Consider the following 72089-nt stretch of genomic DNA (forward strand, 5'->3'; position numbering starts at 1 on the left):
TTATTAAACCCAAACTAAGAGTGTGCAACTCTAGCTGTATTGAATGTGCCCTGAAGGGTAAAGCAAGCATCATGGTTTAAGTATCCATTCTCAGATCTTGGGTTTTCAAGAGCATTAATTAAGAAGTACAGGACCCTGTGGATTCCCTTTGTGACCTGGAACTCCAGGTATGCTCCTTTGTGCAAAGATCAAGAATTTAAATGATGCAGTGAATGGAGAGAAACATCTTACCTGAAGAGTCTTATCCATCAACAAATGTTATTGGCTCAACCTTAACAATTTTCCCATTACTATTCTCTTCATCCTAGTCCCCTGCACCATGAATTCTCACCTGGACTTTGTAATAGTCTTCTAACCAGTATCACTGTCTCTGCCCTTTCTTGATTCCAGGTTAATTTTAACACTGTAGCTTGGGTGATTCTTTAAAAAATTAAGTCAGATCAGGTCAGCTCATTTCCCTGTTCAAGAGCCCTCAGACTCAGAGGGATAGACAAAGACCTTATAAATGACTGAGTGAACGTACGTGATCTGGCTCCCTTCTGCCTCTCTTACCTCTCTATTTATTCATCCTAGAGTTCAATTGAGTTCAGCCACTCTGATCTCCATTCCACACTTCATCAACATCAAGCATGCTTCTGCCTCATGGGTTTTGCACTTCCTGTTCCCTGTGCCTGGAGCAGACTTTCCCTGAAGAGTTAGAAATCTCACTTCCTCACCTCCTCCAGGTTCCTCATCAGTGAGTTCATCTCTGAGCTCTCAATCTTAAAAGGCCCTCTCCCAGTTCTCAGATACTCCTTAATTTCATTTTGCTTTCTTTTTCTCAGTAGCATCTAGCATAGGTTCTGGCACACAGGGAATCTCACTTTGTATCTCTTGAATGTCAACATTAATGATCTTGTTAGAAAAACAAACCCATGAACAAATGAAAATCTGTGCATGATGATGTTGAGATGCTAAGGTAGTCTTTGAATTTCATATCGTTCAAAGCAGGGGGACCACTGGACCTGCTTTGGCACCACTCCTGCTCTCCAGCCAAAGCCAAGGAAAGCCTGTTCTGAGTTTGTATACCCAGAGACAGTGGTGTATCTCTGTTAGAGATGTCATATTATAAATCATATGGAGATCCAATATTTAAATAAAATTGGCCACTTAGTCATTCTTGAAACTCCAAATATGTGATTCTACATCCAAACCATTCAAGTTAGTGTAGCCAGAAATAGCTAGACATTTTCTTCTTCTTCTTTTTTTTTTTGAGTTTTTTAAATTTTAATTGGAGGCTAATTACTTTACAATATTGTATTGGTTTTGCCATACATCAACATGAATCCCCATCCTGAACCCCACCCTCCCTCCCCATACCATCCCTCTGGGTCATCTCAGTGCACCAGCCCCAAGCATCCAGTATCTTGCATCAGACCTGGACTGGCGATTCGTTTTATATATGATATTATACATGTTTCAATGCCATTCTCCCAAATCATCCCACCCTCGCCCTCTCCCACAGAGTCAAAAAGACTGTTCTATACATCTGTGTCTCTTTTGCTGTCTTGCATACAGGGTTATCATTACCATCTTTCTAAATTCCATATATATGCGTTAGTATACTGTATTGGTGTTTTTCTTTCTGGCTTACTTCACTCAGTATAATAGGCTCCAGTTTGACATTTTCATTCTGGTTTTCCTTAGCTGTCATTCTCAGCTAGCTGAGTCACGTTTCCAGTGATTCCACTTGTCTCCAGTTCTTGGGTACAGTTACCTCTTTTATTCAATGTTAAAAGGGCTGTATATGGGAAAGAATCATATGTATATTCTATTTTATATGAACAGAATGTCAGAATATTCACAAGATCAGAAGAAGACAAAACTTGTAGCAGTAGGTCTTACAAGTTTCTCTTCATGTCAGTTCACCTCATGCTCAACTCAGGTGAGCCACCTGATGGCCAGCCACCCTCTCCCCATGGCATTTGGTTGTGTCTGACTATTACAGTGAGAGGGGCACAGAACTATTGAAGAGACCATGGAAAATTGTTTTCATTTCAAAGCTTTTAAAATCTTTGTGGAAGCCTCTTTTTCTGAGAGTCAGCTTAGGAAAGGTGTTTTTGCTGGACGCCAATTGTAATGATAGATGTTTTGCCAATAAAATCACCTATATTTCTGTCACTCGAGTTGTCTCACTATTCAATTACATTATTCTAGGGGTCTAGGGTCCTCAAGAGCAGGACTGGTCTTTGAAGTCACTGCATTCTCCCTGTTCTGAGTGACCCCAACACTTTTTCTATACATTTCCTTCTTTGGGGATTCATCTGTCTCTTAGCAACCTACAAGATAATGAATACCTTGAGGGCCACTGTAGTGCCATCTTCCTCTTTGTGTTCCCCACAAACACAGTGCTGGATTGTTATTAAATGCTCTGTGGCAAATATGTGATAGGCTGGAATGGTGCAAATCTTCACTTTGAGAAGGAGTAAACAGTCTGAAAGGGGAGACAAATGTTTCCCCTGGTCTCATCAATGTTTTCCTCTGAGGCTCAGAGCTAGAGCAGGAGGGAGAGTGTACTTTGTTCATACAAGTAAGAGGAGTTCTATAGATGGTGTTATGGGCTGAGTTGAGCATCCCCCCATTCATATGTTGAAGCTCTAACCCATCAATGCCTTAGAATGTGGCTGGATTTGGAGATAGAGCCTTTACAGAGATCGTTAAGGTGAAATGAGGCCATATGGATGGGCCCCAATCCAATGTGACCTGTGTCCTTATGAAGAAAGATACATAGATAGGTACAGAAGGAAGACCATGTGAGAACTGAGAAGAGATCATCTCCAAGTCAAGGAGAGAGGCCTCAGGTGAGTGAACCCACCAACAAACACCTCCATCTCAGACTTCTGGCCTAGCAAACTATGAAAAAATAAATTAAAAAAAAAATAGAACTATAGTTGATTTATAATATTGTGTTAGTTTCAGGTGTACAACAAAGTGATTCAGAGTCAGTGATATATATGCATATACATATATATATGAAGATTCTTTTCCATTATAAGTTATTACAAGATATTGCATATACTTCCCTGTGCTATACAGTAAATCCTCATTGTTTTAAATTTCTGTTTTTTAAACCTCTCAATCTCAGGTACTTTGTTATGGAAGCCCTGAGAAACTAATACAGATGGCTTCTGGAGAGCATTGAAGAGTTACCTTTTTGTCCAAATACAAAGTCAGGTCACATCTAGGTTTCTGAGACGCCAGAGTCACCATATTGGACTTAGTCGATAATGCTGTTGACTTTTTCAAGACTTCCCTCTGCACATTTCTGTGCCAACTCAGATTTTCCACGTGGGCTTGATTCTCTTCACCATTTACTTATTTTATATCTATTGTATGTGTTGGTACCAGAAGCCATACAAGACTGGCATTAATCCATAGTGGCCTTCTTGGCTCTGCTTGAAGGTACCGAAGGACTCTTGACCTCCTCAGTCCGGGGCCACGCATCTCCCATCATTCCCAGCTAGTTTTGGAGGCCCCAGATTGTTAGGATTCTGAGGAAAGTAGAGGATACTGAATCTGCACAGGCTGCAAGTGAAAGAGAAGCCCTGGAGAGCACTCAGTGTGACCCTTCACTGCTCACTAAGAGGGACCAATATTGCCCCTCTCAGGGACCTCTTGCCCTCATCTCTACTCATGGTTCTTCCCTCTCAGACCACCTAGTATATGATTAATTTGGTTCTAGAGTTAGCTCCTGATTATTCAGTGGGGGGGAATGCCTTCCTCTGTAGTTAATTATCTGTTTTTTTTTGCCTTCTCCATTTATTCCACTGGCAGCATCCAGAGCCACTCTCCACTCCAGGCCAAAAAAGAAAACTTCAGGCATTCTATTCCACTTGACTGGAACCTCACAATATTTAATGATTCAAATGTTCTTGTTTCCCACACGCATGGATAATCAGGAGTTAGCTCAATATTCTATTCAAGATGGGATTACTCATCAACATTTCTAATTCTAAGGTGAATAGAAGTTGCACAAAATGGTATTTGCTACAGAACTTGAGCTTGCTCCTATGGGCACTGCCATATTTTATTGTGTTGACTATCTGGTAGAAACTCAATTTTAAAAGTACACACTTCTTTGTCTTCTTTAGTAGACAATATTAAATGGGCCTTAATGCTTTCTTTGTGACTCACAGTCATCCAATGAGAATCACTTATTCTTTTATAATATTATGCTATATTTGCTTCTGCACAAAATAATCCTAGATTATTACTGTACTTTTGAATAATTGCTCACTTCTAGTTTTTTTGTGTTTTTTTTGTGTGTGTGTTTTGTTTTGTTTCCCCTCTCTGTCATAGTTTGGCTATTATTTTTTCTTGCTTTTCTTATTGTGCCTGTGGTTTGGGGCTGTCTTTTGACATCTCTTCTGATGTATTTTATCTTTGCACTAGCAGTGAAATTAATATATTTCTGGTTCTAAATAAAATAAATGTTCATTTTAGAAAATAGGAATAATACATAGAAGTGTAAATAACAAAATAAAAATTATATACAAATGTATAATCTATCTACATATAAATTACATATAATTTACTTACATTAACAACTTTTTTCCAGTGAGATAATACTAAACCTGGTACATTGTAATCTGATTTATTCACTCAGTAATTCTGTGAATGTCTTTCCTATCAATACAGACATATCTTAGATCATTAAAATAACTTCAGAATATTTCTTTGTGTCATTGTATCATAAATATAGTCAAATTACTGATCACTTAATTAACAATTAAATCATTTAGAAAGCAGTCTCTTATACATGAGGCTGCGATATGTAGTCTGTATGTAATCTTTACTCATTTGTCCTATAATTTCTATGGGACAAATTCTTAGGAGTGTGATCAACTGGATAAAAAAGTTATGCATATTTTATATTTTGATACATATTAATTACAGATATCCATCCAGAAAGATTGCACCAACTTATGCAACCATATAGAGTAAGCCTATTACCTCTCTTAATGCAATGCAATATTAATCTTTTTTATTCTTTTGTTCTTGTTCATCACTTAGTCCTGTCCGACTGTTTGTGACCCCATGAACCGCAGCACTTCAGGCCTCCCTGTCCATCATCAACTCCCGGAGTTTACCCAAACTCATGTCTATTGAGTCGATGATGCCATCCAACCATCTCATCCTCTGTCGTCCCCTTCTCTTCCTGCCTTCAATCTTTCCCAGCATCAGGGTCCTTTCCAACGAGTCAGTTCTTTCCATCAGGTGGCCAAAGTATTGGAGTTTCAGCTTTAGCATCACTCCTTCCAGTGAACACCCAGGACTGATTTCCTTTAGGATGGACTGATAGGATCTCCTTGCAGTCCAAGGGACTCTCAAGAGTTTTCTCCAACACCGCAGTTCAAAAGCATCAATTCTTCAGTGCTCACCTTTCTTCAGAGTCCAACTCTCACATCCATACATGACCACTGGAAAAACAATAGCCTGGACCTGACGGACATTGTTGGAAAAGTAATGTCTCTGCTCTTCAATATGCTATCTAGGTTGGTCATAACTTTTCTTCCAAGGAGTAAGCGTCTTTTAATTTCATGGCTACAATCGCCATCTGCAGTGATTTTGGAGCCCCCCAAAATAAAGTCTGACATTGTTTCCACTGTTTCCCCATCTATTTCCTATGAAGTGATGGGACCAGATGCCATGATCTTCGTTTTCTGAATGTTGAGCTTTAAGCCAACTTTTTCACTCTCCTCTTTCACTTTCATCAAGAGACTTTTTAGTTCCTCTTCACTTTCTGCCATAAGGGTGGTGTCATCTGTATATCTGAGGTTACTGATATTTCTCCCGGCAATCTTGATTCCAACTTGTGCTTCTTCCAGCCCAGCATTTCTCATGATGTACTCTGCATATAAGTTAAATAAGCAGAGTGACAATATATAGCCCTGACATACTCCCTTTCCTATTTGGAACGTCTGTTGTTCCATGTCCAGTTCTAACTGTTGCTTCCTGACCTGCATGTAGGTTTCTCAACAGGCAGGTCAGGTGGTTTGGTATTCCCATCTCGTTCAGAATTTTCCACAGTTTATTGTGATCCACATAGTCAAAGACTTTGGCATAGTCAATACATCAGAAATAGATGTTTTTCTGAACCTCTCTTGCTTTTTCGATGATCCAGCGGATGTTGGCAATTTGATCTCTGGTTCCTCTGCCTTTTCTAAAACCAGCTTGAACATCTGGTAGTTCACGGTTCACGTATTGCTGAAGTCTGGCTTGGAGAATTTTGAGCATTACTTTGCTAGCATGTGACCAAACTATGGTGGAGGTAAGAAAGATTATGGGGGCTTCCCTGGTGGCTCAGAGGTTAAAGCATCTGCCTCCAATGCGGGAGACCCAAGTTTGATCCCTGGGTTGGGAAGATCCCCTGGAGAAGGAAATGGCAACCCGCTCCAGTATTCTTGCCTGGAGAATCCCATGGATGGAGGAGCCTGGCGGGCTACCGTCCACGGGGTTGCAAAGATGCAGAGATGACTGAGGACTTCACTCACTCACTCAAGGAAGATTATGGTGACCTCTGTCAAAAGATCCTATGCATGCACTGCTACACTCAGTGCCCCCAACCCTGCAGCAGGCCACCACCAACCCACGCCTCAGCTTGAGACTCTTGGATACTCATAGGCAAGTCTGGGTCAGTCTCTTGTGGGGTCACTGCTCCTTTCTCCTGGGTCCTGGTGCACAAGGTTCTGTTTGTGCCCTCCAAGAGTATTTCCCAGCCCTGTGCAAGTTCTGGCAGTTCTACAGTGGGGTTAATTGTGACTTCCTCCAAGAAGGCTTATGCCATACCCAAGTCTGCTGCACCCAGATCCCCTGTCCCTTTTGCAGTCCACTGCTGACCCTTACCTCCACAGGAGATGCTCAACACTCTTCTATCTCAGCCTTGGTGGGGTACCTGGGTCCTGGTGTGCACAAGGTTTGTTTGAGCCCTTTTAGTGTCTCCAGCAGGAATGGAGTTTGATTCTAAATGTGAATTCGCCCCTCTTACCATCTTGCCAAGGCTTCTCCTTTGCCCTTGGTCGTGAGGTATCTCCTCACAGCCACTCCAGCGCCTACTGTCTTACTGGGGTTTCTCTGACCTTGGAAGTGGGGTATCTCCTCTCTGCTGCCACTTGCCACTCCAGTGATATATTCAGGGTTAATTTCCTTTAGAATTGACTGGTTTGATCTCCTCACCATCCAAGGGACTCTCAAGAGTCTTCTCCAGTACCACAGTTGAAAAGAATCAGTCCTTCAGCATTCAGCTTTCTTTATTGTCCAATTATGATGGGGGTGTCAGAGAAGGCAATGGCACCCCACTCCAGTACTCTTGCCTGCAAAACCCCATGGACAGAGGAGCCTGGTAGGCTGCAGTCCATGGGGTCGCTAAGAGTTGGACACGACTGAGCGACTTCACTTTCATTTTTCACTTTCATGCATTGGAGAAGAAAATGGCAACCCACTCCAGTGTTCTTGCCTGGAGAATCCCAGGGATGGGAGATCCTGGTGGGCTGCCGTCTATGGGGTCACACAGAGTCGGACACGACTGAAGTGACTTAGCAGCAGCAGCAGCAGCAGCAAACAACAATATGGTAAAGCAGCTGTAACCTGGACCATTACTTGGTGAAGCCTGTGACAACATACAGTCATTGTCTAGAATCCACCTAGTTTCTTCGGGGATCAGATTGACGAATTAAATGGAGATATAATGTGGACTTTCTTGAGATCTAGAAGGGTGGCACTAGTTTCTCCCATTTGGTTTGTGATATTGTTTTTGCTTTACTGTCTTGACTGGGGAAGGGTATTTTCAGAGGTATCCTCTTCACCTTTCCCACTAGTAGCTCTTACTACACAGATCAAAGACTCATCGTGGAAGTTACCCAACTTCCAGGTATATCAAATCTGATTATGCACAATGGGATTGGCAAGATGATCATTGAATGGGTCTGTGGACCTAGTCCTCCCCCTGTGAACTGTACTCTAACTAGATTTAATTTATTACTTGGTCTCCATAAACCCCTATTCTAACTGGGAAGTCTAATGATGCTTTAGTCCTCTGGTATCAATGTTAATTCAGATCTATGTCCAATAGTCCTAGAAATGTGCTGATATTCCCCTCCCTCCCAAGTAGGCAATCATCTGAGTAAATGGCTGGAAAACCCTTTGGCAAAGGAGTGAGGATATAACCATAGTATATACTTTTCATGGAATTGCATAGTACTTCCTCTTAGATACCTGGAAATCTATCCAGTCAATGGGTTCCAGTCCTGAAGGGTTGGTTCAGGGGCAAGAACTGAACAAAGTACCATGACTTTTTTATCTGGGCAATCACACTCAACTTTCTGTTACTGCAGTCTTGTCTCTGATCATAGATTTTCAGTAGCACTCATTGACTCTTCATCTATTTTTGCCTATTCTGTTAACCATCTGTACAACTTCCTGTTGATCAAGCTCCCTTGGCTGTCCCTCCAACCTTGCTGGCTAAGATAATTTCAGACTCTGACTTCCGGTGATTAAGCACTGCCATATGGTCCCCATTGCTTCAAGGCACCATCATTCTTGTTGCTATCAGCCATCCAAGCAGTCTTTACACCAGGGCTCCCCTTAAGTCAGTGAGACTTCATCAAACCTATTCTGCCATTCAAGGGTCTTCCTTCTATTTTTCCTTGCTTCTCCCTTTCCTTTTGGATGTCTGACCTCATTCCCACATGAAGGTTTCCCAGGTTACTCTTGCTCCTTCTTCTTTGTTTTTCACAAAACTTCGGCCAACAAATCTCTTGCTCTTCTAATCCCACTTTGGCATCTGGGTCCCAGACAATCTAAACTGACCCAGTTGATACCATGAACAATCTCATGTATAAAATAGATAGCTGGTGGGAAGTTGCTGTGCAGCACAGGGAGTTCAGCTCAGTGCTCTGTGATGACCTAGAGGGCTGGGATGGGAGGTGCGAGGGAGGTCTAAGAGGGAGGGGAGCTATGTATACATATAACTGATTCACATTGGTTTTTGTTTGTTTGTTTTAATTAATTTGGCTGCATCAGGTCTTCGTTGCAGCATATGGGATCTGTGTTGTGTCCTGTGGGGTCTTCTGTTGTGGTGCATGGATTCTCTAGTTGTGTCCCACGGGCTCTTTAGCTGTTGCACATGGGCTCTGGAGCCTGAAGACTCAGTAGTTGTGATGTGTGGGCTTAGCTGCTCTGCAGTATGTGGGATCTTATTTCCCCAACCAGGGATCAAACCTGTGTCCCCTGCATTGCAAGGCAGATTCTTAACCACTGGACCACCAGGGAAGTCCCTGATTCACATTGTTGTACAGTAGACACTAACACAATATTGTAAAGCAACTACACTCCAAAAAAAAAAAAGATGGTGTTCTGGGATCACTCATCACCTGGCTGTCAAGGAGCAACTTAACCTGAGTTTTGGACACAGTGTAACGTCAAATAAAGCATTCCTATGCTAGTATTTATGTGTTATTTTTCTAAAATTCAAAATTGATTGATATCTTGGTTTTTCGTTTTCTTAATTTGGCAACCCTACCACAATGACAGGGTTGAGGTTTTATGTAGGCATAACAGCATAGTCACCAACTTACTAAGGCTGATTTAGCTATTGATCATGCTAAACAGAGATCAATTTCAAGTCCCAATATATGACCATTCTTGAAGAGAATTGACAAGTGATTTGGGGACAAGTTGACTACAGTGAGCCATTTCAGACTTGCATGGGGCAATGATGCCTCTCAATTGCAATCAGCACATTATGGATATGGGTTTGCCTTTCTTTTCTGGAGAATTTCAGACAACTCCATTAGTCAAGAGCACTGAGACAGGATTATATATAACTTGAAATGGACCCAGAGATCCACTTTGTGGCCACAGGAGTCCAACATTGGGCACATGGCTGGGATGTTATTACATACCACATCATCATAAAATGATGAAATGGTGTGTTGAAAGCACAACTAAAGTTTCAGCTTGTAGATGATACCTTGAGAGGGTGGGGTGTTACCCACCAGGAAACATTATATATCCTAAATCAATGACCATTATAAAGGAGATATAGAGGTTTGGGAACTAAGGAGTAGGAATAGAAGTCATCACTCCCAGTGATCCACTGGAGGAATTTGTACTTTTATCCTCATAATTCTGGGTTATACAGGTTTAGTTCTTGGCTCCCAGATTGTGCCTTCACCAGAGGACAACAAATTAAATTTTAATTAAATTTTTATTCATGGCTAGTGCCCAGTCACTTTTGGCACCAAATCGCAAGTCTTCCTGATGGTGGAAATTGACCTTAATAATTGGGAGAAGATAAGGGCACTGCATACAATGGGGACAGGCAAGAACAGGTTTGATGTCTAGGTGACCCAGTTAGGTATCCCTTAGAAATGACAAACAAGTTCTCCAGCTCATGGCTTGAGATGAGCAAGGTGTCCAGATCTCAGACCCTTCAAGGACAAGGCATAGTCACTCAACCAGGTAAGCCACCTAGACCAGGAGAGATACTAGCTGAGAGTGAGAGGAAATCCAGAATTGAAGTGTAACATAGACATGATGTTTATCAGTTAAGGTCCTAAGACCAGCTCCAGTGGGAGGTGCTAGAGTGTTTCACTGATCTTTTAAGTTTTCCTCAGGAAAAGAAACTCAACGTAGGTGAATTACTCCAGATTTTATTTATCTGAAGCAAATAAGCCTGAACAAAGTGAGGAATGAACTATGGAGGATGCTGTGGTGTGTTACCAAGGCCTTCCACATCCCTACCTCTTTGACCCTGAAGCTCTTGTTTCTCCAACTGCTGAGATTGTTGGAGGCTGACTACTTCAACTGAGTCCTTCTCCAGACACACCCAAGTTCATATCCCTTGCAAGTTCATGCTCACATCCAGTAACTGATAAATGCAAGAGTATAAATGCCTAGCCTCCTTGCCCTGATTTGTGACAATTTGGAAAATCCACCCCAACTCCAAAACTCCTCACGTGTACAGCTGAGGACCTAATGGTGGCTGCAATGACCCTAAGAGCACTCCCCAATCAAACCCCTACATGCTAATCTCAGTCTCAGAGATTGCTTCCCAGAAAAACTCACCACTGACAGTGTGTTTTGTTATACATTTTTTTTTCTTTTCCTTTAGTTACTATTTCTTAGTATGAACAAATTTTTCAGCACTTTCCTTTACAGTTTCTGGTGTTTTATGTCATGCTTATAAAGGCCTTTCCTATCCCAAGAAAACATATTCACCCATATTATCTTAGGATTTTCTTTAAAAAGTTTTAAAATGTTTGATTCATCTGTGATGTTGATGTAAAGAAAAAGACAGAGACCCAGTTTTACTTATTTTTAAATGAGTAGCTAGTTCTCCTGACACTAATTAATTTTTAAATCCCTCTTTCCCTCAAACTTTTCTAAGATATAATGTGCTTTTATCCTTTTTCCAGTTTCTAGGTTTCCATGCTTAACTCATTTATCTTCCATTGTGCTCAGTTATTGAAATGCTTAAATCATGAATTTTTCTCTGAATGTGGTGCTGGCTGCATCTCATGTGTTTTTAAACATATGGAGTTTTTTTCTTCATTAATTTGATTTTTTGACATTATGCATCCCATTATGGTTTTAATTTATTCATTTTTAAAGAACTGTTTATATGAACTTCTTAAAATTTACTAATGGTAGGAATTTTGTTTTTAGCTTTACTGTAGTGTGTTGAAGAAATCAGGTTTGCACTGTTTCAAAATGCATTTAAATATGAGTGTTCACGAATTTGCATGTCCTCATTGCTCAGGAGCCAGGCTTTCTCTCCTCTCATCCCTGCATCTAATATAACTAAAAGTGAGCAACTATTTTCCCTGTTACTTGTTATTATTCATTGTAATGTGTCACGGGTTAGGACATCAGAAAATGAACAGTAAAGGTATGTAGATTTCTTACGGGGAAATCATTTCAAGATTTGTGCATCATTTCAAGAACTTTATGGCAAAACTGTTGGCTGTTCAGATGCCATTTTGTCTCCTGTTTGGTTCTTATTATCATTTCTGACTTTCCTTAGAGCTGGATGTGTCAAGGGATGCCAGGGCCAACACTTCCCAATACCTTTAGAAAGTTCATTTTATCAACCAAGATCTCCAGGCTTGTTGTAAGCCAGACAGGGTATTGACTTTGTCCCACTCCACTATTGACTGGTTGTGTGATAGCTGCCTCAGCATCCCCATCTTTAAATGGGGAGTGTTCTGAGTCTGATGATCTTTAGGAAGCTGACTAGATGAAGCTAGAATGATGGGCAAAGCAAATGAAACATGGAGGGGAGAAGAGGTATAGGAGTAAGTAAGGGAATCAGTAAAGGGGGGGCGCCCACTTGGTCAGTGTCTTCCCTTAAGTTCTCCACTGAGAGAAAAGTACATGGCAAGTGCACGGTAGGTCTAGGAGTCATGGATGGGGGAGGAAAACAGACAAAGATTTGAGTCACTGAGTTAAGATTTAAAACCTCAGCAGAAGACTTCCCTGGTGGTCCAGTGGTTAAAAATCCATCTGCCAATGCAGGGGACACAAGTTTGATCCCTGGCCCAGGAAGATTCCACATGCCATGGGGCAACTAAGCCTGTGCACCACAACTACTGAGCCCATACTCTAGGGCCGGTGAGCTGCAACTACTGAAACCCACTCCCTAGAGCCCGTGCTCCACAGCTCCACAGCAAGAGAAGCTACCTCAATGAGAAGACTTCACACCCCAACAAGAAAGTAGCCCCTGCTCTCCACAACTAGAGAGAGCCCGTGCACAGCAACAAAGACCCAGTGACGCCAAAAATAAGTAACTAAAAATTAAAAAAAAAAAAACCTCAGCAGAGAACAAACACCCAAGAAACCAGCCATAACAATTTTATGCTTTGCTGATATATTTATTGATATATTTCCCCTTTACAGTTGATGGTGACAAAAAGCAGATGGACCCCTACCCTACCCACCCACCCCTCAATAAAATACAGACACAGATTTCATTCAGCATATATAAGCATTGGGGCATGTCCAAATTCACCTCACTGGGTTACCAGGAATTGAGCAGGCCAATACTGAAGAGGCTGGCCCTGCCCCTGGGGTGTCAGCAGAGGCTATAGAATCAAATCATGGTGGAAAGAGCTGCCTAGCCCTGTCGCGTGACAGTGGGCTCCTGGGTAGTTTCCAGTGAGATCCACAGTCCCATAGAAATCTGTGCCTCAGGGTTCTCATCTGCAAAATGGGGATAAGAATCCTGCCCTGAATATATCACTAGGCTATGAGGCTCAAAATAGAAATAATTTGTCAAAAGTGCTTTTGCAAAAGGTAAAGTGCTGTACAAATTTAAGGGAATTCAATTGATTGATTGTGATTGTCAGAGTGCCCCAGAAATAGGAGTGGACTGGCTCACAGGTCCAGGGGCCAAGGAAGTGGCAGAACTCCTATGCTGTGCCTCAGCTGGGCACCAATCAATGCCGGTAATGCCCGCTGCAGAGAGCAGAATTCCCTTTGTTTCTTGGCCCCAGGAAGTCACATGGCCTAGCACCTGGGTTGGGGCTGGGAAAGTCACTGGGGAAGTCACAGAAAAGTCACAGGGGTCAAGGGGGAGGAAGAAAGGGGCATACAAAGCAGGGGGCCATTACTATCATCACACACAAAAATAGACACCCACTAGATGCAAGGCATTGAACTGGTGGTGCAGATGAGCAATGAAGGCCTGCGGGGAGGGGAGAGGGAGGTATTACAGCAGCAGAAGGAGGGGTACTGTCCTCACTTGCTGGCTCCCCTCCTCCTAGAGGAATCACGCCAATGCCCATCTATCTGCAGGAGAAGGGAGGGCAGGGAGACAAGAGTCAAGAATATAATCATCGGACCTAGGATGGAGATCCCCTTCCCCTGTTACACTGCTGCCCAGCATCATTAGGAGGTGCCAGGATCAGGCAAGCAGCTGGTGTATGCACTTTGAGGCTGAGGCCAGAGCTGGGCCCAGAGCACCACAAAGGCAGTGCTGGGTTTCTGGGAAAAGGCAGTGGGTGTTAGCCCTTTGGGGAGATGGCTAATCCGCTCACACATGGACACCATCCTAGGGAGCTGGTTGCTGAGTCTACGTTTCAAAGCCTGAGCATCATACATGCCCCAGGAAGAACAGACATGGGGCCGTTCTACTTGAGATGGGCCGCTAAGGAGATTCGGTGAATGGGCCAGGTGGGGCGTGACTGGCAAGGAGCGATGCCCTGCCAGCTGCTGGCTGGGGAAGGGGAAGGAAAGGCATTCTCTGGTTGCTGCTTTCCTCCAACTCCCTTAGCAAAGGCTGTGGGACCTCCTGGGGAACTGGGGAACTGGGGAGGCTGCCCCACAGGGTACCAGCTGGCACCTACAGGTTAAGGCAAACAAGCCAATAGATCACATTGAAGAAGAAGAAGGTGACTGGGAAAATCACTCGTGAGTAGTTATCCAAGCGGTAGACATGGATGAAGAGGCGGCCCTGCTGCCAGCTGCTGGCGTCACAAGTGGGGACCATGCAGCAGTACTTATCGCACCACCTGCTGCAGCCAGCAGAGCGCCGGAGGCGGCTTGGCCTGGCGGCCTGCTGGGCTGGGCAGGATGGGCCTTCATCTTCCTCACTCTCCCCCAACTCGTCCTCCTCGGAGTCCTCAATGTCGCACACAAAAGCTTCCGGATGCTCAATGACAGGGATGCGGACACGGATCGTGGCACGAGGCTGAAAGGAATGAGCGAAGAAATCAGAATGAGTCAAGGGAAGATGAACCAAGCCCAGGTGCTGTCTCAAGGATTCCTGAGGACTCAGAGCTTGGCACCCTGTTTCTTTTCCCACAGCCCCACCCCAGAATTTCCACCATCACACCAGAAAATTTACCCAATGCCCCCCAAAGTCCCAGGTTACCCCTCATTACTTGGTGAGCTGGCCACCCATGTGTCATGAGTGCCAGTGCCCTACTTGCATGCCTCCATCCTCCAAAGCCTTGCCACCACTCCCATACCAGCTCATACATGGCGAAGTATGGGAGAACCACGGGGCGCAGTCCGGTTGTAGGTCAGGAAGTTGAGCACAGCAAACTCCATCAGAGCACAGAAGCAGAAGACGAAGCAGATGGCAATGTAGAAATCCAAGGCTGTGATATAGGACACGCGTGGGAAATTCTTCCGCGAGAAGGTGCCCAAAGTGGTCATGGTGAGTACAGAGGTGATCCCTGTGAAAGGAGATGAGTGGAGGTGGACGGCACCACTAGCTCATATAGTACACTTTGGAAAGGCCCCCAGAAAAGGCAATTCTGTGCTCCAAGGAGATGCCTGCCTCACCCACTTACCTAGAGAAGTCCTGGCTGGAGCAGACTCTTTCTTGATCCAAAAGGAAATCCAGGAGACCATTGTGGTCACAGAGGAAGGAACATAGTTATGAAAGGCCACAAAGCCAAATCGCCTGCTCACGTTGAAGTAAAGCGTCATGACTATGAAATCACCTGGAAGATATTTAAAAAATACCTCCTCACTATAGCACTGCCATGAGGGTGTCCCACATGCAGAAGGACATGCATACTAAGGGCCCAATAGGGGCTCATGGGATGCCCACCACGGTCCTTGGACAGAGGCACATTAAGGCAATACCACACACAGAGACACAGAGGAAGTCCGAGAGGAGACTCACTGCCAGGCCCATGGTCAGTTAAGAGTCAAGCCAGGGCTAGAACCTTCATCAATTCTTTCTCAGTTCACTGTCACACACCCCATATCCATCTTTCCAGGATAGGGAGCAGAATAGTCAAGTGAAAGCAATAAAATCAGTTAGCCCTCTAGATATCAGAACCACATGGCTAATGTCCAGGTGGCTGACTGAGGCCTCCACGTCCACACCCTACTCTAAGCTAACCCTATCTACTCAGCTTCCTTGAGATAGTGTGTGGATATTTATACCAATATTTGAACCCTGGACTCCTGTTCTTAGTCTATTACCCTAGCCCAAAATGAGTGTTTCAAGAAAATAGAAGAATTAGCTGAAAGTGAAAATTTCAGTCAGTCCTCTAGATGTCAGGTCTGCAGAACATACATCCACAAGGCTGACTGAGGTTTTCGCATTCATTGGGTATTGTGTCCTTGATGTTGGCTCTTAGCCTAGGCAGTGATGGCTTGTGCAGGACCTGAGGACAGCCTCTATCTCCACTTGGCATCTTCTGTTGGACCCATCATGCTGCCTTATAGTCTGACATGCCCAAACACTCTGCATGCTTATCATGACCCCCGGAGATTCTGGAGGCCTTTCTGAGGCCAGACTATCTCTTTTTACTCTCAACATCATGTTGGGTTTACAATAGTTCAAATTCTGGCTCCTCAGTGAAACTAAGCTCCAACTCTCCACCTCAGTGATGCTGTAGAATTCGCTGGCCTTATTAGGTGGGTTTTTAAACCCCTTCAGGGCAGGTCTCACCTGAGCCCCGTTGCTATATTCCTGCCCATCCCAGCCCAGCACAGCCTAGAACCCAGCAGATGCACAGCAACTCTTGCTGCTGCCTGGCAACAGTTCTGTAAAGAAGACCAGAACACTAACCTGTCCATGTGTCCTCCTATTTTAGAAAATAGATCACCTGCCCAGCAAGTCTGGGTATGTTGGGACTGAATGGGAAGACCAGCCTTTCCTACTCACCTTGGCACCACTGACACTCAAGGGGCAAGACTTCTCAGAATCTTCTGGAAAAGGCCAGGAAGTTGCCTGGGGCGAGTTGAATACCTGTGTCCAGAATAGTAGCTTTGCAGATAGAAGTCCTCCTCCGGGGCTGCTGCAGGGACCACTCATCCTTGCCTACTAGCCAGAATGTTATTTATCGAGATCCTAGCTCCTTCTCCTGGGGTCTCGACTGCAATTAAAATGGCCCTACTCAGCTATAGCCACTCTGCACAAAACTTTGCTGAGTTGATGTATTCTTGTTGCAATAAGATTGATTATCCTATCGGCTTTTTCTATTTTTATTTTGTCTATTTCACCAAAGAAGAACCTTCTCTACTTTTTAACAGATGGGAACTTATCCTTTAAGGCCAAGTGAAGGTACTAACACACACTTTCTTATTTCTGAGGAATGGAGGAGCATGGGTAAGGGACAAAAGATATCTGAGGAGCCAGAGGGGGAGAAAAACTAAAGATGCTTTCTGCTCTTATCTGCCTCAGCCAGAGCACAGTTGGTCACTGCACTGTCAGAGGAACACAATGTAAAAGACTGTGTCCAGAGACTGAGACTAGAAGGATGAGTGGAGCCAAAGCTTTGAAGAACAAAGGGGGAAAAAAAAAAAGAACAAAGGGGAGGGAAAAGAACTACAGCTGTATAGTCTATAAAAGAATATGATCCAGGGTTGGAACTATAATACTGGCTCTTTGATCTTGACCCTGTGGAAGACTGACTAGACTTACTGGAAGCTCAGTAGTTCTAGGGAAAAAGAACTAAGTCTAACGGGTGGAAGTTTCAGAGATTTCAATTTCAGATGAACAGAGAGGTTTTTTCTGATGAACAGAGTTGTCCAGTGAAGGAAGAAACTCTCTTGCAAGACAGCAAAATCCTAATCATGGGTGAATTCTGTATCAAAGGCTCAACAGCCAGCAGTGAAAGATGCATTACTCACTGGGGGTAAGGCTCCTGAAGCAGAGGTTCTCTGGTTGAAGGCCCAAGGTGGCCAGAGTACCAAGCTAGCACTGCATTCTGAACCCTTAGGAGCTTAGGACCTAAGTCTACTCCAGACAGAGAGAACTGCCCAGGGACCGACTGAAAGAGTTGGGACCAGTCCCAAAGATAACTATGATACTGAAGAAACTATGATTCAAGATCAACTCATCTCTCGCAGAAGATAAAGGAGGCCTTCTCCTTTCTCTCAAGAACTCTCCTCTCTTCCAAGGAGGGCGGGGTGCTTACCTATTGTCATTGGTGATGATGCTGCCTCTGGGGCTTTGTAGTCACTAGGGTACCATTTTGAAACAATGTACAACCATCTACTAAACGGAACCACTAGTGACTTGAAAGCCCATGGGCCTTTTCTCCTGCTGCTTTTGATGATGGGTTCCCACCTGTCTGGGGAAACCAAGGTGCAGAAAGGTAAGAGGCATGCCAATGGTCAGCTGACAGAAGAGCAAGGGTCCCAAGTCAAAGGGAGTAAAATTGCTTACCCAGAGCCCCCGAGAAAAAGGAAAGCATTTGTAAAGCAGACTTCTACCCCTGCCTAGTACTGTGCAAGCAAAGCTCTAGCCAGATGAGCATGGGCTATTCCTCACCCAGGGACCAACTCAATGAGTAAAGCAAAAGCAGATTTTCTGCCTAGCCACACGGAAGCCAAGCAAGACACCTTCCATGGCAAATGGCTGGCTGGGTGACTGGTTCCATCCGCAGGCTGGAAACGGTGAGGGCAGAGCCGCCACTGCCCTGACTGGTCAGTATGTGTGAAAAGGCTGCTCCCAGAGCAGCCCCATGGAGGCCCCTTGGCTCCTCATTCAGATCACCTAGGAACACAAGCAAAGACACTCATACCTAATTGGGAGCTAAAGTATAATAGACCCAGGACCCTCCCCTTTAGTCCTTGTGAGGGACAAGGTCAGAAAACCAATGATCACCATCCAAGTTGAATCCACCACGAAGCCTTTGACGGGAATCTGTGCATGTCAGGGCTGCTCCTTTAAAATAAATGTTGATACGGCAGTATTGTAGCTGCTGAAACCTCTTCCAGATTATCCCAGCCCTCACATAGCTGATGACAGAACTCCAGCCTCCAACCTCCCATCAGGACAGACTGCATCCCACTCAACTGGAACCACTCGGATTTTTCTGAGTATGGAGAACTCACATGACCTCCATTTCCCCAAGTGTCCAAGTAGGTCAGTTGTAACAAAGCTCTAGAAACCAAAAGGTCTGCATGACACGGCTAGTTGCAAATTCTGACAGCAACAAAACTTTATCTACTCACCTACCCTCTCCGGGGCTTGGCAAAGCACTTACTTCTTTGCAGATGAGACTGAGATATAGTTACAAAGTCTCAGTTTCCTCTGCAAACAGTTGTAAGTGCTTAGCATTTATAAGACAGGAGCCATGGTTCTACAATATTGTCATAGAATGAGTACATAGCATTTGGACGAATGGATGGCTACCTTCAGTCATCCTTACCACCCTCCTGGGCCTCTGGCTAGACCTAGCTCAAAGGTACACTTACCAGCCAGGGTTGTAACAGTTTCAGTCGTGTTGCTCACTCCTGTAAAGTCAAACTGGAAGAGCTTCCAGGAATTACTCTCATTGATCTTAAGCGTGAAATTTTCCCACTCGTAGATTAGGTCATTCTCAGGATAGGAAACTGTAAGGCAACGTGGGAAGGCAAGCCATGTGAGTCTGGGAAGCCGAGCTGAGGCGTCCAACATCATGGTGTCTGAGCAATGCCCTGGAGTCCTGACTCTGGCTGCACCAGCTGTGGGGCCTTACCTCTCTTACCTCATTGTTGAAGGCCAGCCAGTAAGTGCATTTACTGAGCATTCCTCAGTACCATGCCCTGTGCTAGACACACAGAGATGAGCAAGGCAGGAGCCCTGCCTTCAAGCATTCACATTTTATTGAATAAGACAGTGAGTACACATAAATTGCTGGAATTCCTCTGAGAACAAAGGAGGGAAAGATCAGTTGGGGGCACACCCAGAAAAGACTATTCTATAGAGTGGGTGACATGCTCAGTAAGTCTTAAAAGTCCAGGATAAATATTCTCTGTACAGATGAGACTAAAAGGGTGAGGAGTGTGTTCTATGAACAGAAAGGTGAAAATGCCTGATGTATTATGGAAACGTTAAAAGTTCAGGATGGCCGGCTCACAGAAGATGGATGAGGTATGTAGGAGTGGATAGCAGGGGCCAGTTCATGAAGGGCCTTGAGTGCTATTTTAAGCAATTTGGAATTGATTCGAGAATTCAGGAAGAATTTGAAACTAAGGAGTAACCTAGTCTAGATGATGCTTCCACTAGGTCACTCTAGCTCTTATATGAGGATGGCCTGTTGACAGAGAGACCAGTTATGGGAGCCCAGTGCAATAACTCAGGCACAATAAAATGAACAAAGGCAGGAGCCAAAGCTGTGGCAGAGAGAATGCAGAGAAATAAAATCAATAGAGATTCTGGAGGGAACACCAACAGGATGTGTTGATTGGATAGATGTAGGAAGTGAAGAAGAAAGAAGAATCAAAGTTCTTGGCGTGGAACACTGAGTGGTTGATGGTGCCTTTTAATGAGACAGATGGGAACACAGAAGCAATGCATTTGTTTTGAGGGTAGAGGTTGGGAGGAGACCGTGTATTTAATGTTGGACATGGTCAGCTTCAAAGTACAGATGTTGCAAAGTCCAAGTGGAAGATGACAAAGATCTAAACCAAGATAGTAGTGACAGTGAAGATGGAGAGCAGACATACTTGAGATACACTTTAGAGGTGACTGATTTGAAATGGGGCGGAAAGGAGAAGGAGGAAGCCAACATGAAGCCCAGGTTAAGCAACACAGCATTGTCAGCAGGAAAGATGAGGATGGACTGGGAGGCCCTGGGCAACCTTGGCACCATCTTAAGGGAAAAAAACAAAGGCAGAAAAATGTAAGGGGCAAGGATGAGAAAAAGAAGGGGCCCAGTGTGATGACTCTGGGGTCCCAGAAACCTAAGAATGTACTCACAGCTAGAGAAAGACAGAGGGCAAGAGTGAGAGTCCATTGGAAATTTGAGCATGTGGAGTGAGCATCCAGCCTCAATGGTCATCCTGGAAGGGAGAAAGGAGCCTCGTTAGGCTGGCCCTGAACACTTAGGTATCTACCCAGCTTGGGCCTGGGGACCACCGTCAATGAGTGGCAATGGTGGGATTTGAGACAAAGAGCTCAAAGGAGAGACAAAAAGAGTGGAAGAACAGCTTGGATGTATATGGCTACTCTGGCCTCCATCATCAGAGAAATGTATGGACCAGCTTAGATGGGCTTGTGTTTCTTGCCCATCCCAGCTTCAAGGACCTGCCAACACTCTCCCATTCTTTACCACCTCCTCGGCCCCATATCACCCAGATATCAGTCCCAGCTATGCCACAAACTCGGGCGGTGGCCTTAAGCAATATCTTCTTATTCTGAGGCCTTAGTATGTATGTCTATACACCAAGAGATTGAGCTCATGGTCTGGGAAAGCTGGAGGGGACCTTAGAAGTATCATTCAGGATGAAACCTCAGTCCATGTTTCTCTGGCAAAAATTCTCAGAAGGGGAAGAAGAGTCGCAGGAGGCAAGACTCCAGAAGCTTGACATACCTGATGGTGTACAACACCTTGCCATCCTTGTGGATGCGGACCATCTGGTTGGGCATGGTGATTGAGTGCTCATGGGTCCTCTTAGAATTCCTAAAAAAGGTGTCTGGGACCCACAGCAGGCTCACCAAGTTGCCACTCAGAACAAAGCTCTCAAAGCTGCCATTGAAACGAAGGCGTTCGTCATACCAAGTCTGGCAGAAGGTGATGTCAATGGTGTATTCCTGGTGGCAAGGATAGAAAAGCACACATTTGGGGCTGTGCAGACAAAGAACATTCCTGTGCCATCTTGTGATGGACCTATCTAGTAGACAGGAGCCCACTTAGGTTTGCACAGAGGAAAACAGCATAGGTTTAGGTGAAGGACATTCTCTATTTCCATGTATTCCAGAAAGAAAAAAAAAAATCCCAAATGAATAGCAATCTGGGAAGACACATTTAACCCAGAAACAGACAGACAATGGTGGCTTAATTGTAAAGGCTGGGCTCATCACATCGATACTCCCCTGTAGGACTATGATGCTACTCCAGTCAGGCTAACACCATCTGGGCTCCCACATTTCCATAGCAAATCAAAGATGTCAGGTCAAAATCATTCTAAACATTTACAAACATATGCACCTTTGATTGCATACAATGAAGTTGCCCCTTTCAGCTTTTATTTGGGGAGCACAGATGTTAAGTAACCCACAAGTATTTGGTCTCTAGATATGGTCTATCACATAAATTGTTAAATATCAAAAAGAAGGTTTAAGAGGAAGAAGTATGAGAAGCTAGAGATCTGCACCACTGGTATTGAAAGGAGAAAAAAAAAAAAAAGACTCTAACAGAACTGCAGGCAGCTTGAACAGCAAGTAGCAGAACAAGGCCAAGGTACAACTTTTAGGGCTAGTTCAATCTCCTTTACTTTAGAGGTCAGAGAGAAAGGAGTCTGTTCGAAATCAAACCAATAGTTAATGGGAACATACTGGCTCTAATGCTCAGAGCATCATTGCCATGGCCCTGCCCTGGGACTACCTCCGCCTGCCTTACTCTCCAGGGCTTACTCCACTTGTTCCAAGAATCCCTTTGGGGGTCAAGGTCCAGTTTTCCTCTGCAGGACCCCTAAGCCTTTCCTGTGAGCTTTCCTGCATCAAATAATGAACACTACCAACCAGAAACCCACAATGAGGAGGCCTGTAGAGCCCTTGAGGTTGGGGAGCACGGGTCAAGACCATCTCTGCTTGCCTTTGCTGCTCAGGACACAAGGTGGTGAGAGCCACTGCCCAATTACAGGGAGCCAGCCCCCCAAGACTGAGAATGTTCCCTGGAAGAGTACGGAGAATCACACAGGAAAAAGCCTGACTACCATTCACATGCAGAGCCCCCAGCCCTGCCCTGCCAAGCCACACCAGCCCTCATGAGTGGCCTTCAGGGTGGCTCTGCTCTCCTGCGTGGCTGGCAGCTCCAAATCGGCCTACCGAGCTGCTGAGTAAGCAGAGGAAGCATCCCCACTACGGGGCACACTTGCTCCTGTGCTACACTCCCGGGTTTCAAATAAGCATTTCATTCCCATTTAACCGGATTCCAACTGTAAGTTCAGGACACACCGACTGATAACTAACGGTTCAATTTTCCCCAGTCTGACAAGGGGGCTTGTTTTCTCTCCCTGAGGACAAATCCTGTGCTCTCCACAACCTCTAATTTATGACTGAAGGGTATTGGAACGCCTCCTCACCAAGCACCACACTCTACAGTATCACCAGAGAAAAACAGGCTATGTACAAGGACTGGGACCTTCCACAGCTTTAAAGAACTATGGGGAACTATGCAGATGGCCAGACTTCTCTGGGAAATTTAATACCACATGAGTGTTCGGATATCTTCTAAAGGCACTTGGCCCAGGCTAAAGCAACATGTTACCAGCCAAAGAAAATCAAGTTGCTGGCTCCTCTTTGGACCAGTTCTGTGCTACATGCCAGGTTCGGTGAGGGCTGGGTCATTCAACTGTATCCCTCAGGCTTGTCAGGTAGCAGTCCTCCCTGTGAAATCAGTGCTGCCAACAAGAGTAGACACACAGCAAAGGCTCTTGCAGATGTTAGAAACAGATTTCCCCAAATTACATCTTACACACATAACAAGGAGGTGGTAGCCAGATTTTCTACTACTCTTCAGGCCACTTTTGCCATGCTCCCACCAATTATCTGAAAGGTGCCTTTCTTATTAATTAATTAGCCTCCAATTAAAATAAATAAATTTAAATTAAAAAAAGAGTAAATGGTGGCTATGATGGTGGGACCAGAGGCCCTCAACCTCTGGCTCAAAACCCAGTATTTCTTGGTTTATCAACAATTTTAGTCAAACTAATTGCTAAATTCATACTCATTTTAGTAGTAAGCACATTGGTGACAGCAATGAATAAACGTGACATCAAGGGAAGAGGGAAAAAAAGCTTTAAAATGTCAACAGAAACTCAAAAAGATCTGACTGCTCTCACATTTCTCTTCTTCCTTCCCCAAAGTTTGTGGCTTCTATCTTGAGCACTCTTTCTCATGCTCTTGTTCACTCTGAGGGAAGCCACCTGCCACACGTGAGCTGCCCTGTGGGGAGGCCCACGTGGCAAGGACTGTGGAAAGCCTAGAGACAGTAGCCAGAGAAATAAGCCCTGCCAACAACTACATGAAAACTTAGAAGGGGACCCTCCTTATTCAAGTCTTCAGATGACACCCCAGTCCCAACTGACACCTTAACTGCAGCCTTGGGAGACCCTGAAACAGAGAACCCAGCTAAATCATGCCTGGATTCCTAACCCACAGGAGCTGTGACCTAATGATTATTTGTCATTTTAACCCCTATGCTTTGGGGTTAATTTTTGCATGAGTGAGTAAAGTCGCTCAGTTGTGTCTGACTCTTTGCGACCCCATGGACTACAGCCTACCACGCTCCTCCATCCGTGGGATTCTCCAGGCAAGAGTATTGGAGTGGGTTGCCATTTCCTTCTCCAGAGGTTCTTCCCAACCCAGGGATCAAACCCAGGTCTCCTGTATTGCAGGCAGACGCTTTACCTTCTGAGCCTCCAGGGAAGTCCTAATTTTTGCATAGCTGATACATAAGTACACTGTGCCCCAAGAATAAGGCAGTCAAACAAAGCATCACAGTGGGGAACCCCACTCTTGCATTCAACCTATATAAACACCTTGAGCTTCCATGAATGTTTACTTACCTTTGAGTGTGTATCTGCAAGTACTTTCTCAGAGCCTAGACGGTTAGCTCACCCAGTCACATGGTGCTTGTTGGGTACCAAGGTGTGTGCTAAAACTGTGTCTGCCCTGGGCTAGGCCGAGCCTATGGCAGTGATGGAGTTGGTTACTCCAGTCTTCCTCATTATCAGGCTCCACAGATGAAAATGACATTTGAAGAACATCTTTTATAATTCATTTGCTTAGCTAACATATACTGGGTCCTTGACATCAAGGAACCCATAGTTGAGAGAGCAAGGCAGATACAGAGTACATAATTAGAATACAATGAGGTAGAGAAGTTCAGGTAAACAACTGTGATATACGCTAAAAGGTCTGAGAGTCAGAGAAAGGAGTGTGGTGTGAGTAAAAAAAGGGAGCAACTAATAGTTGTAGAAGGCAGGGAAGATGCTGTGAAAGAGATGTCATTAGAGTTAAATCTGGGAGGATAAGGTGAAAAATTGGAAAAATGCCATCCCAAAGTGGAAATCACTTGAACAAAGGCTCAGAAGCACAAGATGGCCTGGGAAAACCATATGCTAGTGTGACTAGTGTACATGATCTCAAAAGGAGTGAAAAAATAAATAAATAAAACTAGAGCCCTGAGTTGGCTGCAGACATGGAGAGCCTTGGCTGCTAGAGTGTGGGGTTGAATTTCATGCTTTAAGCAGGGCTGGGACTACAGGAGGCATGTCACGCAGGAGGCTGGGTTAGTAGGTTGCCTGGGGCAGGCAGAAACCTTGCATTTTGTATATATCAAGTAGGAGCTCATGGAGGCTACCTGGGGAATACAAAAGGAGATAAGAAACTAGGGAAGAATTCCTAGAGCAACAGTTGGTAACTACAAGAGTAAGTCCATAAAAATCATTATCAGAAGAAAAGAGCCATTCCACTGTGTTGTTTAAAGTTGCTTTATTATTCTTATTTTGTATGAAATAATGAAAGATACAGTCAGGATTCCAAAGGTCCTTTTCAGGCAGCAAGGGACTTACTACTTTCAGTCTCCTTCTCAAGTCCTTGTCATTTAAATCCCCCCCTCCATAAGAAAAAAAAACAACCTCTTTTGTTACAGACACAGAAAAACCAAGTACTTGAAAAGCCTCACGGGTCAGCTCACTAGGCTAGAAGATACTATAAATCAAAGCTCCGTACTCACCATGTCCATGATAGAGAGAGGCCCAAGGGTGTTGACAGACAGTTCGACGGTGACCACAGTGGGTCTCTCTGTAAAGTAAGCAGAAGTGGCAGAGGTAAGTGTCAAACAGAAGTGTGGGGCAAGGGAGGGTGTGGTCAGCGGCAAATAAAGAGGGTAAGGATTGGACTACATGGTTTCAAGATCTGATACCATTTCTTTCTTTCTTTTCTCATGAAAAGGCCCAATTTATAGGCTGTGAAGAGTTGGACATACCTCAAAGGTCAATCATCTAGTCCAGTCATCTCATTTTATAGTTGGAAAAACTGAGGGTGAGAGAAAAGTCTAGACCAAAGTCAATGGCATTGCTGAGACCAGCACTGACATCTCTTACGTGATACGTCAGCAACAGCTGTTCCTGCCCACATGCAGGGCACCACCACCTACATCCCAGGTCCATTCTCCACACTTAGGCCCTCAACCCTGCTACCCTCTGGGGCCTGGGAGATTTAAGTCCTGCTACTCACCTCCAATGCCAGGGCGCAGTTTGTAGTCATAGTTATGGAAGATGCCATCCAGGATTTCCGTGGCTGTTGGCATTTTGCCAAGTTTCTTATGGGTACCAACAGCAGTGGGCTTTATTTCTTCAGAGGAGAGGTCCTTTTCAGGAGGCTGGGGCTTTGGGCCATAGACCTTATCAGCACTGGCAGAGGATCCCTCCTCTGATTCAACTTGAGGTCCTTCAATGCTAGAACATAAAAACAAACAAGTGAACCTCTGTCCTCCACTCTGAGGGGCCCAGCTGGTGCCTCCTGGGACAGAGTGAATAAGTCGGCAACCCACAGCATAGTTAGAGTACCTGGTAACAGTAAATCAAGAGCCAGATTATTCTTGTTAATTTCTTCTAAAACTTGTGCTCTCCATTGGAACTTCCCATGCTATCCATCTTTAATGGTCATTCTTTATTTAACAAAAATCAATAACAAAAGCACGTTCAAGATTTTAAAATAATATTTCAAGGTAAAAGCAAGAGCACGTGGGTGTATGAGCTCTAGCCAATCAGCTGCCGTTACTAGTCTTGGTCTCCAGTCTGCCTGAGCAGTGCCACCTGGGAGCAAATGGGCAGGCAAAGGGCCAGGGTTGTGAGAAATGCTCGCCAGAGCACTCTCTCCCAGAGAGGGTCAGAACACTGCAGGTCTTTGCTTTAGTGATACTCTACTACATTGCAGCTGGGGGCCAGGGCTGGGGGAAGCTCTGAGAACTGAGAGAAAACAAACACTATTATTTAGGAAATAGATGGTCAACAGGAATCCAACCTGAGTGCCACAGCCAAAATATTACACAAAGAATTAAACTTAAAAATTTAAAAAACTTAAAAAAGCCACCTGCAAATGTATAAAACACAGGAGATACGGTGTTAGAAATCAGAGTCATGCTTCCTTTGCTGGGAGGCAGTGAGGGAGGGGGCACCAGGCAGCTTGAGGTTCTGGTCATATTCCAGGCCCTGATGTGGGTGTTTTGATATCAGTGTGAATCATTTTTGGACAACTCGTCAGCCGTGCACTTATGGTTTGAGCACTTTTCTGCATATATGTTCTAATTTTTTAAAAAAGCATTTTGAAAAATTAAAATGCTAATAAAAATCTGCAAATATATGGACCTTATATGAACCCTGATTTTAAAGGGCAAACCATAAAAAAACAAAACAAAACAAACACAACACAACAAAACAAAAAAAAATTATGATACATTAAGGGCGATTTGAATATTGACTGGTTAGTTTCTTCAGGGTGAAAACATTCTAAACATTTTTAGTGTAATAGTGGTATTTTATTCTGTTTCTGAAGTCCTTACAATTAGAAATACATACTAAAATAATTACATATGAAATGATATGATGTCTGAGATTTGCTTTAAAAGAATTTAAGCTGGAAATAGAGAGTGGGTGGGATGCATAGAAAATAAGACTGCCTATGAGCTGATAATTAACAAGGCTGGTGATGGGAACATGGAGATTCACTCTACTGTTCCCTGTACTTTTCTATGTCTTTGAAAAAATTTATAATTAAAAGCTTTTTCAAAAGCCATCATCAAATTAATCTGTGATGTTGGAAGGCAGGAGAGTGTTTTTCTTTGGGGAAGAGGGTGTACTTGGAGGGGCCAGAGTGGTGAAGCTGGTGGAGGTGGGGGAGGGGACAGGCAACTTTCTGTTTCCTGGTCTAGGTGCTGGTTAAATGGGCATGTTTCCTTTGTGAAAATCCACTCTTGATTTCTACACTCTTATATCTCGGTAACACAAAATTATTTTATAGTTTACAAAATCAATTAGACAGCTTGCTCCCTCAAAGAAGGGGTTAACAGGGCAGGAGATGTGGGTATGGCCTCTGTACTGCAGACCAAGGGAAGGCCAACTTGAACAGCACAATGCATGCTCCTGCAGTATTTCGAACTCTTAGAATTGCTTAAGTGGTGTCCAGATGTGCCAAGTTGATGCCATTTCTCATGTCTGAGGTGGCTATTTCCCACTGTGGGCAAGGGAAGAACTGGGCTTGGGGAAAGCAATTTCCATTTCTAATCACATATCCAGAGATGCCCTCTTTCCCTGAGGCTCTTCCCTCTGTCCTCTGAATAGATCATGCCAGCCTCTGTGGGGCAGGGGAGGAGGGGCGGGGGGATGGAGAACTAGGGGACTGCAAAATGTGTGACTTGACTGGGAGCGTGGCATGATCAGGACTGTTAGCCAGAGCCTGCCATGACCCCTCCCAGAAGTCCACAGCCAACCAGAAGAACCCCTGAGTTTCGAGAGGCAAACAAACAAACAAGCAAAGGCCCAAAGACCACCACAATCTCTCTGGTCCCAGACTATGTCTGCCATGAAAATGAGATCAGAGGGTCTTGAGGCTGCTGTCATCTGACAAATTGATTTTGCCAGTAACAAATTTCAAGCAAATCAAAAAGCCCCGTCATCCTGGGATCTTGGAGTTAAGAAGTTGCTAACAATGAATACACCTTTCCTCAGCTAGCCATTAAGCCAACTTTCATGGCTAGAAATAATAAAAACATGAAAAACACTCATGCATAGGACTAGGGGGGTCTTCCCATGGGACTTTTCAGGCAACCACATCCCTCTTGATGCAATGGTCCAAGATGGAGCTGAATTTCTGCAACCCCTCCCCCACAGAGGATGCTCAGGCAGCTGGCTGGGGAAAGGAAAGAGAATATGAGAAGGGCCACTGGACTGCTTTTTTTCCCCCCATATGAGTCCTCTTTTTCACTTTACAGATGGAGAAACTGAGGCCCAGATGGAGGTAGGAGGTGTGCCCAGTGTCATACAAGTGGTTTCAAGATGAGCCTGGACCCGAGCTAGGTGGTTCAAGACAGCCCGTGCCGGCACACCCCACTGCCACCTCCCCAGCTCTTTAATGACGTCACAGGTTACCATGTGGACAGTGCCTGAACTGACAGTGTGAGTTTCTGCAGTCCTTCCCCCTAGGCTGGAAGGGTAGTTCTCATCACAATAGCCCCTCTTCCTTGTTGGTTTTCTCTCTGCTCCCCTCCCCCCTTCTGCACCCCTATATCCCTCTTTTGCCCCAGTCACCATGTCATCTCTCCCAATTAGTCCAGTTCACATCTAGAGGGATGTGGATGACTGGAAATTCCTAGCACGCATTCAGAAATATTTACCAAGCCCCCTGATGAAGCCAGCCCCCCTCCTCGCCAGGGCATCAATGAGCCAGCAACCAGCTACACAGCCCTGCCCCTGATGAGCTGAAGTATTCTGGGGTGGGGAGAGAAGCCATCTCCCCAATACCCCTCCCCGAAACGAAAAAGCAAGACAAGTCTAGTGGTGGAGGCTTCTAGAAAGATCAGGAAGCTTAGGAACTTGTGACAGTTGCAGCTGAATGGGAAACCATCTAAAAAATGTGAAGCAGTCCTCTTTCACTCTCAGAAGCCAGAGATTCAGGGGATAACCTTCCTGGCAAAGTCCCAGGACCCCAGGAAGGTGTGAGGGAAGCCGGCTGCTCCAAGGAAAACCTGCTATTGATCTTTGGAAGAGTGGGAGGGGTTGAAATGCAGGATCCAAAACCACAGGCCTCCGAGATGACCATTCTTGACCCCTGGCTCCAGTCAGCCAAGGCCGTCTGGGGGCATTAGGGAGGAAGAGGGAATCTGGCGGTAGAGGGGGATGGGGTGGACAGCTGGGGTGGGAACTCTTGGACTAAACCAAGGCTCTTGCCTGGGACTGGCACCAAAAGGAGCGGCGGGAAGGGAAGCAAATAAAGTCAGAGTCGTCTGGCACGGTGCCTGGTACTCACTAGGCGCTCAGAAAAGAGAAAAAACAATTTTTTTTTTTCGAACGAGAGAACACACTAGCCAACAACACTCAAACATTTTAAGTGCAGTTTCTTCCCCCTGCCCGCACACCTCTCTGGGCGCCACGTTCCCAAAGTCCCCCCAGTTCCCAGAGGCGCGAACCTGACCAGGCCGGTCACCTCTTCCCAGGGAATGCTGGGGTGGGGGTGGGGGCGGGGGCGGGTAGGACGCGATCGGTCCCAGGCCGCTGCAGTGGTTTGGAAAGGGGGGTCCCCAGGGGGTAAAGGGAGGGGGCACGGGAGCGGCCAGGTGACAGGCGTCCCGTCTTCCTTCCTGGGCGCCCCTTCAGGGGCCCGGGGCTCCCATCCTAGGGGAAGCGGAGCGAAGGCCGGCTGCGTGCGTCGAGCGGACGTGGGACCAGGGTAGATCATGCGAGGGCCTGGGGCAGGCGGGGAGTGGGGCTCGAGGAACACGGGGTGCGGGAGTTTTCAGAAGCGGGCCTCACTCCCGGGGAGAGGGAGCGGGGCCTGGGCGGGGACTCCTGGGTCCAGGGCTGGAGACTCACCACGGAAAGATTACCAGCGTGCCCAAGAGGATCAGGAGAACTTTGGTCGACATTGCGGCGGGGACCGGCGCGACCACCTGTGCGGAGGTCGCTGCGCGCGGTCTGTCCGCACTGAGCGCGGCGTGTAGGGTTTTGTCGGGCTCCAACTTTCACTCCTCCCACTCGCCCCGCCCCGCGCCCCCCATCCTGGCTCCTCCCCCTAAGCCCCGATGGAAATGTCCGACGACGTGTACGCGGCTGCGGCAGAGGGAGGGGTGGCTCCGGCCAGGCGCGGGGAGGAGGAGAGAGACAAGGAAGAAGCCTGGTCGCCAAGGCCCCCCGCCCCCCACCGCCACCGCTGCGGAGCTGCCAGACAGCCAGGGGCGGGGGACGTGGGGGAGGAAGGAGGAGGCTAGCCGGCTGTGCGCGGGCCCCAGGCGGGGAAACCGGTGGGCCGCCGCTGCGGCTGGGAGAAAGACAGCAGGCTGGGCCCGGCAGGGGCAAGATGCGGGTGCTGCGACCCCCGCCCGTGCCAGCCCGCTGGTGCGCCATGGGATTGCACTGTGGCTTCCAGCCCCTGTCTTCCCGCGCCCCTCGCCACAACCTGTTGCACCTCATCACTTTCCCAAGTCCCCTGGCCTCTGAGATTTCCCCCCACCCTCACTCCACACCTTCCAGCCCTTCAGAGCACATTCCTGGGAGTCCAGAGGAACCTGGGTAATTTAGCACCTTCCTTGGCACAGGGGAAAAAGAGACTTGAGAGTCTTTCCAGGAAACTCTGATCTGAGTTGGTTACTCCTTGGGCCATTTCCCCAGGTATTTGGGGGTGGAGGAGGACCCACCACCAAAAGGACCAGTCCAAGGCATTCACTGGAGGACTTTTTCTGAACCCAAAGGAAACTGATGGCAATTTGGCTCCCAGTTCAGCGCCCGGGGCCTGGGTGTGAGAGGGAGCACCTGGAGGAGGAGGGGAAGCTTGGAAACCCCCTTTCCCAGATTGACTGCCCCTGTCTTTCCAGAGACTTGGCTCCTGGTGACCTCCAGAGGAAGTGAGAAGCCCCTAGAGGTGGAGTGTGGGATCACTAACCCCTTTCACAGGGAACATCTCAAGTCTCTCTCAAGCATCCTTGGACTTTGTCTTTCTCACCTAGAAGCTCATGATTCACTTCAGAGGGGAAGGGATTGCAGAGATCTGCCTGTGGAGTTGAGGCCAAACACTAGCAGCATCTTCAGGTGTTGCTGTACAAGGGGTTGTGAGCTCCTTGGACAGGCTTTGCTGTTGTTGGGGTCAGTCACTAAGTCATGTCTGACTATTTGCGACCCCGTGGACTGTAGCCCACCAGGCTCCTCTGTCCATGGAATTTTCCAGGCAAAAATACTGGAGAAGTTTGCTATTTCCTCCTCCAAGGGATATTCCCGACCCAGGGATCAAACCTGCGTCTTTTGCATCTCCTGCATGGGCAGGAGGATTCTTTACAACTGAGGCGCCTGGGAAGTCCTGGTTTCACTGTCGCATGCTAATCTAACACATTTTCTCCATCACCCCACCACCATCTCATCACTATACTTTGTCATCTTCAAGACAGTGCTCACTAACTGATGATGTTCTTGGGTATTTGTTTGTGAGATTGTTTACAGAACGTTTTGTCACTGGAGTAAGCTCAGTGCCAAAAAAGAAAACCAAACAAAACCGTACAAAGAGTCTGTCTGGTTTTTCACCATATCCCTGAAACTTAAGATGAGTTTTGGGCACACAGTAGGCACCCGACAAAGATTTGTTACTGGCCTATGTGCAGTTGTGTGTGTTTTAATGCCACTGATTTCACTGGTATCTTCTCCCTTCAGACTTTGCAAGAGAGAAGAGACTGTAGGATACATTCAGGCATGCCATGTATATCCTTCCCAGCCATGTGGCAGGGCCAGCCTCGTGGGCATGTGGCCTGTGCAGTGCAACACGGCCCTACACACAGGTGCCTCATGCTTTCATGCTTTGTCACTTTCTTGAAATTCTTAATAATTTTTGAATAAGTGGCCCTGCATTTTTATGTTTCCCAGGGCCCTGCAAGTTATGTAGCCACTCTTGCCCTAGGAAATGCTGGGCTGGATGAAGCACGAGCTGGAATCAAGAGTGCCAGGAGAAATATCAATAACCTCAGATATGCAGATGACACCACCCTTATGGCAGAAAGTGAAGAAGAACTAAAGAGCCTCTTGATGAAAGTGAAAGAGGAGAGTGAAAAAGTTGGCTAAAGTTCTACATTCAGAAAACGAAGATCATGGCATCCGGTCCCATCACTTCATGACAAATAGATGGGGAAACAGTGGAAACAGTGTCAGACTTTATTTTGGGGGGCTCCAAAATCACTGCAGATGGTGACTGCAGCCATGAAATTAAAAGATGCTTACTCCTTGGAAGGAAAGTTATGACCAATCTAGATAGCATATTCAAAAGCAGAGACATTACTTTGCTGACTAAGGGTCCGTCTAGTCAAGGCTATGATTTTTCCACTAGTCATGTATGGATGTGAGAGTTGGACTATACAGAAAGCTGAGTGCCAAAGAATTGATGCTTTTGAACTGTGGTGTTGGATAAGACTTTTGAGAGTCCCTTGGACTGCAAGGAGATCCAACCAGTCCATACTGAAGGAAATCAGTCCTGGGTGTTCACTGGAAGGACTGATGTTGAAGCTGAAACTCCAATATTTTGGCCACCTGATGCAAAGAGCTGACTCATTTGAAACGACCCTGATGTTGGGAAAGACTGAAGGCAGGAGGAGAAGGGGATGACAGAGGATGAGATGGTTAGATGGCACCACCGACTCGATGGATGTGAGTTTGAGTGAACACCGGGAGTTAGTGATGGACTAGGAGGCCTGGCATGCTGCGGTTCATGGGGTCGCAAAGAGTCAGACACGACTGAGCGACTGAACTGAACTGAACTTGCTCTAGGAACACATGCTGCAGAGCAGGGAACAAGCAAGCACAGAGCATTTCTAAGCCTACTAGAAGGGGAAATCTGCCTTTCTATTCAGCACCAGACTACTGCAGAGAGAGGTGATTTTGCACTTACTGTACCCAGTCTTGGACTTGAAATGTCTTCTATGCACATATTCCATCTTTTTTTCTACTGACACTGAAGCTCCAAGAAACAGAGGTTTCTCTGATTTACGTGGATTCCTGTGGGTTGAGAGCAGTGCCCCAATACTTAAAAATTGTATTTGCTGAATGAATGACTGAATCCAGGCAACAAAAGAGGCAGACGGTTCCAGCTTCCCATTAGACAACCCAGCCAGGCACCTTTCTCTTCAAAGGACTGAGACTGTTGCACTTTGCCATCCCCCTTATAAAGCTCATCCACAGGATGACTGCAAGGACCTTTGGACACTCTGGGATTCTCCAAGTATTTGCCATGTGTTGCTCTTTGCCAGGTCCTAGACTTGGTGATGATGGATATACAGTAAGGCCTCAAACACAGTCACATGTATTTCAAGAGAGGAGAGGGGATTTCTCTCAGAAATTACTAGTGCATGGTTCGGTTCACTTCAGTCGCTCAGGCGTGTCTGACTCTTTGTGACCCCATAGACTGCAGCATACCATGCTTCTCTGTCCATCACTAACTACCAGAGCTTGCTCAAACTCATGTCCATCGAGTCGGTGATGCCATCCAAACATCTCATCCTCTGCCATCCCCTTCTCCTCCTGCCTTCAATCTTTCCCAGCATCAGGGTCTTTTCAAATGAGTCAGCTCTTTGCATCAGGTGGCCAAAGTATTGGAGTTTCAGCTTCAACATCTGTCCTTCCAATGAACACCCAGGACTAGTCTCCTTTAGGATGGACTGGTTTGATGTCCTTGCAATCCAAGGGACTCCCAAGAGCCTTCTGTAACGTCACAGTTCAAAAGCATCAATTCTTTGGTGCTCAGCTTTCTTATGGTCCAACTCTCACACCCATACATCACTACTGGAAAAATAATAGCTTTGACTAGACGGATCCTTGTCGGCAAAGTAAAGTCTCTGCTTTTATATGCTGGCTTCCCTGATAGCTCAGTTGGTAAGGAATCTGCCTGCAATGCAGGAAATCCTGGTTCGATTCCTAGGTCAGGAAGATCCCTTGGAGAAGGGATAGGCTGTTCACTCCAATATTATTGGGCTTTCCTTGTGGCTCAGCTGGTAAAGAATCTACCTGCAATGCAGGAGGCCTGGGGGAGACCTGGGTTTGATCCCTGGGTTGGGAAAATCCCCTGGAGAAGGGAAAGGCTACCCACTCCAGTATTTTGGCCTGGAAATTGAGACACAACTGAACAACTTTCACTCACTCATTCACTCTAGGTTGGTTATAGCTTTTCTTCCAGGGAGCAAACATCTTTTAATTTCATGGCTGCAGTCACCATCTGAAGTGACTGTGGAGCCCGAGAAAGTAAAGTCTGTTACTGTTTTCATTGTTTCCCCATCTATTTGCCATGAAGTGATGGGACTGGATGCCATGTCTTAGTTTTTTGAATGTTGAGTTTTAAGGCAGGTTTTTCACTTTCCTCTGTAATTCCCTTTCACTTTTGCCATAAGAGTGATGTCATCTGCATATCTGAGGTTATTGATATTTCTCCCAGCAATCTTGATTCCAGCTTGTGCTTACTCCAATCTGGCATTTCACATGATGTACTCTGCATATATAAGTTGAATAAACAAGGTGACAATATACAGCCTTGATGTACTCCTTTCCCAGTTTGGAACCAGTCTGTTTTTCCATATCTATTTCTAACTGTTGCTTCTTGACCTGCATACAGATTTCTCAGGAGGCAGGTAAGTTGGTCTAGTATTCCCATCTCTTGAAGAATTTTCCACAGTTTGTTGTGATCCACACAGTCAAAGGATTTGGTGTAGTCAATAAGGCAGAAATAGATGTTAATCTGAAACTCTCTTGCTGTTTCTATGATCCAACGGATGTTGGCAATTTGATCTCTTGTTCCTCTGCCTTTTCTAAATCCAGTTTGAACATCTGGAAGTTCTCAGTTCACATACAGTTGAAGCCTTGCTCTCGCCCCTAAATGCCATATTTCTTATGTGTAAAATGGGAGATGCAATGCTTTCCAGTTTACATGGAATTTGTGAGGATTCAATGGCATAGATCATGTAAAGCCTTTAGCACAGGTTCCAGCAATGCAGCAAATCTTATGTGCCATTCTCACCATTCCTATAATTAGTTCATAACTGATAAATACCAGTGTAGGCACAGTTGGTATCCCTGGGGTCTTGAACATCACCTAGGAAGATCTTCAGTTCAGATCAGTTCAGTCACTCAGTCGTGTCCAACTCTTTGTGACCCCATGAATCACAGCACACCAGGCCTCCCTGTTCATCACCATCTCCCGGAGTTCACTCAGACTTATGTCCATCCAGTCTGTGATGCCATCCAGCCATCTCATCCTCAGTCGTCCCCTTCTCCTCCCGCCCCCAATTCCTCCCAGAATCAGAGTTTTTTCCAATGAGTCAACTCTTCGCATGAGGTGGCCAAAGTACTGGAGCTTCAGCTTTAGCATCATTCCTTCCAAAGAAATCCCAGGGCTGATCTCCTTTAGAATGGACTGGCTGGATCTCCTTGCAGTTCAAGGGACTCTCAAGAGTCTTCTCCAACACCACAGTTCAAAAGCATCAATTCTTCGGTGCTCAGCCTTCTTCACAGTCCAACTCTCACATCCATACATGACCACTGGAAAAACCAGAGCCTTGACTAGACGGACCTTAGTTGGCAAAGTAATGTCTCTGCTTTTGAATATACTATCTAGGTTGTCATAACTTTTCTTCCAAGGAGTAAGCGTCTTTTAATTTCATGGCTGCAGTCACCATCTGCAGTGATTTTGGAGCCCCCCAAAATAAAGTCTGACACTGTTTCCACTGTTTCCCCATCTATTTCCCATGAACTGATGGGACCGGATGTCATGATCTTCATTTTCTGAATGTTGAGCTTTAAGCCAACTTTTTCGCTCTCCTCTTTCACTTTCATCAAGAGGCTTTTTAGCTCCTCTTCACTTTCTGCCATAAGGGTGGTTTCATCTGCATATCTGAGGTTATTGATATTCCTCCCAGCAATCTTGATTCCAGCTTGAGTTTCTTCCAGTCCAGCGTTTCTCATGATGTACTCTGCATATAAGTTAAATAAACAGGGTGACAATATACAGCCTTGATGTACTCCTTTTCCTATTTGGAACCAGTCTGTTGTTCTATGTCCAGTTCTAACTGTTGCTTCCTGACTTGCATACAGATTTCTCAAGAGGCAGGTTAGGTGGTCTGGTATTCCCATTTCTTTCAGAATTTTCCACATTTTATTGTGATCCAAGATCTTACCGAGGAGCAAGAGCCCAGCCCCAGATATACACCACAGAGCAAGGCCTTGTCCCAGGATAGTAGAAATGGAGTGGATGAAACAGGACTCTAGACCTCAGAAAATTGGACCACTCTGTGAGAATCTCAGGCTGGTGGTACTCAGGAGAGGAGAGGCATGCCTGGGGATGGAGACTGAGAGTCATCAGCACATGGATGCTGTTCAAAGTTATTTGTCCAGATGAAGTCATCTAAGAAGAAAGCAAAGGGGCTTAAACTTGAGTCCTGAGAAGGCTGTCATAGCAGCCAACAGAAGAGCAGACATTTCTACTTGGGTGGCATGTTCAACAACATTCTTGTAAGGGAAGGGTTGAATGGTGTTCATTGAGTTTATCAACAGGGAACCTGGCATGAGCTATTGCAGTGGGGCATTGGATGACTCAAATAAGTATGGGTAGAAAGCAGGAACCAAATGTAAAGGGTGGTGGGTGTCATGTCTTCTTCTTCTCTGAGCTACTAAGTCCTGGACCAAGGCCTTGGAGAGGAAGAGAATGAGATTCAAGGAAGGAACTAACAATGTTGGCAAATGATACTGGGCAGCAGTTGAGAATAATGGGGTCCAGAAATTGTTTTCTGTGAGAAGTGAATGTAGGAGGTAAGGATGTGGGGTCAGAAAACATAGACAGCTTCTCAAGAATTTTACCATGAAGGGGTACAGAGTACAACAGTTAGAGGGAAGCAAATATTTGAAGTATTTTGATCTTGGTGTTTTAAAGACAAATGAGACACAAGCATGTTTACTGGCTAAGAGAAAGAAACCAATTGAGAGGAAGAGAGAGAAACTATAAAGAGAGAGACAAGGACGATCGTAAGGAGGTAGTTGGGAATGATCACATCCCCGTGTGCAGAACTGGTGTGCCAGTGCAGATGGGCACCTCTTCCTCAAAGAAGGAGGGGAGGGGAGGAAAGGGAAGGGAAGAGACAGGCTCATTCATTCATTCGGGTAACATTTGTCATGTGTGTGCTAAGAAAAGCAAAAAATAAATGAAAATTCCTGCCCTTGTAGGGCATACATCCAGAGGGAGGAGACCAACCACTATATATATATATATATATGACTACAGCCTGCCAGGCTCCTCTGTCCATGGGATTCTCCAGGCAAGTATACTGGATACTGGAATGGGTTGTCATTTCCTTCTCCAAGGGATCTTCCTGACCCAGGAATCAAACCCAGGTCTCCTGCATTGCAGGCAGATTCTTTACCCACTGAGCTATGAAGGAAACCCATATATACGAGACCAATCACTATATATATATATATATGCAAATTTATAACATAGCCTAATGGCTTAGAGAAAAATAACAGGCAGACTGAGGTAAGTCAGACTGGAGAGTGGGTTACAATTTTACATAGGATGGTCAGGGAGAGCATCACTGAGGTGGCACTGGACTATGCAAATGTCTGAAGGGAGAGTGCTCTAGAACAAAGGAACAAGCAGTAAAAATTACCTAAGGTCAGAACATACTGAGCATTCCAGGAACAACAGGAAAAGTGGTGTGGCTAGAGTAGAGTGAACAAAGAAGAAATATTAAAATAGTAGGAGGTGAGGTCAGAGAGATAAAAAAAACAGGGACAGCAAATCACTGGACACTATATAATCACTGAAAGAATGTTCACTTTAATTCTGCCTGAAAATGGGAGCCATTGGGAGGGTTCTGAGAAGGAGAGTGACATGATATGGCTTACTTTATTTTTTAAGGACCACTGTATTTAGAATAAAGTAAAAACAGTAAAGATAAAAACAGGAGGCCATTGTAGTCAACCTAAAAAGATATAATGGTGACTTGGAACAGGGTGATGGCATGGATATATAGTGAGAAGGGTTCAGACTCTCGATATATCGTAAAGGTAGCACCAATAGGATTTCCTGACAGATAATATGCATGAGGTGTGTAAGGAAGAAAAAAGATGAAGGATAGAATTGCCATCTGCTGAAATAGGAAAGGCTATGGACAGAACAGTGTTTGTTTGTTGCTTACTTTGTTTTGCTGAAATTTTGTTTTCTGTTTCATTTTGTTTTGTTTTTGGTAGATAGGTAGGAAGTTGTTTTAGACGTTGAATATGAGGTGGCTCCTTCAATTTCCTAGTATAGATGCATTTATGAGTATGAAGTTTGTATGAGAAAAGTTTCAGTTCCGTTCAGTCTCTCAGTCATGCCCAACACTTTGTGACCCCATGAATCGCAGCACGCCAGGCCTCCCTGTCCATCACCAACTCCTGGAGTTTACCCAAACTCATGTCCATCGAGTCAGTGATGCCATCTAGCCATCTCACCCTCTGTCATCCCCTTCTCCTCCTGCCCTCAATCCCTCCCAGCATCAGGATCTTTTCAAATGAATCAACTCTTCGCATGAGGTGGCCAAAGTATTGAAGTTTCAGCTTTAGCATCAGTCCTTCCAATGAACACCCAGGGCTGATCTCCTTTAGGATGGACTGGTTGGATCTCCTTGCAGTCCAAGGGACTCTCATGAATCTTCTCCAACACCATACTTCAAAAGCATCAATTCTTCGGTGCTCAGCTTTCTTCACAGTCCAACTCTCACATCCATACATGATCACTGAAGAAACCATAACCTTGACCAGATGGACCTTTGTGGGCAAAGTAATGTCTCTGCTTTTTAATATGCTATCTAGGTTGGTCATAACTTTTCTTCCAAGGAGTAACCGTCTTTTAATTTCATGGCTGCAATCACCATCTGCAGTGATTTTGGAGCCCCAAAAAATAAAGTCTGACACTGTTTCCACTGTTTCCCCATCTATTTCCCATGAACTGATGGGACCAGATGCCATGATCTTCGTTTTCTGAATGTTGAGCTTTAAGTCAACTTCTTCATTCTCCTCTTTCACTTTGATCAAGAGGCTTTTTAGTTCCCCACCACTTTCTGCCATAAGGGTGGTGTCATCTGCATATCTGAGGTTATTGATATTTCTCCTGGCAATCTTGATTCCAGCTTGTGCTTCTTCCAGCCCAGCATTTCTCATGATGTACTCTGCATATAAGTTAAATAAGCAGGGTGACATATACAGCCTTGACATACTCCTTTTCCTATTTGGAACCAGTCTGTTGTTCCATGTCCAGTTCTAACTGTTGCTTCCTGACCTGCATATAGGTTTCTCAAGAGGCAAGTCAGGTGGTCTGGTATTCCCATCTCTTTCAGAATTTTCCACAGTTTATTGTGATCCACACAGTCAAAGCCTTTGGCATAGTCAATAAAACAGAAATAGATGTTTTTCTGGAACTCTCTTGCTTTTTCCATGATCCAGTGGACGTTGGCAATTTGATCTCTGGTTCCTCTGCCTTTCCTAAAACCAACTTGAAGATCAGGAAGTTCACGGTTCACGTATTGCTGAAGCCTGGCTTGGAGAAATTTGAGCATTACTTTACTAGCATGTGAGCTGAGTGAAATTGTGCAGCAGTTTGAGCATTCTTTTGCATTGCCTTTCTTTGGGATTGGAATGAAAACTAACCTTTTCCAGTCCTGTGGCCACTGCTGAGTTTTCCAAATGTGCTCACATATTGAGTGCAGCACTTTCACAGCATCATCTTTCAGGATTTGAAACAGCTCAACTGGAATTCCATCACCTCCACTAGCTTTGTTCATACTCATGCTTCCTAAGGCCTACTTGACTTCACATTCCAGGATGTCTGGCTCTAGGTGAGTGATCACACCATCATGATTATCTGGGTCATGAAGATCTTTTTTGTACAGTTCTTCTGTGTATTCTTGCCACCTCTTCTTAATATCTTCTGCTTCTGTTAGGTCCAGACCATTTCTGTCCTTTATCGAGCCCATCTTTGCATGAAATGTTCCCTTGGTATCTCTAATTTTCTTGAAGAGATCTCTAGTCTTTCCCACTCTGTTGTTATCCTCTATTTCCTTGCATTTATCTCTGAGGAAGACTTTCTTATCTTTCCTTGCTATTCTTTGGAACTCTGCATTCAGATGCTTATATCTTTCCTCTTCTTTGCTTTTCGCTTCTCTTCTTTTCACAGCTATTTGTAAGGCGTCCTCAGACAGCCGTTTTTCTTTTTTTTTGCATTTCTTTTCCATGAAGATGGTCTTGATCCCTGGCTGTGCAGGGCCACCCAAGACGGATGGGTCATAGTGAAGAGTTCTGACAAAATGTGATCCACTGGAGGAGGGAATGGCAAACTACTGCAGTGTTTTTCCTGTGAGAACCCATGAGCAGTATGAAAGGCAAAAAGATATGACACTGGAAGATGAGCCCCCCAGATGGGAAGGTGTCAAATATGCTCCTAGGGAAGAGCAGGGGGCACTTAGCAATAGTTCCAGGAAGAATGAAGCAACTAGACCAAAGCTGAAATGAAGATCATCTGTGGATGTGTCTGGTGGTGAAAGTAAAGTCTGATGCTGTAAAGAACAGTATTGCAGAGGAACCTGGAATGTTAGGTCCATGAATCAAAGTAAATTGGATATGGTCAAGCAGGAGATAGCAAGAGCAAATACCAACATCTTAGGAATCAGTGAACTAAAATGGACAGGAATGGGTGAATTTAATTCAGATAACCATTATATCTACTACTGTGGGTGGGAATCCATTAGAATAAATGCAGCAGCCATATAGTCAATAAAAGAGTCCAAAATGCAGTTCTTGGGTGCAATCTGAAAAATGACAGAATGACCTCAGTTCGTTTCCAAGGCAAACCATTAAACATCACAGTAATCCAAGTCTATGCCTCAAACACTGATGTCGAAAAAGCTGAATGAAGTTGACCAGTTCTATGAACACCCACAAGACCTTCTAGAACTAACATAAAAAAAAAAAAAGAAAGGAAGATGTAATTTTCACCACAGGGGACTGGAATGCAAAAGTAGGAAGTCAAGAGATATCTGGAGTAACAGACATGTTTGGCTTTGGAGTACAAAATGAAACATGCCGGCAAAGGGTAACAGAGCTTTGCCAAGACAACAGATTGGTCATAGCAACCCTTTTCCAACAACACAAGAGATGGCTTTAGAAATGGACATCACCAAATGGTCATTATTGAAATAAGAATTATTATATTCTTTGCAGCCATAACTGGAGAAGCTCTATACGGTCAGCAAAAGCAAAATGAGGAGCTGACTATGGCTCAGACCATCAGCTCTTTATTGCAAAATTCATACTGAAATTGAAGAAAGTAGGGGAAACCTCTAGGCCATTCAGTTGTGACCTAAATCAAATCCCTTATGGTTATACAGTGGAGGTGACAAATAGATTCAAGGGATTAGATCTGGTAGACAGAGTGCCTGAAGAACTATGGACAGAGGTTTGTAACATTGTAAAGGAGTTAGTGACCAAAACCATCCCCAAGAAAAAGAAATGAAAGATGGCAGTGTTTGTCTGAGGAGGCTTTACAAATAGCTGAGGAAAGAAGAGAAATGAAAAGCAAAGGAGAAAAGGAAGGATATTTCCAACCAAATGCAGAGTTCTAGAGAATAGCAAGGAGAAATAAGAAACCTTCTTAAGTGAACAGTGCAAAGATACAGAAGAAAACAATAGAATGGGAAAGACTAGAGGCCTTTTCAAGAAAATTGCAGGTATCAAGGGAAAATTTCATTCAAGGATGGGCATGATAAAGGACAAAAATGGTAAGGACCTCACAAAAGCAGGGAAGATTAAAAAGAAGTAGCAAGAATACACAGCAGAACTGTTCAAAAAAAGGTCTTAATGAACAGGATAACCATGATGGTGTGGTCACTCACCTAGAGCCAGGAATCCTGGTGTGTGAAGCCACGTGGGCCTTAGGAAGCATTACTACAAACAAAACTAGTGGAGATGATGGAATTCCAGCAGAGATATTTCTTCAGTGCTAAAAGATGCTGCAGTTAAAGTGCTGCACTCAATGTCAGCAAATTTGGAAAACTCAGCAGTGGTCACAGGACTGGAAAAGGTCAGTTTTCATACCAATCCCAAAGAAAGGCAATGCCAAAGAATGTTCAAACCACCATACAATTGTGCTCATTTTGCATACTAGCAAGGTAATGCTCAAAATCTTTCAAGCTAGGCTTCAGCAGTTTGTGAACCAAGAACTTCCAGATTTACAAGCTGGATTTAGTAAAGACAGAGGAACCAGAGATCAAGTTGCCAAATCTGCTGGATCATAGAAAAAGCAAGGGAATTCCAGAAAAAAAATATATTTCTGCTTCATTGACTACACTAAAGCCTTTGACTGTGTGGATCGCAACAAACTGTGTAAAATTCTTAGAGATGCGAATACCAGACCACCTTACCTGTCTCCTGAGAAACATGTGTGCAAGTCAAGAAGCAACAATTAGAACTGGACATGGAACAATAGACTCATTCCAAGTCGGGAAAGGAGTTATCAAGGCTGTATATTGTCACCCCACTTATTTAAATTATATGCAGAGTACATCATAGGAAATGCCAGGCTGGATGAAGCACAAGCTGGAAACAAGTTTGCCTGGAGAAATATCAACAACCACAGATATACAGATGATATCACTCTAAAGGCAGAAAGCAAAGAGGAACTAAAGAGCCTCTTGATGACAATGAAAGAGGAGAATGAAAAAGCTGACTTGAAACTCAACATTCAAAAAACTAAGATCATGGCATCTGGTCCCATCAGTTCATAGCAAATAGATGGGGAAACAATGGAACCAGTGACAGATTTTATTTTCTTGGGCTCCAAAACCACTGTGGACAGTGACTTCAGCCACAAAATTAAAAGACATTTCCTCCTTGGAAGAAAAGCTATGACAAACCTCAGTTCAGTTCAGTTTAGTCATTCAGTTGAGTCCAACTCTTTGCAACCCCATGGAGTGCAGCACACCAGGCATCTCTGTCCATTACCAGTTCCCGGAGTTTACCGAAACTCATGTCCATTCAGTCGGTGATGCTATCCAACCATGTCATCCTCTGTTATCTCCTTCTCTTCCTGCCTTCAATCTTTCCCAGCATCAGAGTCTTTTCAAATGAGTCAGTTCTTAGCATCAGGTGGCCAAAGTATCAGAGTTTCAGCTTCAGCCTTCCAATCAATATTCAGGACTGATTTTATTTAGGATGGACTGTTTGGATCTCCTTGCAGTGCAAGGAACTGTCAAGAGTCTTCTCCAACACCACAGTTCAAAAGCATCAATTCTTCATCACTCAGCTTCCTTTATAGTCCAACTGTCACATCCATGCATGACTACTGGAAAACCCATAGCTTTGACTAGACGGACCTTCATTGGCAAAGTAATGTCTCTGCTTTTTAATATGCTATCTAGGTTGATCACAGCTTTTCTTCCAAAGAGCAAGCGTCTTTTAATTTTATGGCTGCACTTACCATCTGCAGTGATTTTGAAGCACCTCCTCCCCAAAAAAAGAGCCTCTCACTGTGTCCATTGTTTCCCCATCTATTTGCCATGAAGAGTTGGGACTAGATGCCATGATCTTGGTTTTCTGCATATTGAGTTTTAAGCCAACATTTTCACTTTCCTCTTTCACTTTCATCAAGAGGCTCTTTAGTTCTTCTTCACTTTCTGCCATAAGGGTGGTGTCATCTGCATGTCTGAGGTTATTGATATTTCTCCTGGCAATCTTGATTCCAGCTTGTGTTTCATCCAGCCCAGCATTTCTCATGATGTACTCTGCTTATAAGTTAAGTAAGCCGGGTGACAATATACAGCCTTGACCTACTCCTTTCCCAATTTGGAACCAGTCTGTTGTTCCATGTCCAGTTCTAACTGTTGCTTCCTGACCTGCATACAGATTTCTCGGAAGGCATGTCAGGTGGTCTTGTATTCCCATCTCTTTAAGAATTTTTCACAGTTGACAAGCCTAGAAGGCATATTTAAATACATCACTTTGTTGACAAAAGTCCATATAGTCAAAGCTATGGTTTTCCCAATAGTCATGTATGAATGTGAGAGTTGGACAATAAAGAAACCTGAGTGCTGAAGAATTAATGCTTTAGAACTGTGATGTTAGAGAAGACTCTTGAGAGACCCTTGGACTGCAAGGACATTAAACCAGTCAATTCTAAAGGAAATCAACCCTGAATATTCATTGGAAGGACCGATGATGAAGCTGAAGCTCCAATAATTTGGCCACCTGATGCAAAGAACTGATTCATTGGAAAAGACCCTAATGCTGGGAAATATTGTGGGCAAGAAGAAAGGGGTTGATAGAGGATCAGATGCTTGGATAGCATCACTGACTCAATGAACATGAGTTTGAGCAAACTCTGGCAGACAGTGAAGGACAGGGAAATCTGGCATGCTGCAGTCTATGGGTCCCAAAGAGTTGGGCACAACTGAGTGACTAAAGAATAACAGCAGCAAAGAAATAAAATTGGGAATCATCAGCACAGAGAATGCATTTAAAGCCATGGGACTGAATGAGATGACCATCGGAAGAAGTATGGCTAGAGAAAAGAAGTGAATAAAGGACTGAGCTCCTAGTTTTTTAAGGAATCTCCATACTGTTCTCTGCCATGGCTGTATCAATTTACATTCCCACCAACAGTGCTAGAACGTTCCCTTTTCTCCACATCCTTTCCAGTATTTATCATGTGTAGATTTTTCGATGATGGCCGTTCTGAGCAGCCTGAGGTGATACCTCATTGTAGTTTTGATTTGCATTTCTCTAATAATGCATGCTGTTGAACATCTTTTCATGTGTTTTTTGGCCATCTGCATGTCTTCTTTGGAGAAGTGTCTGTTTTAGATCTCCTGCCCATTTTTTTTTTTATTGGGCTGTTTGTTTTTCTGATATTGAGCTGTATGAGCTGCTTATATACTTTGGAGTTTAATCCTTTGTCAGTTGTTTTGCTTGTAATTATTTTCTCCCATTCTGAGGGTTGTCTTTTTAAAGTTGCTCATTGTTCCCTTTGCTGCGCAAAAGATTTTAAGTTTAATCAGGTCCCATTTGTTTATTTTTGGTTTTATTTCCATTACTCTAGGAGGTGGGCCAAAGAGGATCTTGCTGTCATTTATGTCAGAGTATACTGCCTATGTTTTCCTCTAATGGCTTTATAGTTTCTGGCCTTATCTTTAATACATTTGAGTTTACTTTGTGTTTTGTGTTAGGAAGTGTTCTAGTTTCATTCTGTTACATATAGCTGTCTAGTTTTCCCAATACCATTTGGCCCAGCAATCTCACTACTGGGCATATACCCTGATAAAACCATAATTGAAAAAGACACATGTACCCCAATGTTCACAGCAGTACTATTTACAATAGCTAGAACATGGAAGCAACCTAGATGTCCATCAACAGATGAATGCATAAAAAAGATGTGGTATATATATATACAAAGGAATACTACTCCACCATAAAAAGAATGAATTTTAGTCAGTTCTAGTGAGGTAGATGAACCTAGAGCCTGTTATACAGAGTGAAATAAATCAGAAAGAGAAAAACTATGGTATATTGATGCATACATATAAAATCTAGAAAAATAGTATTGATTAACCTATTTGTAAGGATGGAATGGAGACACAAATATGGCGAATGGACTTGTGGACACAGTGGGGGAAAGAAAGAGTGGGATGAATGGAGAAAGTAGCAGTGACATATATACATTACCATGTGTAAGGTAGGTAGCTGATGAGAAGCTGCTGTATAACACAGGGAGCCCAGCCAGGTGCTCTGTGATGACCTAGAGGGGAGTGGTGAGCAAAGAGGAGGAAGACTCAAGAGGGAGGTGATATGTATATAATTATGGCTGATTTACATTGTTGTACAGCAGAAACCAACACAACATTGTAAAGCAATTTTCCCCTAATTAAAAATTAAATTTAAAAATAAAGGACTGAGCTCCAAGATACTCCAATATTAAGAGACCAGGGAGAAGAGAAGGAGTCAGCACAAAGATAGAAATGTGATCAGTGAGGAGGGAGGACAATCAAGACAGTGAAGCATTGTGGGAGTCATTAAGGAGGGAGGAATTCAATCTGTAGCTGCTGCTGACAGGTCAAGTGGGATAAGGCTAAGAACTGAGCATTGGAGTGAGCAGCATAAAAGTCTTATAAAATAAGTTTCTATGGTATGTGTGGTTTTGGAAAGGCATGTGAAAGAGAAGCTAAGATTGAAATAGCTTCAAAAAAGACTAGGAACTGTAGGTAAGGAGCATAGACAACTCACTGAGGAGTTTTGTTTGTAGCTAAATGGTGCAGTTATTAGACAAGGAAGGAGGATCAGAGAAGGTTATGTGGGAGAAGTGACATCTTGTGCATAAGCTGAAGGAAATGTCCAAGTAAGAGTAAAACATACTTTAGGGGAGTAAGGGTGAGGCTTCCTGGGATGTCACTGAGTGGGTAACAAAGGATGAGATATAATGGTTTGGAAACAACATTAGTGAATGTAACAACCTTACATCAGACCCTGAGGGACACAGAGTACCAGAGAATACTTGCTTTTGATTGGTCCACAGACCTGGTGCCCAATCACTGTGCATTGACTGAATTAATGACTGAGTGCATAAATGAGAGCCTTGTAGGGGAAAACTTGTCCTCCAGGTGGAAGAGCTACAGTAGGATTTAGATAAAGCAGTGGAGGTAGAGTTCACCAAGAGGTGGGAGCAAGGCGCTGGTGGGCTAGTGGGAGGTACTGAAGATGTAGAGGGGGTGCCAGAGTGGTCAGTAGTTCAGTGGAAGCTGTAGAAGCACAGAGCAGTGCAGGGATGGGTATACTAGAGAGCAAGGTGGAGGACTGGGGTATGAAGTGTATCAGGTCTTGTTGGAGTCTGAGAGAAATGATTAGCCACACACCCCTACCCCTCCCTCCAAATTCAGAGTAATTTAAAAATAAGATTCAAGAGTCAGACAGATACCAAAAGACAGATAATTCCCCACATTTCCTAATAAAGTGGACAGAGGCTCCAAATTGGCTTCCACATCAGCCCTCTGCCCTGCCTCACTTTAAACTTAGCAGCTCTTCCTGAGGACAGGCAGATACAAAACGCAGAAGACCCTCCTGTGGACCTCAGAATCCCAGTACAGAAACACCAGGGAACTGAGATTGCCGCATTTCCTTTGCTCTGTCTTCCCAATCAGGTTGGGCTTTCCAGGTGGCTCAGTTGTAAAGAATCTGCCTGCAATGCAGGAGACCCAGGTTCAATCCCTGGGTCAGGAAGATCCCCTGGAGAAGGAAATGGCAACCCACTGCAGGATTCTTGCCTGGAGAGTCCCATGGATAGAGGAGCCTGGTGGGCTACAGTCTATGGGGTCTCAAAGAGTCAGACACAACTGAAGCAACTGGGCACACACACACACACGTCCTTAGCCACGGGTTCTCCAAAAGAAGTAAGAGAAGGAACAGAAGTGTTTCTTGCATAGATCTTTGCTACTATGTGTGCAAAATAGAGACACTAAATAGAGGAGGAATCATTTCACTTGGGCTTTCCTGGTGGCTCAGTGATTAAAAAAAAAAAAAATCCGCCTGTCAATGCAGAAAATGTAGGTTTGATCCTTGGATGAGAAAGATCCCCCGGAGAAGGGAATGGCAACCCACTCCAGTATTCTTGCCTGGGAAATTCCATGGACAGAGGAGCCTGGCGGGCTACAGTCCATAGGGTTGCAAAGAGTCAGACAAGACTGAGGGACTAAACAACAACATTTCACTTACAGTCTCCAGGTTTTATTTCTTTTAACCCCTTAAGCTTAAAGATTAAGTCTGAGATTAACCAGCTGTGGGGCTGTGACCCTCATGTTTGTAGTGGAGATTGGGGGGAATGGCCAGTATATCAGAAAGCACATATTTGCAGAGAGTCCTATTCTCCCCTTCATGAGACCCTTCCCCCATTACCACCCCATGCCCGCCTTGTGTATCTTTGCATAGAGAATAAATCACATTTCCATCCTCCCTCTCCTTTCTCACAAATGCTGTTCTGGGTGCTGGGGATACTGTGACAGGCCAGAGAAGTCTCTGCCTTCGTGAAGCTTATTGTGTAGGGCAAGAGCAAATTAGCAAAGATGGCAATGGTCAGACTCCCTTACCCCACAGACTCTCGCTCTCCCCCTACCTTTTGTAAATGAATGAGTATGTAACAGCTAAGATCACTTATAGCACTGTGCATGCACAACACGATGAACCCGCCTGGCCATGGGCTACTTTTGTTCTCTAAGCGTATATAAGCTCCACCTAAAAAGCTCTCAAGGCTGTGTTATGACTGCATCTGTTGGGTCAACCACAAGAAGAGAGAATATGGCATGTCTGCTGCTATGGCTGCTGCACCAGCCTGGAGAGAATAAGCATGTCTGCAGTTCCTATGGCTCCTCGAGTTTTCTTACAGCTTCCCCACTTACATGTTACCTACCCTGGGGTCAGCAAACAGTGTAAACAGTGAAACACATTGTTATGTGAGAAAATGGGCAATACACAGACAAGGAAACAAATCTGATAATATCCAGTATGAAGTGTCATGAAGCAGTTTAACTTGGTAATACAGCCCAGGATTACTATAGGAGGAGAGTGGAGTGTCAGTCTGGCCGCAGTGATGAGAATGTTCTGGACTTTCTGGGCAGCTTGGAAACTCAGGGCAATCAGCCCTGAAACCATTTTTGCCACTTATAATTTCAATGTGAAATACAGGGAACGAGAGGAAGGTAAAATGACAAGGCTATTAATATATGAGAGGCTGCCAAGCCATTATCATTTATTTCAAGTGGTGGTAAAAGCAGATGACTCATCCTTCAGAGCTGCAGGACTTTTCACCAAACAGTCTTGATGGTTTACTGGCTTGCCTGTTTTCCCAAATCTAAAGTTCAGGGGACAGGGCTTTGGAGCATGAATATCACTGAAGAACTGTATTTTTTTTCACTTCAACTGTGAAAGGTCCCAAGGGAACCAACAAATGCTTCAACAAAGATTGGGAGCAGGGTGGTTTCCTCGTGGGGCTGGAGATAGGCACATAGATGGGAGTCTGTGTTCCCTTTGCGGTCTCTCAGCAGGCACACTTCCATGCCTTTTGTAGGTTACAGAGTCGCTTGTTGGAATTCCCAGGAGGAGCATATTTTACCTGGTGCTCTGGACACATGTATTTAATGAAAGCCATTTCTCCCCCAAAGCCTGTAGAAAACCAATTAACAATTTCATTATGCCTGCTGGGCCCAGCTGCCAATCATTTGTAACAATTGGGATTGTTGGGTTTGGTCAAGTGCTCTGGGAGCCTCCATGGATGGAAGCTCCACCATTGAGTCTATCAGCCTGTTCTACAAAAGAGATTCGCTCCCAGTATATTGGGAGGTGAGTTCACTGAGGAAGTATGTGCTTTCAATGTAGATGCATCATCTATAACATTGTTTGTTGGGCCTTGGTTCCAAAATTATTCGGGCTGTTATGTATAATAGAAAGGGCTCTGTAGTGGACTAGATGCATTTGAGACTTCTGATTTCTATGGGTAATTTTGACAGGAAAAATATGTTTTGATCTCTTAAGAGTCTAGTATGATGGGCTAGAAGAGGAATCAGGATTTGGAAGGAAGTATAAATAATTTGATGAAACTGGCCCTAACTTTCTCTCAAAATAGGAGTACCTGTTACAGTCTCCCTCACAAATAGGGTGTTCAACCTTAGACTGAAGCAGGGGTAGGGAGCCCAGTACTCAGGGCAGCCTGTGTCACTTTCAGATGAGCTCTACAACAAAGAACTCCTTTGATACAATAAATAAAGAATTTCCTAAAAGAAGGTAGAAGGGCCAATCAGACTCCCCTTTGTTTACAACCCTAAATTATCCAGGACAAAACATTTAAACTTGAAATTAGAGAGCCTGTCCCTACCACTGTTTTGCCCTGCCCACATAGGCAGGCATGGTTTGATCCCCTCCTCTATGGATATGTGCTCTGTGACATTCAGTAATCATTTTCATACACACTAAAGCTAAATAGGTGACACGTTATCATAATACTTTTGATATTATTTGGACCAAAGATTAGCCAGTAATTTAGAGACATCACAATCATCTGAATGTCTCAGAGTCAACAGTAAAGCTTCTGCCAGTTTTTCATAGGCAAGCCCTTAGGACTTTATTCAGAGCCTGTTTACACTTCGTCTACTTACAGTTCCAAAATTAGGTTACCAAACTCAAAGCAGCTTAATAGCACAATTAGAAGGGAATAGGACTTATTCACCTGATAATCCAGGGTGCAAATAGCTTTCAGTATTGTCACAATCAATGCAATTAGCCATAGAATGTTCAGTGTACTCTTGGGGAAATGACTTTCCAGCTCTGAGCCGCAGTTTCTATTTTTGTTTAATTGATGTGAGAATGATGATAGCTCCTGTGCCTGCTTCAAGCCATCCTTATTGCTCACGTCAGCTATTGTGTTGGATCATTTACAGTGCTTTTAGCTGCAAGTAATGAAAATCTTTACTTAGATTGACTCAGACAACAAAAAACATTTATAACGGGAAGGCCAGGGTTATGTGAGCTACTGGATTGCTTAATTCAGTAGCTCAACAATGTCACTGAGGACCATTTCAAAGACAATACAATGTTGTCTGTGTTGGCTCTTTCCTTTAGTGGAAGAACTTGATCTAGGACAAGAGCTGGACCTAAAGTCAACTGACAACCCAGAGTTCTGTCCACTGCTCATGCTCTCTTAGGATTGTAGATATTTCAATAGTCTTCTGCATGAGGCTGTGTTGGGAAAAGCACTGGCAATTGAAGGAAGCTATCTCAGGGGAGCACTTGTGTCCAATTGGCTGTAAAGTTCCACAACTCTAGGAAGGGTCTAATTCCATGAAAATGTTCAAGGTATATCAGAATGGAAAAGGCTGAAAAGGTTAGAGAGGAAATTATATGTTTAAGATGCTTCTGGTTAGGATTGGTAAGAATATTGGATACTTAGTCTAGAAAGTGAAGTTGGCACGTATCTCTAATATCATGGTGTAAGACTACATTCTTATAGGTCATTACATAATTTAAGGAGAGGAATTTGACATGGTCAAATTTAGGTTTTTGAAGGATTTGTATGGCCATGATGGCAAACATGGATTTGGAGAGTTGATGGGTGATACCAGAGGTAGCTGGATCTCTTAAGATGCTGTTCCAATATTACAGAACAGAAATACTGAGAATATGATTTAAGTCAGGGCAGAGGAGATAGAAAGTGCTGAGAGTCCTTCAAGTATTAGTCTTAGCCCAGCAGTTGGTGATAAATTGGATGTGGGTGGTGAGGAAGAGTTCAGCCTATGTTTCAGGTGTGGCCCCCTAGTGCCTCCTTCATTGACATAGGCTGCCCAGGAGAAACAGGATGCCTTGCAAAGGAAGGTAGAAGTTTTGGTAGTTTGGGATATGTTGGCTTTGAAGTTTATGTGGGAAATTTCCAAGAGGCAGTTGAATATATCAGACTGGAGCTTAGGACAGAAGTCAGGTTAGAGATTGACTTACTAGTATTATCACTACTGTGTTTTACAAAGTATCTTCATCATCATGATTATATTTTATCTTTACCCCAATTCTATGAGGTATACATTATTTTCCCACTTCCCAGCTGAGGCAACTGAGTCCCACAGAAATTAAATGACTTGCCCAAGATCATACAGTAGGAAATAATAGAGCTGGAGCCAGAATGCAAGTCTCCTAATACCAAATGCTACGTTTCCTACTCTTCTTCAAAATAGCAAAGTCAGCTGCATGGAGATGGTAGGAGAAGCCACGAGCATTGCTGAGGTCCCTTATAAAGCTTATGGAGAGCAAAAAGCATTTGGCAGATGAAATCCTGGTATTTCCATGGAAGGAGATGTGAACTGACTGCAGCTGGGCCTGCAGAATTCTAGTCAGTGAGATGTTATGATTCCACTTTTCTTTAGACCTTACTCTTGGCCCTGGGGATACTGCAACTTTGCCCTTCCCAGTTTTCTTCCTATACCTAGTCTAGCCCCCACCCCCACCCACCGCCTCCTGTGCTTCTACTGAAGTCACTCAGTTTGTGTTTTTGGCTCTGTTAACTGTGCCTTGAGGTTCTGAACCTTGGCTGAATCCCTAGATTGTTGACTCACTGCACCCACCACAGGTCTCCCTGTTTGGGTCTTGTACTCTGTCCAGGAGTTGGGCTGGCTGGGCTTCAGGTTCTGGATGTAAGCCCAGGGAGCATTACAGGGGAAGAATGAATTCAGACATGCTTCTGCATCCCCTCTCAGGCTTGCTCTCTTGCCCAGTAGGTCACAAAGGAATGGCTGTGATTTGCCTGATTTGCAAACAAACCCCTATTAAGGTTCACATGGCACATTAGACAGAAATGAGGACTTTGTAAACTAGGGGGCAATTCTCCTCCTTGTGAGGAGGCAGTGAGGAAAATCCAAAAGGCAAGAGTCAACTTAGGGCATGAGTTGGAGGAGGGAGGGTGCTAGGCAAGACAATGGAAGCTCTGGTTCCTGTCTTCAGGGAAATGAGAGGCAATTTATTCCCATCTTCAGATCAGGACACAGTAAGCAGCAGAACTGTGCTAAGAACAATGGTACTTCTTATATCACATTTTCCAGACTGGGTAGTGAGGAATCTGCATGAAGGTGTCTAAAGGAAGTTCACCACTTTGAACATCAAGGTTTTCGAAAAAGGTTATTTAATCTATGTATCAGGAGGTAAAAAACACATCTTCTGGCTATGGTACTTTTTTCTATCTTAGCAAAACGAAACATAGCACACCACACATAAGTAACCCCTTTCTAATGATTCCAGGTTTTTATTATGAATTTCATGTTCTGTTCTTGGCCATGACAGTTGTTTTCTTGGTTGCTACTTAGATGTAGTCACTCTATTCTAACAGCAAATTGCCTCAGATGGATGTACTTTTTGAGTTAGCATGTTACAGAGTTTTTTCTCTTCCTTTGCTGTCAATGTGTCAACTGCCACTTCTCATGATTGTCAGTGAGTCTGCTTCTTGCATGAAATCACTTTGCTATTTATTATTTGCTTTGAGATTGGAAGTTATATACATATATTTCATAGAACTTTATATAAACTAAAGTTTCTGAGCTCTGACTGAAACCCCCTACTCCAGTTTAAGTGTGGAGCTTGGGCTTCATGATCATGATTTAGTTGGCTCTGAAAGTGTTAACTGCTCAGTTGTGTCTGAGTCTTTCTGAACCCCATGGACTATAGCCTGCCAAGCTCCTCTGTCCACAGAATTCTCCAGACAAGATTACTGGAGTGGGTTGCCATTCCCTTCTCCAGGGAATCTTCCTGATCCAGAGATCAAACCCAGGTTTTCCACATGGCAGGCAGATTCTTTACTGTCTGAGCCACCAGGGAAGCCCAGTTTGCTCTGAGGCTTTCCTTTTTCTCCCTTCTTAGTTGTATTTTCTTTCAGTTCAGTTCAGTCACTCAGTCGTGCCCGACTCTTTGCGACCCCATGAATCGTAGCACGCCAGGCCTCCCTGTCCATCACCAACTCCTGGAGTTCACTCAGATTCATGTCCATCGAGTCAGCGATGCCATCCAGCCATCTCATCCTCTGTCGTTCCCTTCTCCTCCTGCCCCCAATTCCTCCCAGCATCAAAGTCTTTTCCAATGAGTCAACTCTTCAACTTATTTATTCTTTTAGTGAATATTTTCTGAGTACCTACTATATGTCAGAGATTTTTTTAGAGGCTGGGGAATACAGAAATAAACAAAGCTAAAAAAGTCCCTGGCCTCACGATGCTTGCATTTCATGGGAAGAGACACTTTAAAAATAAGTACAAGATATATTAGAAGATGGAAAATGTTATGCAATACAGAGATCCTTGGGTTTAAATACAAAAGAAGGTTTCAACCTAGCTTCTGGGTGTGGAAGAAGCAAGCGGAAATGGGTGTGGTCAAGATTGTTAGATGTGCATTGAAATTTAGTTTCTTTTTCTTCCATAGTAACAACATTGTGGCTGGGTACATAACTGCCCAATTAGACCACATTTCTAAGGATCTCCCTCACTTCAATGCTGTCATATGCTGTCATGTGACTACCTTATACTCACCTTAAGACCAGAGTGTGCCTCCTCCTTGTCCTTTTCCCTCTTTTCCATCATCTAGATCCCTTTATAGTGACCATGCACATTTAAATGATACCAATGCCACAATGAATAGCCAAGCAGCAACTTGGAAGGAATCTTGGTTCCTAAATGACTTCAACGGAAGAACCACTTAATCAGTAGTCATGTATGGATGTGAGAGCTGGACTATAAAGAAAGCTGAGCACCAAAGAATTGATGCTTTTGAACTGTGGTGTTGGAGAAGACTCTTGAGAGTCCCTTGGACTGCAAGGAGATCCAACCAGTCCATCCTAAAGGAAATCAGTCCTGAATGTTCATTGGAAGGACTGATGCTAAAGCTGAAACTCCAATACTTTGGCCACCTGATGCTAAGAACTGACTCATTGGAAAAGACTCTGATGCTGGGAAAGATCGAAAGTGAGAGGAGAAGGGGATGACAGAGGATGACATGGTTGGATGGCATCACCGACTCAATGGACATGAGTTTGAGTAAACTCCTGGAGTTTGTGATGGACAGGTAAGCCTGGTGTGCTGCAGTCCATGGGGTTGCAAAGAGTCAGACATGACTGAGTGACTGAACTAACTAACTTAAGCACAGGGTTATTAAATAATAAAAAATAAACTCCTTTGTTTTCTCAGCCATTCTATTGGTGGGTCTCTATTATAACAACTAAAGTAGAATTGTATCTTAAATAAGGTGCTATTATAACAAACGCCTAGCAGATAGGTTGTGGGGAGAGAGATATTGATACTATCAAGTTGAAAATGGGTAACTTCTTTCATGCTATGACAAAGCATAGTAAAACTGTCACTTATACTAACTTGGAATACAATCTGATGTTTACTGAGACTACAGTGCTAGAAAAAGTGGGAAGACTCAGAATGTTTATGTTTGCTGCTCCTTAATGCTTTTAGGCAAGTATTAGAAAGAGTTGATCTCAGCTGAGAATTTCCTCAATTTGCAATCAGAAATGGAAGGGAATACATATAGTCCAAAGATATGCCCCCTTGCCAGGTTTGGGAAAGGGAACTACTTAAGAAATTCCAAGTATCTAGAGAGAGAAGATTGGCTTTCTCAGAGTTCCAGTGAAACTTTTCAGCCAGCCAAAAAGAGATGGCCTGTTCCATTGATGTCTGCTTCTGTTTTTGTGCTAGTACCATCCTGTTTTGATTACTATAGCTTTGTAGTATAGTCTGAAGTCAGGGAGTGTGATTCCTCCAGCTCTGTTCTTTCTCAAGAATGTTTTGGTTTTTTAATCATTGTGTAGTATTCATTTTATAAATTTACTAAATTTTAAAAAATTGTGCTTTTATTAGATGTTTAGATAGTTTTCAGTTTGGGTGTTTATTATGAATAAATCTGTAAAAATCATATATATATTCCTGTTGGTTATACTTTAAAACCTAGAGCCAGACATCCTGGAGTGTGAAGTCAAGTTAGCCTTAGGAAGGACAAGAAAAGTTAGTGGAGGGGATGGAATTCCAGCTGAACTATTTAAAATTCTAAAAGATGATGCTGTCAAAATGCTGCACTCAATATGTCAGCAAATTTGAAAAACTCATCATCTTTTCCAACTCACTGGAAAAGACCCTGAAGGACAGGGAAACCTGGCATGCTGCAGTTCATGGGGTTGAAAAGAGTCAGACATGACTTAGTGACTGAACAACAACACTCTATAAACTAGAATTGTTGGACCAAAGGGTATGCATATATGTAGCTTTAGTGTGTGAGTGCGTGCTAAGCCGCTTCACTTGTGTTTGACTCTGTGTGACCCAATGGATTGTAGACTGCCAGGCTCCTCTGTCCATGGGATTCTCCAGGCAAGAATACTGGAGTGGATTACCATGCCCTCCTCGAAGCGATCTTCCCAACCCAGGAATTGAACCCTGGTTTCTTAAATCCCCTGTGTTGGTAGGCAGATTCTTTACTACTAGTGCCATCTGGGAAGTCCATGTAGCTTTAGTGTGTGCTGTGCTTAATTCACTTCAGTTGTGCCTGACTCTTTGTGAACCTTATGCCAAGTGTGGTAGAGTTGGGATAAGAAGTAATATTGACCAACTGCTAGTCTAATCATTGCCATAGCCTGGATCAAAACAGAAAATCTAGCTTTCTGGAAATTATTGTGTCTATGCATTTTGCAAACAAATTTTCCTTCTGCCAAATTATTGCTGCTTGGAAGCTTAGAACTATTCCTGAGCAAAGGCCATGGAATTGCCTCTAACCAGTGGGGCTCATGCTGAGGGGGCACACATGAGAATGGACTTTTCTCCAGTCTGCTAACCCTCTGAGTCAAAATTGCTGACCATCCTCTTTCTTCAAAAACACCTTAAACGCACTGTGCCTAGTGCCTCTCACTACTCCTGTCCCCTCCTCCACCCCCATTGGTATTGAGCCTGCACAAGTGGGAGGGGTGAGCTGGCACTGTGTTTGAAATACAGAGAGCATTTCTTTGTTTATCTGTCTCTAATGACCCCCAACAGGAACCTAGCAAAGTCTGAAGGCTGGAACCTTTCACCAACTATGACTCTCTAAGGGGACATATGACAAAGATCATGCAGATGATTCAGCAATGTCTGGTGAGCAGTTCTGAATAGTTTCACCTACGACTGAGACCTAGTACACAAATTGTTTAACAATCAATTAGACTATTTATTTGTAATTAATAGTATAGCCTGTGTATTGCTAGTTGTAGGCAAGATTATTCATGTTGTAGTTCAAGATGGGTTTAAGGAAGTAGGACCCACCTCACTCCTTCAGGAACAGGTGTTCTCTTTAGTGAGTAAGACCATCAGCAGAATTGGAGATAAATCAGCCCAAAGGACAGGAAAATTCCATAGTACACAGACAGATAGAGCAGGTTTTGAACTTCCACGGCCATCACAACTATTTGGAAGATATGTTAAAATGCATACTCCTGGGTCCTGCCTTGTAAATACTGATACAGTAGACCTGGAGAAGCTGAATCTGTTGCTGATGGCTCAGGGGAGGATTATATGTTGATAATTGCTCTCAATTATTTTGCTTGAGCAAGGATCTGGTGAGCTGGAAGATTCTTATTTCAATCTTACAAATGTATTCAATTGCTACAGTTGACCAGCTAGTCCTTGGAACCTGCAAACAATAGCCTCTGACACTCTGCAGACCTTCTCAGTTTCCAAAATGTCTCCTGGCCATACATTCCTATGATCCTCAGGTTAACTCTAGAGTGGAATGGTCATGATGGTATGAGTATCCCATTTTACAAATGAGGAAATTGGGACTCGGTGAAGGAAAGTGACTTGCCTAAAGGCTTCAAAGCCAGAGTTGCCAAGCTGTTATTCAAACCTTAATATTCAGAATCTAGCTCAGGGAGTGTCCTGCTCCAACCTGTTCAACCAAGAGGCATTGAGTTTCTAATTTTATTCCACTGTGACAGGTGTTCAGGAGGTGTTGCCATTTATTCTAATCCCTCAAGAATGTGACAAGTGATTTTGAAAGTTGGACTCAGGGTACTCCTGGCAGAGACAACTGTGGAAGTGAAGTGAAAGTTGCTCAGTCGTGTCCTACTCTTTGCGACCCCATGGACTATACAGTCCCTGGAATTCTCCAGGTCAGAATACTGGAGTGGGTAGCCTTTCCCTTCTCCAGGGGATCTTCCCAACTCAGGGATCGAACCCAGGTGTCCCACATTGCAGGCAGATTCTTTACCAACTGAGCCACAAGGGAAGCAAAGGTCAAATCTCAGGGGAATGCTCCCTTATCACTAGTGTGCCAATACCCCTCTCATTACCTGAGGTCCAGTTCAGAATTCTGCATCCTTCTCCATCAGATGTCTTAGTCCCTAGCAAGGCTGCCCTCACTGAACAGGGCACCATCTCCCATACCTCTCCTTCCTTCTCTCCATCAGAGCCTACTGTCCTGGACTGGGTTCCTTACCCCAGAATCACTAAGTCTAATGGAGCACACTAGTTTACCGAGGTCAGGAAAAGTGAGGAGGCTTGACTTAAAACCCAGACTATTCTGTAAGGGGGGGCAATTTCTCCATACTGCAGGGCCAGGGACTCTGCCTCCCATCATCTTTTGCAAACTTTTAATCCACCCTATATTTTAATATTTTGGATCCCCAGAGTAGGATCCAGACCCCCCAAGTCCCCTTGCCAAGATTTGAGGGAATTAAAGGCTCTCCTGTCCATTCCCATGCAGGACGTCTAATTTGCTTTAGGGAGAAATCTTTGTATCTTGTTTTGAGTCACTGGGTAGTTGCACAGAAGCCCAGCTAATGTTACAGCCATCAGGTCTAAGGAAACAATTTGCCAATTGACTTCTCACACGTTTATCTCTCCAAGAAGATTCTCATCTCAGTCTGAAGATTATTTCCTTATTTAACGAATTTTTAATAAGAGTCTGATATATACCCAGCACTATAGCAAGCTCTGGAAATATAGCAGTGAGCATAATAACAGATAAAAATCCCTGCTGTTCTGAACATTACATTCAAACAAGGGGATATTATTTCCAATGCCTGAAACATAATATATAGAATATATACTACAGTTGAAAGTGGTGAGTGCTAAGGCAAAAAGATAAAAAAGAAGGGTAAGGTTTATGGCAATTGCTAGGGGTGTGTATGTGTGAGAGAGAGATGTTAAATAGATGGCAAGTGAAGGCTTCATTTAGAAGTTTAACAGTTGATAAAGACCCAGAAGAGATGAGAAATGAGCCATGTTGTACACAACTGGAAAAAGAGCATGCCAGACAGAAGTGTGAGTACAAAGTCCCTAAAGTGAGAGTATGCTTGGTATGCTCTAGGAAGAGCAAGAAATCAAGTGTGGCCAAAGCAGACTGAACAAAGCCAAGAGCTATTAAGAGCTGAAGTCAGAGAGGTTGGAGTAGGGAAGGAGAAGTAGATCATTAAAGACTTTAAACCTTTGGAAGGAAATTGATACCCATTGTATGACAGGAGAAAATCATGATCTGCTCAGGTATTTTACAATCTGTTTCTCTGGAGTAATTTTTTTTAACATACAGTAAAATATACCCAATTTAATCATAATACAGTTACATGAGATTATTTAAATGTACACTTATGTAATCTTGATCACAATCAAGATACAGAATATTTACATCACCCAGTTTTAAACTCTCCTTTCCACCCTTGCCTCCAATCCAAGGTAACGCCACTTACCTAATCAATCACAGTGCATTAGCTTTGCTTATTCTAGAATTGACATAAGTAGAGTCATACTTCATAGACTATTTTATGAATGCCTTGTTTCACTAAAAATTATGTCCACGAAATTCATCCATGTTATGTGTAGCAGTAGTTCTTTCAATTTAATACTGAGTACTAAATATACCACAGTTTGTTTTTCTGGTCACTTGTTGGCAGATATTCATATCATCTTCAGTTTGGGGGAAACATGAATAAACATGCTATGCAAATTTGGGTACAAATTGTTGTGTGAACATCTATTTTCAATTTTCTTTGGTTAAAAAAGAAAGCATACAGCAAACACTTTTATACCGCCACCTAGATTCTATTAGTTTTATTATGGTTGCATTATCATATTTGTCCATCCTGCTATTGACCCATTAATCTACTTTATTATTTGTGTACATTTCAAAGCAAATTAGATACGACAGTTATTGTCCTCACAAATATTCTATCAGGCCTTTCACTAACTAGAATTCAACATTTGTCTACAGTTTTTTTCTTTCAATTTAAAACTTTACCAAAACTTTACAATGAAATGCACAAATCTAAAGATAGCATGTGAGTTTTGACAAATGCGTGCACCTGAGTAAGTCAAACTGTTAGAAAGACATAGAACATCACCATTACTGTTACCTTATGCTCCCATGCTCCTTCCATCAATTCTTGTCTATATCATGCTCTGGAAGCAACTACTGTTTAAAATTCTTCTAAGACAACTACTTTGTCTATTCTATACCTTCATACAGATAGACTCATACAGTATGTACTCTGCCATGTAATTCTTCTTTTGCTTTGGTTGAGATTGCCCTTTTTTGCTCTATTTTCAAGACTCATTAATGTTTTTGTGTTCATTAATAGAGCTTTCCTTTTTCTTGCTGAGTAGTCTTCCATTGTATAGAGGTACTGTATTTTGCTTATACATTCTCCTATTGATAAGCATTTATTTATTGCAGTTTTTTACTATTATGAATAAAACTGCTATGAATACTTTTGTAGGAGTCTTTTTGTGCACATATATTTTCATTTCTCTTGGATAAATATTTAGGAATAGAATGACTGTCAGATGATAAGAATATGTTTAGTTATAAGAAACTTCTAGAACTTCTTCCAAAGTAGTTGTAGCATTTTACATTCCAATTAACAATATACAATAATACCAACTTCTCCCCAAGTCTTTTTAAATTTCAGCCATTCTGATGTGTGTGTGGTGGTATGTTCTTTTTGCTTAATTTTGCATTTCCTTGTTAACTACTGATAATGAATATTTTTTCATGTGTTTTTGGGATACTTATATATTTTTTCTTGTGAAACATGTATTCAAATATTTTGCCCACTTTTAAGGTGAATTTTTTTGGTCTTTTCTTATTGAGCTATAGGGTTTTATTTTTTTAATATATACCCTAAATAATAGTCTAATGACAGATATATGTTTTGTAAATATTTTCTTCCAGTCCATGACCTTCCATTAATAGTGTCTTATTACAAGCAGAAGTTTAAATTTTGATTAAATATATTTTATTAATTTCTTGTTTATAGTTATTATTTTCCATGGCTTAAGGAACTTTTGCCTACCCCTAATTCTCAAAGACATTCTCCACTTTTCTAAAATTTTAATTAATTTATTTATTTTAATTGGAGGATAATTACTTTATAATATTGTGATGGTCTTTGCCACACATCAACATGAATCAGCCATAGGTACACATGTGTCCTCCCCACATCCTGAAGCTCCCTCCCACCTCTCTCCCCACCGTATCCTTCTAGGTTGTCCCCAAAAAGCATTAGGGTTTTAGCTTTTACATTTAGGTCTATGATTTGTCTTGAATTATTTTTTATTTGCAGTATATGTTTTGGGTTGAGGTTTATTTTTTAAATATAGATATCCAGCTGTTTCAGTACCATTTTTTTTCAAAAGTCTTTTATTGTCCACTTGGATAGCATCAAGACCTTTGTGGAAAATCAAATAATTTTATGAGCATGCATCTATGTCTGGGCTCTGAATCCATTGATCTATGAGGCAATCTTTGTGATATTTCTTTACTGTCTTGATTACTGTAAGTTGATAATAGGTCTTGAAATCTGCTAATAGTATAAGACCTCTGACTTTGTTATTTGTGGAGGTTTTAAATTTTGATGAAGACCAATTTATCATATTTCTTCTTTTATGGTTAGTGTTTTTTGATCCCAAAGTTTCCATCTAGAAGTTTTACAGTATTAGCCTTTATATGCTATTAGTGTTACTCAGTCCAGTTGGACTCTTTGCAACCCCATGGACTGTAGCCTGCCAGGCTTCTCTGTCCTTGGGATTCTCCAGGCAAGAATACTGGAGTGGATTACCATTCCCTTCTCCAGGGGATCTTTCCAACCCAGGGATTGAACCTGTGTCTCTGCATTGCAGGCAGATTCTTTACCATCTGAGCCACCAGGGAAGCCTTTTATATGCTATGCACACTTTCAAATGAATTTTTATATATGCTGTGGAGTAGGGGTTAGAGCTCATTTTTCCCATAAAAATATCCAATTGTTATAGCAACGTTTATTAAAAAGAGTTTCTCTTTTGACCAGATGCCTTAGTCTCGTGTCAATTAAATGTATGTACAGGAATCTATTTCTAGACACTTCTGTTCTAACAATTTTTGTGTCTAATTGTTATGTTACTACTGCACTGCCACTTTGCTACAAATTTATTTTATTTTTTAAGCTACTTCATTGAGGTTTGATTGACATATGTAAACCTGTACATATTTAATGTATACAACTTGATGAGTTTGGAATTAAGCATATACCCATGAAACCATTACCAATATCAAGGCAATAAACATATCCATCACCTCCCAAAGCTTCCACCTGCCCCTTTACTATTTAGGGGAGTGTATTAAAAAATCAACATAAAATCTACCCTCTTAGCAAATTTAAAGTATATAACACAGTATTACTGTTTGCTGTATGCATTATGGTGTATAATAGCAGATCTCAAGAACTTACTTACCTCACATTAATAAAAATTTGCATCCTTTAACCATCACTTCCCCATATTCCCCTCTTGCCAGGCCCTGAAAACCATCATTCTATTCTCTGCTTCTAAGAATTTGACTATATTAGATTCCACATATAAGTGAGATCACATGGTAATAATTTTCTGTGTCTGGATTATTTCACTTAGCACAGTGCCCTCCAGGTCCATCTATATTATCACAACTGGAAGGATTTCCTTCTTTTTTAAGGCTGAATAATATCCCACCGCCTGTATACACATTTTTTTAATTCATTCTTCCATCAATCAACATTTAGATTGTTTCTATATCTTGGCCATAGTGAATAATGCTGCAGTGAACATGAGAGTACAGAATGCTTTGAGATCTTGATTGCAATTTCTTTGTATATATATATCCAATTGTTGGATCACATGGTAGTTCTATTTTTAATTTTTGAGAAACCTCCAATCTGTTTTCTATAATGGCTGTGTCAAAATTACATTCCCACCAATACTGTACCACAAAGGACTTCAGCTAGCCAAAGCGATCTTGAGCAAGGAGAACAAGATTTCAAATTATACTACAAATTCCTGATTTCAAATTATACTACAAAGTAATAAAAAACTAGAAAAGTACTGGCATAAGGACATATATACCAATGGAACAGGATGGGGAACCCAGAAATAAATTCTTATATATAAGGTCAATTGATCTTTGACAAGAGCACAAAGAATACTAAATGGAAAAAAGACAGTCTCTTCAATAAATGATGTTGGGAAAACATGCAAAATAATAAAAGTGAACCATTATCTTACACCATACACAAAAATCAACTCAAAAGGGAGTAAAGACTTAAACATAAGACCTGAAACCATGTACTTCCTAGAAGAAAGTACAGGAAAAAAACCTCTCGGACATTGGTTTCAGCAATGATTTTTTGGATAAGACACCAAAAGCAAAAGTAAACAAGCAGCATGACATCAAAATAAAAAGATTCTGTCCAGCAAAGGAAACAATCAACAGAATGAAAAGGCGACCTACAAAATGGGAGAAAACATTTGCGAACCATATATCTGGTAAGAGTTTAATATCCAAAATATATAAGAAACTAACCAAACTCAATAGCCAAAAAAAAGCTAACCTGATTTTAAAATGGCCAAAGGACCTGAATAGACATACAAATGACCAATAAGCATATAAAAAGGTATTCAAGGTCATTAATCATCAAGGAAATGCAAATGAAAACCAACTGACATTCTTAGGAGACCTCCACATGGACTCCCGGAGTACTACACTTCCTGCAGATCCCTCATCTATAGTACCCTGCCCCACAAATTCCAGTCATTTCAGATCCCCTTACCACTGTATTCCTTCTTCTCAATCCATGGGAGTGCCATGCTTTGCCTTGACTCTAGCTCACTGTACTGTGAGGGGGAAACTTTCTCCAGGCTGAAAGTTAGGTGACTCTGAGGCTTACCTTGTGAGTTTACTTTGTTTTAGTTATTTGAACACCGTGCTTCCTGTTCTCTAATGCCTGAAAACAGTCGTGTCATATATTTTGTACAGTTCTATGATTGTTAACAACTAGAAAGCTTGTCAACTACCAGTTACTCCATCACAGCTGGAAACTATGACTTAGTTTCTGAAAAAAACCACTCTGACTACTGTAGTAAGAATGGATTACAAAAGGGTAGAGTGGCATTAGGGAGACAAGCCTGGTGGATAGTGTGTCAGTACAAGAAAGAGATGATGGTGGCTTGGACCAAGGTGAGAGCAATGTAGATTTTAAGGAATCATTGGAATCTGGATGTATTTTAAAACTATTTCAACAACATTTCTTGATGGATTATATATGAAGTGTGACAGAAAATGAGGAACTAAATAGCGGTCCAAGGTTTTGGCTTGAGTGACTTGGAGTATGAAATAAGGAAGTCTATGGATAGAGAAAGCTCTGTGGGAGTTAATCAGTTTCAGTTCAGTTCAGTCGCTCAGTCATGTCCAACTCTTTGTGACCCTATTAATCACAGCATACCAGGCCTCCCTCTCCATCACCAACTCCCGGAGTTCACTCAGACTCACGTCCATCGAGTCAGTGATGCCATCCAGCCATCTCATCCTCTGTTGTCCCCTTCTCCTCCTGCCCTCAATCCCTCCCAGAATCAGAGTCTTTTCCAATGAGTCAACTCTTCGCATGAGATGGCCAAAGTACTGGAGTTTCAGCTTTAGCATCATTCTTTCCAAAGAAATCCCAGGGCTGATCTCCTTCAGAATGGACTGGTTGGATCTCCTTGCAGTCCAAGGGACTCTCAAGAGTCTTTTCGAACACCACAGTTCAAAAGCATCAATTCTTCAGTGCTCAGCTTTCTTCACACTTTGAGATGTCCATTAAACCTCCAAGTGTTGATGTTGAATAGGTATGAATATTATAGGTGTGTAGTTTGTACATGAAGAATGAACTGGAGATACAGATATGGTAGTTAGTGGTATACAGATGGTATTTAAATCCATGAGACTGGAAGTGAGTGTAGATAGAGCCAAGTGGTTCAGAGACTATTTCCTGAGTTATTCCAACATTAAAAATTCATGTTGAAGACAAAGAATAGGAAAAAGAAACTAAGAAGGAGCCACAGATGAGATAGCAAGGAAAACCAAGTTTATGTCGAAAATCAGAAACTGAGTTACAAAAGCAAGTCAAGGAGGGGGTTGTGATTAACAGTAACAAATGCTGGTGATGAGTCTTATAAGACAAATACTGAGTGTTAACCAATAGATTTAGCAATATAGCAGTCACTGGTGATCTTATTAAGAGCAATTCCTATGGTGTATCTGTGCAATGTGGTAAGGAGGTAACAAGGACTGATTGGAGTAGATTCAAAAGAAAATCAGAGATGAGGATTTTTAGATGGTATACACAAGGAGGTCAAACAACACTGTAGACAGTGTAGACAGGTAGTTTTTCTGTATAGGCAAGCAGAGAAATAAGGCATTACCTGGCAGGGAAAGCAGGTCAAGAGAATGTTTTGTTGGTCTTGGAAAAGTAATAGCATGTTTATTTATTTATGGGAAAGAATAAGTAGACAGTGAATAATTGATAATGCAGAAGAGAGAGAAATTAATCCGGGATGCAAGTAGAAACAAAGACATTAGGTAGAATTGTGGACAGTTAATTTAGACTAACAGATGTTGGTACAGGTAGTTGTGGGTATGGTGAGGGTAGCATACGGAAGTTCTCTTCAGATTACTTCTATTCTTCTGAGTGAAATAGGAATTATGGTTGGAACTGAGAGTGAGGCCCCAAACCAGTACAATTGCAAGTACAAGGGAACCAGAGTGGGTTGAGTCTCATTTCAACACCCAAGCTCCCTCTAAGCTTGCATTTTCATTAGCACCAGGCCAGAGGGTCAAAGGAGAAAAAGAAGGGGATTTCAGGGCATCAGGGACAGTGCCAGTATCTGAGTACCTAGCTTCTCCAGTTCTAGAGGGCCTCTGCAGGTAACTTATCACACGTTCAGAAGCAGGAAGGCAGTGTTACAGTATCTGTCTCCTTCAATGATACAGCTGTTATATATAATTTGCAGAGGTAGAACCTTGCCAGACAGAAGAGCACACTTGAATGACTGATAATGGCCTCAGGGCTCATGGGGACCAGAATGGCCAAATCTTGGCCTACCATGTCTTCAGCAGGCACCAACTTTGTGTTGTGGTATATCTGGGTGAGCCTGAAGAAAGGTGTAAGGGGGTACACATGCACTTGTTGGACTTCTCCAGGACTCTATAAATATGTGGAAAACACAGGCTTGGTATGTTCCAGACCTGAGGAGGAAACAACTACCAAAACCAAGTGTCAAACACAAAGATACTCAACCACTGCTTAAGAGGATGTGGAAAAAGGCTGGAGTCCTTTTGATCACCGTTTTGATAGCAAAATATGACTTTTAGATGTATTTTTTAATTAAAAAATTCTTCCTGTTAAATAAGTTGTGTTTGTTGTATAACATTTATTGTATATCAGTATAGAGAAAATAAAATCATTACAATACCACCACTCAAAGGAAAACACGGTTGCATTTTCCTTTCAGGCATTTTCTTATATACTCATACAAATGTTTATGCAAAAGTGAGATCAGACTGTGTGTATAAAGTTGCTACCTAAGTTTTACACTTGACATTACTGTGGTGACTGATTAGAAAATCACCACATGACAGTTATATAAGTTTTGAAAAACATACAAATATAACAACTTATCTCCCCATCCAAAGATAACCTCTGTGGGTGGCCAGTTTTAAGTGGCTGGAGTTTCTGTGTCTGGTTTATTCTTAGATAATCAAATTCAATAGTGTTTAGCCCCTTTCCTGTCCCCCACACCAAGGGAATAGAAAACAACTCCCTGCATGATTTAAAAGGTCTTCTCTTATCTGGTTCTGTCCCTTTGTTTTACAGACAAAAATCTGAAACAGAAAAGTTTGCGTATTACTTATGAGAATTTAACCTACCATCCAGGTTTCCTATTTCCTGAAATTGCTACCTCTGGCTGCTTCCTCCTCTGTAAACTGGACAATCTCCATGGCTGCCCCTCACCCCCACACCGTGTACCGCCAATGCCAAGTGACCTGAAGAGAGTTTTAAAAAGTCAAATCAACCTAGAGTAGCACAGTGGAGGATAGCTTCTAGGAGAAGTGGGTGGTAACAGAGTAAGTCTCCTGACTTGATTGGAAAGGAGGCCCTGAGGTCTTTCAGTGAGGAGAGGAAATGGCTCATTCTTTCAATTATTAATTTGCTCATTTATGGTGGGAGGAAAACAATTGCTATGTTAAGAGCTGGCTGCAGTTTGAGTGTGTTGGCTCTGGAGTAAAGCAGAATTTTATTAGGAAAAAAACCTTTGGTTTATAAAATCGTGTTATTAGGGCCTTGCAGCCATGAAGAACAGAGCCAGTGGGCAAAGTGGAGGTGGAAGAGGCGAGATCAACAAGAATTTAATTCCTCAGCATAATAAAGTAACAGGTGTTTTCCCCTTTCCTCTAGTGAGTCAGGAAAAATGAGGTTATAGAATCTAGAAGTGATAGGTAACTTTGGAGGGAGGAGAAAGAATTTAGAGAAGTAGCAGACAGGGCCATAAGAAAGGGCATCATAAATACTGAGATTCAGTACACTATACACACCTCGGGGCTGCAGAGCAGTCAGGTTATTGTGCTCAGTAATAATCTCTCTCTGTTTCCCTCCTCCCACCAAGATTTCTTTTTCTTTTTTTCCATCATCAAATCATCATCATCACTACCATCATGTTTATTGAGCATGTACTACATACAAGCACTGTGTTTTTTAATGTGCTTCATGCCATTTAATCCTTACAACTATTCCATAAAACAGATGATCAATATTGTCATTTTTCAGAAGCAGAACATCTGTGCTTTCAGACGCAAAAAGAGGCTAAATAACTGGCACAAAGTGAATAATCCAAGAATGGGTTCAGTTAGTGCTTAAGTCCAGGTCTATGCTCTGTAACAGTAATCTTCATACTTTTGTGATTGCCCATCCCATCAGTTAAACATTTTCCATTATCTGCTCCCAATATATGAATAGTTACTTGCAGCTGATATACATGTACCATGAGACTATTTCTATATTATAAATATAGTATAAAACATATTTAAATTTAGAACTTTTAGTAGGATAATATAAATATGAGCTTCAAAATACCTATCTCTGTAACTATCTTATAAGTCCTGGTGGCTTTACCCTGCAATTTGCTAATTTCTCAGGAAATAATATACAGTTAATATGAGGTTCATCATCAACAATGGTGATGAAATATCACATTTCATATTGTCTTGATACTTTCAACTTTTTACCATTTTTTTGTCACATATGATTAGCTTGTCATGTAGCTTACAAAGGGTTTGTTCCCAGATTAAAGTGTCAGTGGTGTCATTTTCTTGTCATTCACTTATGCTTGTATCATTAGCGTTACCTTCAAACTGCTGTTTCTTTGCAAAAAAACTTTTTAAAGCACTTATCTACTTTGTGAGGGTGAGTTGAGTTAAAGTTGGATGATATCTTCTTGATTTTAGTCATCCTAGTGCATTTGAATAGGATAACATTGTGGTTTTGATTTGCATAATCCTAATATCTAGTGATGTTGAGCATCTTCTCATGTGCTTTTTGACCTATTATATATCATCCTGGCCTCTCATATATCATCCTGAGAAATGTCTACTCAGATCCTTAGCTCATTTTAGGTCACTTGTCTGTTTTGTTTTAAGAGTTCTTTTTATATTCTAAATAGAAGTCCTATATCACGTATATTGCAATTATTTTCTCTCATTCTCTGTGTTGGAAAGGATGTGAAGAAATGAATGCTCATTCATTGCTAATGGGATTGTAAAATGGGTGGCCACTTTGGAAAACAGCTTTACAGTTAATCAAAAAGTTAAACATAGTTTGCATATGACCGAGCAATTCCACCATTAGGTATTCACTCAAGAGAAATGAAACCATACATCTACACAGAAAGAAAGTCACACACACACAATGTTTTGGAATTAATAGTGATGGTAACCCAACTCTGTGAATATACTAAAACTCACTAAATTATATACTTTGAAGGAATGAAGTTTATGGTAATTGAATTATAACTCAATGAAGCTATCATATAAAAATAGTTGATATCTCTAAATTCATTTAACTTAGCACCCATGGCTTGCTCAAAATGCTGGTGTTCCTCCAGGAGAGCCCTGCAGTAAATGCTAGAACACTGTGCATCTTTCTTCTATCTCAGGGCACTTCTCCACAATGCAGGCCTAGGACTGTCTGCCACATGAGTGAATACAATGAGATGAGGACTACAGGTCACCAAGCATACTCCATAATGGCAAGACAAATTTCTGTCTCAGCTCTTCATTTTCTTTTTTTGGCTGCACCGGGTGGCTTGTGGGATTTTAGTTCCCTGACCAGGAATGGATCCAAAGGCCTTGGCAGTGAAAGGATGGAGTCCTAACCACTATACCACCAGAGAATTCCCCATTTCACTTTTAAAATTTAAAGACACAGAACAAGTTGTAGTGTCTTCTTTCTCACAAAGAAATGGATCACTCCTATGCATCTCATATTAGATATTACTGTGCTAAACCATGTTCTAGAAATGCTCTAAATTTTTTTCCAGTAAAAGCCAGTTACACACAGTAGCCTGACCAACTTAGCAGAGGCCAAGATCTACTGTTACACAAATTATTGACAAGAAGTAGCAGTTGAACATACAATCTGAAGAAGTGATCATTGATAGAGTAAAGCTATAAGAAATTGGGACCAAGTACGATCCAAAGCAAGGGGGAGGGATTCAACCAAGACAGAAGAGTGATCACTTTCTCTAGCATAAATGAGTGGAACAGGTAACTTTGTAAGTTTGACAAACATAGCATAGGGAAATTTCCTTCTGTTGGATTTCATTTTGTGTATGTGTGTGAACTAGGAAGTGAGGTCCTATGCTGAGAGCAAGAGGCAGTTAGGGGAGAAAGTTAAAGGTTTGCGGATAGTAGATGAGGTTTGAAATAGCTATTGTGGATAAAATGGGCGGGTAAGTTGATCAGAGGCATGTGGTAGAATTGCCAGGCGGTTGGTGTTGGAGGATGAAAGTTGATAATTGTGCCTTTAGAATGGAATCAACCTTCCTGAAGTGCAGTTTTCTCCAGCATTATGCAGCTACTGAGATTCAAGCACAGAGATTGAGTTCATGCAGAGTTGGGTTACCAAAAAAAGGTGGGAGGGGGGCAAGAGAATTTAGCAAGGTGTTGGGAAGGGTGGAACTGAACTAATCAGCCATTCCATCCAAATAGGATAAGGAGTCAGGCAGAGAAAGGAAAGGGCTAAAAGATTGAGTGAGACAAAAAGAGTCACTAGTTTGTGAGCCCCAAAATGGTGAAGAACTGTAATGGTGGAGAGTAGAGCAAGCAATCAAGAAATAGAGAAGTTTGTGGTCAGAGAGTAAAATGTTTGAAACACTGGTTCTGAAGGTGGGGCAATAACAGGAAATGGCAGGGTCTCTGGTATGATGGCAGGAGCATTTGGCTGAGATGAAATAAGGAGAGGTTCCTTGGAAATAAAAAGGCTTAAAAATGGGGGAATTTAAGAAGTTAGACAAAGTCATCCACAATGATGGCAGAACTTAGAGTACAAAGAACACTGTGAATCAGGTGCCAAGTCTTCAATAAATAAATGACTAGGGGATCTGGACATTAGAAAAGTAAGGAAAGAGAGAGCGTGTGTACGGAAAGAGCAAATTAGCCAAGATAGAGGTGGTCAGGCACTCTTGCTCCATGGCCTCTCTCTCTCACCCCATGTTTTGTAAAGAATTATGTAACAGCTGAGATCACTTATAGTATTGCACATGCGTGTCACAAGGTACTCGCTTGGCCATGGGCTACTTTTGTTCTATAAGCATAAAAGCTTCACCTGAAAAGTCCTTGGGGCTATGTTATGGCTGCGCTATGGAGGTGAGGCTGTGTTACAGCTGTGTCCACTGGGTCAGCCAGGAGGGGAGAGAATACAGTGTGTCTGCTACTATGGCAGTAAGACAACAGTGAGACAACTGGCACTGTGAGCAGGATCAGCAAGAGAGTATGATATAAGTAAATGACATAGGACTCAAATAAGGGGAAGTTTCCTGTTTTTTTGTTTTGTTTTACAAGAAAGTGGAAGAGTCATGATCTGGAGCAAAAAAGGTCATTAATGCCATTTCTAGACTGAGATATATGAGGTGTGAGAAAATAAACAATCCCAGCTTGCATTTAAGACAGCTGTGGGAAAGGGATTTCTCAGAGGGAGCCTCAAAGCCATACTGATAAACCCTGGAGGGAGGGACAGCAAAGAGGAGGCAGAAAAGCTTTTATAATTTGTCATGAGAATGCAGAAACAAAAAACCATAATAAATTGTGAACATTTTGAGCAAGAGCAAGCATCATATCTCCAGAGCATGTGGTTCACAGTCAATGGGTAGCACACAATGTAGGCCATATACTGCAGGTTCTATTCGCTGCCCTAAATGTAGTGTAGGAGTCATCACCACAACACAAGTAAAGAAGTAAAGCTTAGAAAGGAAGGGATTTGTCCAACATTCCTC

At 43.0% G+C, this 72089-nt stretch overlaps 1 protein-coding gene across 1 annotated transcript; it reads right to left on the bottom strand.

The window, feature by feature from the left end:
• Nucleotides 1-13043: 13043 nt before the first annotated feature.
• On the bottom strand, nucleotides 13044-30586 carry GABRE (gamma-aminobutyric acid type A receptor subunit epsilon). Its single transcript, XM_068962288.1, has 9 exons — nucleotides 30532-30586; nucleotides 26180-26400; nucleotides 25677-25744; nucleotides 21306-21526; nucleotides 20693-20775; nucleotides 19207-19344; nucleotides 15336-15488; nucleotides 15019-15218; nucleotides 13044-14728 (listed from the first exon to the last, which is right to left on the bottom strand). Exons 1-9 carry the CDS (start codon nucleotides 30582-30584, stop codon nucleotides 14381-14383), a joined length of 1485 nt encoding a protein of 494 aa, XP_068818389.1. The 5' UTR covers nucleotides 30585-30586; the 3' UTR covers nucleotides 13044-14380.
• Between the last annotated feature and the right edge of the window lie 41503 nt (nucleotides 30587-72089).

The sequence above is a fragment of the Capricornis sumatraensis genome, chromosome X (genome assembly GCF_032405125.1).
Source record: "Capricornis sumatraensis isolate serow.1 chromosome X, serow.2, whole genome shotgun sequence".
In the NCBI taxonomy this organism is placed as follows: Eukaryota; Metazoa; Chordata; class Mammalia; order Artiodactyla; family Bovidae; genus Capricornis; species Capricornis sumatraensis.

Excerpts from the sequence above, each read along its gene's own strand:
- GABRE (XM_068962288.1), bottom strand. The coding sequence starts at position 30,584 with ATGTCGACCAAAGTTCTCCTGATCCTCTTGGGCACGCTGGTAATCTTT. Across the intron at positions 21,527-25,676 it reads CTCTCTCTATCATGGACATG|GAATACACCATTGACATCAC; the intron begins GTGAGTACGGAG and ends CCTTGCCACCAG. Across the intron at positions 14,729-15,018 it reads GTTCTCCCATACTTCGCCAT|CCTCGTGCCACGATCCGTGT; the intron begins GTATGAGCTGGT and ends CATTCCTTTCAG.